At 35.4% G+C, this 62,652-nt stretch overlaps 2 protein-coding genes and 2 long non-coding RNA genes across 6 annotated transcripts; 2 read left to right on the plus strand and 2 right to left on the minus strand.

The window, feature by feature from the left end:
• The first annotated feature begins 11,276 nt into the window (after window positions 1–11,276).
• LOC114269596 (F-box protein CPR1) lies at window positions 11,277–22,727 on the plus strand. 3 transcript variants are annotated; one of them, XM_028210948.2, is made up of 4 exons: window positions 11,277–12,525; window positions 14,670–14,741; window positions 22,207–22,282; window positions 22,394–22,727. In XM_028210948.2, the coding sequence occupies exons 1-3, from the start codon at window positions 11,288–11,290 to the stop codon at window positions 22,232–22,234; spliced, it is 1,338 nt and encodes a 445-aa protein (XP_028066749.2). In that variant the 5' UTR covers window positions 11,277–11,287; the 3' UTR covers window positions 22,235–22,282; window positions 22,394–22,727. The 3 variants fall into 3 exon arrangements, with proteins under 3 accessions (XP_028066749.2, XP_028066748.2, XP_082771042.1); XM_028210947.2 differs by having other exon boundaries at window positions 22,207–22,552; XM_082914916.1 differs by lacking the exons at window positions 14,670–14,741; window positions 22,207–22,282; window positions 22,394–22,727 and adding an exon at window positions 13,881–13,973.
• A 2,635-nt stretch (window positions 22,728–25,362) lies between these two features.
• Window positions 25,363–27,206, minus strand: LOC145819606 (uncharacterized). Its single transcript, XR_014360352.1, has 2 exons — window positions 26,889–27,206; window positions 25,363–26,363 (listed from the first exon to the last, which is right to left on the minus strand). It is a non-coding gene; the product is annotated as an uncharacterized LOC145819606 (long non-coding RNA).
• Window positions 27,207–29,385: 2,179 nt separating this feature from the next.
• Window positions 29,386–30,552, plus strand: LOC145820144 (uncharacterized). Its single transcript, XR_014361182.1, has 2 exons — window positions 29,386–30,189; window positions 30,297–30,552. It is a non-coding gene; the product is annotated as an uncharacterized LOC145820144 (long non-coding RNA).
• Window positions 30,553–46,426: 15,874 nt separating this feature from the next.
• On the minus strand, window positions 46,427–46,969 carry LOC145814689 (uncharacterized). Its single transcript, XM_082911688.1, has one exon. The coding sequence runs from the start codon at window positions 46,967–46,969 to the stop codon at window positions 46,427–46,429; it is 543 nt and encodes a 180-aa protein (XP_082767814.1).
• Window positions 46,970–62,652: the final 15,683 nt, after the last annotated feature.

Here is a 62,652-nt window from a genome sequence, read left to right on the forward strand (position 1 = left end):
CCCTGCCTTTTCGTGCGCCGCGCCTGCTACCGTGCACCCACGTGCGCCATTCGTCTACCGTGAGCCGCGCGTGCGCCGTTCCGCTATTGTGCACCCGCGTGCGCCATTCTGATACCGTGCGCCGCACGCCCATTCTGCTAACGTGCGCCGCTGACATCATTTTTCACCCTGCTGACATCATCACTACGCAGCCCACCTTTCCTAGCTATTTTCGACCTTCCGGACTCACTGGTGCACTCTGTTTTACCTAATTTTGCTCCTACAAATCTATCCCTATCAATTTAGCCCTACTCAACTATTATTATGGATCGTCATGATACCTCTCATCCCATTTCCGTTATTTTGGATGGATCCAACTATGTTCTATGGGCCCAAGCCATGTCTTCCTTCCTCAAAGCGAGGGGTAGACGGAGCAGGAGACGCAGAAAAACCCTCAAACAACCCTCAACTTCTCTCCCCTTATTTTGGATGGATCCAACTTCACATGTGCGTAAATAAAATTCAATGATTTATTATATTGATTCAACTTCCAAGTACTCAGAATTGTACTTGCTCAGAAAATGCTGTTTCTTAGAGAAAAAAGTACAAACATCAATGTTTGTATTTATAAGTACTAGTGACGTGGTAATATTGTTCGAACAATGATAGAGTTTTAAAATTTGTTTGTATTTTATTTATAACATTTTACTTTCAAATTAAATTCATTGGAAATTCGTAAAATATCATGATAAAGAAGATTATTGTTGTATTTGATTTCTTTAATAGCCTGTGATGAAGAAGATTAATGTTATATTTGACTTCTTTAATAGCCTAAATTATGCATCTATACAACAATTGTACAAACCACGTACAACTATACAACAATTAGGGTTGTTAGAGCAGCTCCAACCCATACATCTCTATTTCTCTGATATAGAGGAACAAAATAATATTTTTTATTTAAAAATTGAGTTTAGAGGATCTTATTATTTATGACAACTCCAATCATACATCTCTATTTCTTCAAAAATTTGAATATTCTCTTACTTTTCTTTCAAATTTTACCCAATTTTTCTCCAAAATTTAAATTATTTTATTTAATTTTTTGTTAAATATAATTAATATTGGTCTCATTTTAAAGGTATTGTTAATATCTTTTTAATGAAACTAATTTTATAAATATTGAATATACATATTAAGTTATAAAGACAAAATTAAAGATAAAAAAAGAGTGAATAGTGTTTTAGAGTGATCCTCCATTTTTTCATCCTCCCTCTATATTTGAAGGATCAATTCATCCTCCTCTATTTGGGAGGAGGATATAAAGGATGGGTTGGAGTTGTTTTTGGGAGATGATCCTCCATATTTGAAGATATGGAGCATGCATTGGAGATGTTCTTATGTACCTGATTCACCCGTCTGAACCAACTCGATTTGAGGCATTACAGGTGATTTTGATGCAGTGCACGATTGGCTAACTTTGTGAATACCTCAAAATTTTTATTAAATGTCTCACATGAATGTGTGACCCACATCATATGGGACCCACACCCATGGGAGACATTCGGTTTTGTGTTTATAAAATAAATGTGCACGTGGATTGAAAACTGTATGAGGTTGGGATTGTGAGCTTATTACATAGGGAAAGTCTATGTTGTGCATCTCCGTAGCGGTGCATACCATATGAACCCTACTACAAATTGACATAATTTTATTATAAAATTTCATAATATCAATCACAAAATGGGTAAACTTGCTATAAATTGGCATGACAAAATGTATAAAATTTTGTAATTGATGTTGCAAAAGTTTGTGACTTGATTATGACATTTTTTGTTATTTTAATTTATGACAAAGTTACATATTTTGTGATTGATGTTAAGGAATTTTATAGTAAAGTTACACTAATACCTCATTCTGGATTGATCATATCTCTCTCTTTTTCACTCTACCTTTTCAAATTCTCTCTTTTATCTACAATTTGCAACATTGCAACTGGCATTGCAACAAGTGACTCCTATCCATTTGATTAACCAGTCGCACCTTATCCATCCCTGATCTCCCTCGTCCCATCCCCTTCTTTGATCCCTTCGATCAACTAGTCGACGAGATGTAAAAATATTTTTAAAGTGAAGATCTGGATTTTTTATGCTTAGGGAAAGGAGTTTGAGAGCTTCTCCCTCGATTTCTAGCATAGATTTTTGAATTTTCAATACCTAAAATGGTTTTCTTTTCTTTCAACTCTCATCCCTTAATGTTGTAAGTGTTGTTTTTCTTCAACCCTAACATTTGATGGTGATTGATCTACAAGAAGGTAGCGGCGTCAGGGACGATGTCGATGGTGACAGTAGGGCTGAATTCTTTTCAGTTGTAGAGATCTTGTTTTTCAAATCGTATTTATGAGTAGATTAGTGGCTTTCCCTTACCGCTACTAGTTTTTTGGCAAATTTTGTTGTTTATTGTTTTTGTTGCAGTAGATGTTCTTGTTTGGTCCTTCGCTATTTTTTTTTTATTTTTATTTTTATTTTGTATAATGTTAACTTTTATTTTAATAGAATTGCTTTATAACTTTAAAAAAAAAAAAGTAAAAAGAGATTAAAAGATCTCCATTAATACTTGCAAATAAAATCTTCAAAACAAAAGAATAAAATAAAACATGTAAACATCTTTTTGTTGCTGTTGTTGTTGTTGTTGAGAAAACACGACCCTTCATTAAGCAAATAAAAAGTTAACATATCTTGCCAACTCATGCGACAGTTTAATTATAAATATTTAAAGCTTAGAAATACATAGCAATTCAAATTACTTAGTAAAACACAGAATGTCTTAAATGATCATATCCGCATTCTACTTCGGAGCACCTTTGCACTTGAAAACACAAACCAAAACTTGACAGTGAGTGAAGATAGATATACATGAAACCCTATTTTGCACTATTCATTGGATGGCATCCTAGCATACCTTGGCCTCGATTAGCAGAGGATAAGATAGATGAAGTCGGAGTGCCCTTTAAGCTATCTTGTTCTGTATGGAGTTATAGCACACCTAAGCTATCCCAACACTACATCTTTTTGCCTTTCAAGAGCCATCGATCGCAAAGGTCCACACTATTGGAAATTTTGATTTTTATAGGCTTATTTTGGGCCAGCTTTGAGTCCAAAATTGAATGGGTTCCACACGTCTTTTGGGGTGGGTTTGAAGAGATGACGTGTTCCTTACAGCATGACAAGTCACACGGTGAAGAGGGTTCGTCAAAACCATTTATGAGTGAATGGGAAGTTGACATCGTTTTCGGGTTCGTGGAATGGACAAATAAAAGAATAAAATATGGGTTTCCTTGTGAGACTTGTCCCACATTGAAACTTAAAGAGAACTTATGTGTGTATATAAGTTTTAGGTGACAACACTTGGGTTGGGCCCCAAGTGGCACCCCAAGTTTGTAAAAATGAAGAGTTATAGACAAATGAAACCTTTATTCAAACCACCACACGCGCGCGCCGCCGCTGTCCATCCAGGTGTGGGTTGAGTCGATTTTAATATTAATTTTTTTCTAAAATTCTTAACGAAATGAATTCAAACTTGAATTTAATTTCTTGTCCAATGTTACCTCTTCCAGTCCAATTTTTCCAAATAGTTTTTCAGATCTGTTGGAACTTGGACAAATTCAAAACTGCCCAGCAGTTTCTGGACAGATTCACAAGTGCGGCAGTTATTTGTTCAAATTTGAAACTACACCTGTTGAATTCAAAACCTATCTGTTTATTCAAAATTCACACCTGTTCAGACAGATTGTTTGCCTATAAATAGAGGCCATTTCTAGCAGTATTGGCATCCGAAACCAATCGGGAAAAAAATAATTCATTTTTGCTGTCCATTTTGCTCTTTCTTTGTATAATTCTTCATATTAATTTTTAGGAAATACTTTGAGAGTATAGAACACAAGTTTGGTTCGTCGTACAAATTGTTTGAAGTGCTACTGCAATTTGTGAAGATCATTATATCTTACGAGATAGACGCCATTTTTCCATAAGTACCGTAGTGGAGCGAAGCTGTCTTAAGGATAGAGTGTTACACACTCGACTTGATTTTTAAATATTTAATCGGTTCGGTAAAATAAATTCAGTAAGTAATTTATTTTATTTTTTTGATTTTTTTCAATTTATTTATTTTACACAGAAGATTGTTCTAACAATCTTAAGACAGATTTGAATAATTCTGTTTATATATAATTTTTCGTTTGTTTTCTTTTCTCTTTCTTTTTCTTACAAAAATTATTTTCTGTGGTTTTATAAAATAATATTCTGGTTGGAAAAATAAATAGTAGTAATATACTGTCTATTTTCTTTGACAACTAGTAGTAATATATTGGTGTTATTAACAATTCAGAATATTTATTTGTGAAGTTTGTCAGAAATTAATTTTGATTTTCAGAAATAATTTCTGAGTGTTCATTAATTAAAAATCTGTTTTCAGTATTTTAATTTTTGAAGTGCTACAGAAATATTTTTTTCTGTATGGAATTAATTTTTTTAAATAATATTTTATTTTATTTTCAAATTAATTAGAAAGAAAAGTTACAATTCTTGTTTTTTTTATTTTTACAGAATTTAATTCTGTGGTTTTGGTTTAAATTTTCTGTGTAGTATACAATTCTAATTATAATTTTGTTCTATAATTTAGAATTCATGGCTATTGAAGCTAATACTCAAACAAGTACTGGTGTGGTGGATGCCATTGTTCCAACTCCTTCTCCAGTTATGACTGTACCAGTTAATCACGATGAAAAGTCAGAGAAGTTCTCAGGAACTGATTTTAAAAGATGGCAACAGAAAATGTTGTTCTATCTTATTACTCTCAACCTGATACGTTTTCTCCGTGAGAATGCTCCTACTCTAAAAGAGGATAAAACCGACCGGCAAATGGTTGCTACGGTCGATGCTTGAAAACATGCAGATTTCCTTTGTTAGAACTACATCTTGAATGGACTTGACAACACATTATACAATGTCTACAGTCCTATCAATACAGCAAAGGAACTTTGGGAGTCTTTGAAGAAAAAAATACAAAACAGAAGATGTTGGCACAAAGAAATTTGTGGTTGGCAAATTTTTGGATTTTATGATGGTTGATTCTAAGATTGTGATCAGCCAAGTTCAAGATCTCCAACTCATTTTGCATGACATTCACGCAGAAGGCATGTCTCTCAGTGAATCCTTCCAAGTTGTAGCATTAATTAAAAAATTATCACAAGGCTGCAAGGAATTCAAGAACTACCTCAAACACAAGCGCAAAGAAATGTCTTTAAAGGAATTGATTGTGTGTTTAAGGATTAAGGAGGACAACCGAAAATCAAAGAAGCGGGCTAGTAAGCATCCAATAGAGTCTAAGGCAAATGTGATAGAACATGCTCCAAAAGCAAAGAAACAAAAGTTTTCTGGAGAAAGTTCTGCACAAAACTCTAAAGGAGGGGAAATAAGAAGTACAAGTTTAATGGAAAATGTTACATCTATGACAAAGAGGGACATCGGGCCAAAGATTGTTGTAACAAATGCAAAGGCAAAGGAAGATCAAGCAAGAAGCCTACTCAAATCAATATGACCGAAGTGGACAAAATTTCCAATGGTGTCGATGACATAAATCTTTCTGCAGTTGTTTCCGAGGCAAACCTTGTTGGAAATGCTAAAGAATGGTGGGTGGACACTGGTGCTACTTGCCACATCTATGTCGACAAAAAGATGTTCAAATCTTATTCTGTAGTGGACAACGATGAAATTTTTTTTATAGGTAACTCCTCGACTTCTAAAGTTCAAGGACAAGGAAAGATTATTCTGAAGATGACATCTAAAAAGGAGCTTACTCTCAACAATGTGCTGCATGTACTCGACATTCGCAAGAATCTTGTTTTTAGATCTTTGTTGAGTAAAAATGAGTTTAGGCTAGTTTTTGAAAGTGACAAATTTGTACTTACCAAAAAGGGTATGTATATAGGAAAATGTTACATGTTTGATGGCTTTTTCAAAATGAATGTAATGACTGTTGTACTCTCTGGTATTAATAAAAATACATATTCTTCTTACTTGCTTGAGTCTTTAAATTTATGGTATGGTAGACTTGGACATGTTAATTATGGGTCTTTACGTAAATTAATTAATATGGAATCTTTATCTAAATTTGATATTGATTTAAATCATAAATATGAAATTTGTGTTGAGGCAAAATTATCTAAAACTCATTTTCATTCAATTGAAAGAGGTACGGAACCACTTGAATTAATTCATAGTGACATTTGTGATTTTAAATCAATTCAAACTAGAGGTGAGAAAAAATATTTTATCACTTTCAGAGATAACTATACTAGATACAGTTATGTTTATTTAATTCAAACTAATGATGAAACTTTGGAAACTTTCATTCAATACAAGAATGAAGTTGAAAATCAACTTGATAAGAAAATTAAAAAAACTTAGAAGTGATAGAGATGGTGAATATGAATCACCTTTTGGTGAATTTTGTAAAAAACATGGAATAATTCATCAAACCACCGCTCTTTACTCACCTCAGCAAAATAGAATTGCTAAAAGAAAAAATAGGACTTTAAAAGAAATGATGAATGTTATGTTAATTAGTTCTGAATTACCTCAGAGCTGGTGGGGAAGCAATACTTTCTGCTAATTATATACTTAATAAAGTATTCCAAAAGAAAATGAATCAAACACCTTATGAAATGTAGCATAGGAGAGTACCATCGTACAAATATTTAAAAGTGTGGGGTGTTTGGCTAAAGTGGCTATTTTTAGTCCTAAAAAGACTAAGATAGGTCCTAAAATAGTTGATTGTATTTTTGTTGGTTATGCCAAGAATAGGAGTACATATCGATTTTTGATTCATAAGTCAGAACATTTCGAAATGCATGTAAATACTATTATTGAATCTCGAAATGTATCTTTTTTTGAACATGTGTTTCCAAATAAAACTGGACAAGAGACTAGTACTAAAAAAAGATCTTATGATGCTATTACTAATCAGGATCAAGAACATAATCAAGAACAAGAACAATAACAAGAACAAGAGATGGATCAAAATGAGGAAAAGGAACCTAGACGTAGTAAACGTGCTAGAACCTCAAAATCTTTTAGTCTAGATTTCCTAACATTTTTGTTAGAAAATGAGCCTTTAATTTTTAAAAAAACTATGTCCAGTCCTAAGGTTCCTTTATGGAAAGAAGTTATAAATAGCGAAGTTGAATCCATTCTGCAAAATCACACTTGGAAATTGGTGGATTTGCCACCAGGTTGTAAACCTCTTGGGTACAAGTGGATTTTCAAAAGAAAAATGAAAGCGGATGGATCAATTGATAAATACAAGGCAAGGCTTGTGGTCAAAGGATTTAGACAAAAGAAGGTCTTGATTACTTTGACACATACTCATCTGTTACTAGAATAATATCCCTTATAATATTAATTGCTATTACATCTCTATACAATCTAGAAATTCATCAAATATGAATGTAAAAATTACTTTTTTAAATGGTGAGTTAGATGAAGAAATTTATATGGGACAACCAGAAAGATTTTTTGTTCTCGGAAAAGAAAAGAAAGTGTGTAAATTGGTTAAATCATTATATGGTTTAAAACAAGCGCTAAAACAATGGCATGAGAAATTTGATAAGGTAATGATGTCAAATGGATTTAAAATTAATGAGTGTGACAAATGTGTTTATATTAAGAACACAAACAATGGTTATGTTATAGTATGTCTTTACGTGGATGATATACTCATCATAGGTAGTAATAATGACATGATTAAAACTACCAAGAAAATGTTAAATAAACATTTTGACATGAAGGACATGGGCATTGCTGATGTAATTCTTGGTATGAAAATTACCAAAACATCAGAAGGTTATGCTTTGTCACAATTACATTACATTGAGAAAATACTTGACAAATTTAACAAAGATGATGATTATCGTGCTAGAATACCTGTGGATGTTAATTTGTTTCTTTCTAAAAATGTACAGGAAAGTATTTCTCAATCAGAGTATGCTCAAATTATTGGAAGCTTAATGTACGTGATGAATTACACTCGCCCGAATATAGCTTATGCAGTAAGTAAATTAAGTAGATATACGAGTAATTCAGGAGTAGAACACTGGAAAACAATTATAAGGGTTCTAAGATACCTCAAATTTACTCGTAACATTAGACTGAATTATATTAGATATCCAGCAGTACTTGAAGGATACTGTGATGCAAACTGGATATCAGATACTAGAGACTCAAAGTCCACCAGTGGATATGTCTTTACTCTTGGTGATGCGGTTGTATCTTGGAAATCTTCCAAATAGACTTGCATTGCTAGGTTTACTATGGAATCAGAATTCATAACTTTAGATAAAGCTGGGGAAGAGGCAGAATGGCTTCGCCACTTCCTTGAAGATATTCCAGTGTGGCCAAAACCGGTGCCTGCTATATGCATACATTGCGATAGTCAATCAACAATAGGTAGAGCACAGAGTCATATGTATAACGGTAAGTCGTGACATATTCGTCGTCGACATAACACTTTAAGACAACTGCTCTCTAATAGAATTATTTCCATTGAATATGTGAAGTCTAAAGACAACATAACGGATCCACTAACCAAATGGTTAGCAAGAGAGCTAGTTGAGAATTCATCGAAGGGAATGAGACTTAAGCTTGTTAAATAAGAGTTACCACAACGGCAACCCAACCTAATTGACTGGAGATCCCAAGATCTAGGTTCAAAGGGACAACCGAGTTATGTATGACTCATAAGGATCACCGGGGAGTTAAACTCCTATCCATTTTTATGATGAAATAGTAATGTCTACAGGGTTTTAGATTAAGTAATACTTTTAATGATTCTTATATCTAGGTATACCTAGTGGAATATGGCAAGATATTCTTTATAAGAATCACCTATATGAGTGTGAACTGGGCCGGTTCTATGAGATTTGTGAAGGACTAAAATTCTCTAGAGCACTTATGAAAAACCAGGTTGTTCAGGGCCAAAATAAACACAATAGTGAGAACTAAACTGTGTCTGGTAATATACTATGTAAGTTCTATTGTCTTGGTTTACACAAATAACTGAACAGTTTAAGACACCATGTTCACTGGTTAGTCAGTAAATTCGATAGTGTCTCACAAGGGAAGGTTCAAAGCCAAAAGCTACCTATCCTTTGCAAAATATTCCCAATTTCTGTACTCTCTGTAATTAGATTATGTTGTTGCATTTTCTCTTTGTCAAATTCCATTCATGTGGGGGATTGTTGGAAAATTTGGTTTTTATAACTTTAAGCCTAAAATTGAATGGGTCCCATACGTTTTTTGGAGTGGGTCTAAAGAGGTGACGTGTTCCTTGCCGCTTGGTAAGTCACATGGTGAAGATGGTTTGTCAAAACCTTTTATGAGTGAATGAGAAGTTGACGTCGTTTTCGGGTTCGTGGAATGGACAAATAAAAGAATAAAATATGGGTTTCCTTGTAAGAGTTGTCCCACATTGAAACTTGAAAAAAACTCATGTGTGTATATAAGTTCTAGGTAACAACACTTGGATTCGGTCCCAAGGGGCACTCCAAGTTTGTAGAAGGGAGGAGTTATAGACAAATAGAACCTTGGCTCAAACCACCACACGCGCGTGCTGCCCCCGCCTTCCATGCGGGGCGCAGGTGTGGGTTGGGTTAGTTCTAATATTAATTTTTTTCCAAAATTCTTAACGAAATTAATTCAAACTTAAATTTAATTTCTTGTCCAATGTTACCTCTTTCAATCCAATTTTTCCAAACAGTTTTTCAGATCTATTGGAACTCGGATAGATTCAAAACTACCCAGCAGTTTCTGGACAGATTCACAACTGCTGCAGTTATCTGTTCAAATTTGAAACTACACCTGTTGAATTCAAAACCTATCTGTTCATTCACAATTCACACCTGTTCGGACATATTGTTTGCCTATAAATAAAGGCTATTTCCAGCAGTCTTTGGCATCCGAAAACAATTGGAAAAAAAAAAAAATTCATTTTTGCTGTCCATTTTGCTCTTTCTTTGTATAATTCTTCATATTAATTTGTAGGGAATACTTTGAGAGTATAGAACACAGGTTTGGTTCGCCATACAAATTGTTTAGAGTGCTGCTACAATTTGTAAAGATCATTGTATCCTGAGAAATAAATGCCATTTTTCCGCAAGCATTGTAGCGGGGCAAATATGTCTTAAGGATAGAATGCCACACGCTCTACTTGATCTTTAAATATTTATTTGGTTCAATAAAATAAATTCTGTAAGTAATTTATTTTATTTGTTTGATTTGTTTCAATTTATTTATTTTACACAGAAGATTATTTTAACAATAATCTGAAGTGTTACTAAGAGAATTCGCAAGCATGCAACTACGTTTATCATGATCAACATCATTATTTAAAGAGTAATAATGTCTCACATGGGTGTGAGACCCATACATCCATGTGAGACATTTGGTGAAACTTTTAATAGAATTTTTAGTACTTCTAACATTTTTATTATTTAAAATAGTTTCATTCATTCATAAACTAAACTTGTGTCATCCAGCGACATTGCTCCGTAGCTAGGAGAGTAGACTTTGAAATGGTTAAAGGAGAGCAACTGAACACAAAATTGTTACGATGTCACCAAATCACCCAGAAAATCAAAACTATTTGTATAATGAAGTCCCCATCCCTTTAAAAATGTAAAAATGAACCAACAATTTATGACAAAAGAAGTACATTTTAGTTACACTTTTGAAAACACTCATTCACCCCTTAAATTGACAAAAGCTTACGCTCAAACTGAAATCTATCTATATCACTTAAACAATCGTTTATTCTTTAAATTAACAAACATTTACTCTCAAAATAATATCGAAAATTTTTTATTTCAATTGAACAGTGAGAGGATAATCTCATTGTACGGTAGTATAAATCTCTTGTGTATATAGTGCAAGTGTTTTCAGTATATCAAACTAACACTTAAAAAAAAAAAATTTCACAAATAATATAATTATTTTAAGATTGCCTCACTTAAATTCTCTAATAAAATTTATTTTTTTGACTTTTTATTTGGGAATTATTTTTTTTAATATTTTTTTGACTTTTTACATAAAAACAATCTCTAAAAAAGTCAAAAACACAATAAAAAAAAAGACAAAAAATTCTTTCCAAATCAAACTTCTTAACTCAAGGCTAAAAAAAAAAAAAAAATTTTAAAAAATTAAAAAAAGTCAAAAAAACCAAGCCCGTTCCCAAACGATATAAATTTAGGCATCAAATGGAGATGTCTTGGCCCGGGACAAGTGAATGTGATAGTCACTACATTTCTCCAAACCCTTCACAAACCCTAATGGAGCAAGCGCTGCCGGAGCTTCCGCCCGAGGTGATCTCCGAGATACTCTCTCGACTGCCGGTGAAACCACTCCTCCAATTCAGGTGCGTATCCAAACCATGGTGTTCTCTAATCGACAGCCCTACCTTCATCAAAATGCACCTTCAACGATCCATTCAATCCCGATCCAATCTCTCCCTCATTGTCACTAAGTTGAACTCGAACATCCCAAACCTACTATGCTCCGTACACTTCGATAAGCTGGACATAGATTTTGAGCTCTATCAACCACTCACGTTTGAGAAACGATTGGATCAAGTTTGGAATTCCTGCAATGGCTTGCTCTGTTTGTCTTTCAGAAACGTAGAAGTTGTTTTGTCGAACCCATCAACTCGAAAGTATTTGGAATTACCTCTCTTGCCGATCGAAATCCCAGTGGCTTTCTGTCGTATGTTTGTTGTTTTTTTTGGACTTGGGTACGATTCAGTGAGTGATGACTACAAGGTGATGAGGATTACCCAGTTTAATGGTGCTGGTTTTGTGCATTTTGAATCTAAAGTTAGGGTTTATAGTTTAAAATCGGATTATTGGAGGAAAGTTGGTGATTTTCCTCATCACCTTAAACTTGATCAATGCACTGGTTTACTTGTTGGTGGGGCTTTGCATTGGAGTGTGAATCCGAAACCAATGTTGGTTGATGGACCTCGCGCTCTTATTGCATTCGATCTTGGGTCGGAGGAATACCGAATGGTGCCTCTACCCGAGTGTGGGGCTGTCGATTTTCATTTGAAGTTTGCGGTCTTGGATGGATGCCTTTGTGTGCTTCACCATTATCATAAGAAGGGTATTGATTTATGGGTGATGAAGGAGTATGGGGTGAAGGAATCTTGGACTAAATTGATCTACATTGAGAACTCGTATGTAATTAATTGTTTTGCTATTTATTTGGAGCCCTTGGCATATTCAAAGAATGGTAAGAAGGTTCTCTTCCAACATAACTCTCAGAGATTTCTTTGGTATAACTTAGAAAGGAAGACAGTTGAGATGGTTGAGATTTGTGGTAAGCCAGACGTTTTGGAAACAACTGTATGCTTGGGTAGCCTTGTTCCACTTGATGGTGGTCGTCTGGATGATAGCAAGGACCAAGCAACAAAAGACAAAAAGAAGAAAAAGGTCTTCAGAAGGTAAACTAAAATCAAGTCATTGTGCCTTATTTGCTTTTGCTATTTTGTAAATGGTGCTTTATTTTGCTTGGCATTGTTTGTCGTAGATGTAATTATGATTCATTAAATAACATGATCGAATATATTATATTGGATGAAAATAGATTTTCTTTATATAGTATACTACTTCTGTGGCACTCTGTGTTGCACGGTAGATCTTGCCCGTGGCATGCACATTTTTTTAGTACGAGTTTGACAACATAGTGTTTCCATAAAAATGTAACTGCAAAGTTAAATGAAAGCAATTTTAGAAGATTTATATAAATCATACAAATTAAACAGAGTTCATAGTATACAAAATCTTAGGAGTTAGACAATACATATACTTAAAAAAGTTGAAAAGTTTTTAAGAACTAAACATTAAAGTGAAATATTAACTTCACATGTGCGTAAATAAAATCCAGTGATTTATTATATTGATTTAAGTTCCAAGTACTTAGAATTGTGGTTGCTAAGAAAATACTATTTCGTAGAGCAAAAAATACAAACATCAATGTTTGTATTTATAACTAATAGTGACATGGTAATGTTGTTTGAACATTGATAGGGAGCAAATTCATTTTAAAAATTGTCTGTATTCTATTTATAACATTCTACTTTCAAATTAAATCCATTGGAAACTTGTAAAATAACATGATTAAGAAGATTATCGTCGCATTTGATTTCTTTAATAGCCTGAATTATGCTACTTATCTTCGAGAACCAAGTACAACAATTAGGGTTGTTCATGCACCTGATTCACCAGTCCGAACCAACTCAATCCAAGGCAGTACGGGTGATTCCGATGCAACACACGATTGGCTAGGTTTGTGAATTTATTTGTCTTCAGGTTTCGGTCGGTTTCGGGTTTATAAAATCTTCACCCGTCGAAACTGAACTGATCGAAACATATTTTATTCAAATAATTGTACACGTGGATTGAAAACTGTATGAGGTTGGGATTACAAGCGTATTACATCTCTCTCTGTCTCTATCTCATCATTCTAGATTGTTCATCTCTCTCTCTCTCTCTGATCTACAATCTGCAACATTGCAACCAATGACTCCCCTCCGTTCGATCAACCAATCGCACCCTATTCCTCTCTGATCTCCCTCATCCCCTCCCCCTCTTTGATCTCTCTCAAATTCCTCTTCCAGTCTTCCTTATTCCTTGTATTGAAGATGATGATGATGGCTGTATATGGTAGGTTTATCCAGATTGGCAACATCTTAGCAAGCAACATATTAGAATATTGAGAAGATCATATTATATGACTCAAATCAAGAGACAAGTTTGTTTTTTTATTTTTTGTAAAATAGGTTAGGTTTTGTTTCAGATTGTAAGACCCGCATTCTCATACAAAATGGAAGGAAGCGAAGAAACAGAGAACATATATGCATGTATGGAAAGGAAGGATTGTGATTCACCTTAAATGGTAAAAGAAAGGGTAAATTACACTTTTTCCCCTTTATGTTTTGCTACTTTCCCACTTTGGCTCTAAAAGTTTATTTTTTCCCACTTTGGCCCTTCATGTTTCAAGTTTTTCCAAGTTTACTCGTAAAGCTAACTTGTGTTAAAATTAGACAGAAAGTGACACATTGACAATCATGTGACATAAAAATATTTTGTTATAAATAACTCAAATCTCTAACACAAACTAAAATCCCAATATAATAATATATTTTTTATGTTATGTGACAGTTCTCGTGACATTTTTTTTGTCTAATTTTGAATAAAATTTAACTTTAAGAATAAATTGAGAAAAACTTGAAACATAAAGGCCAAAGTGAGAAAAAACAAACTTGAAAGGCCAAAGTGAGAAAGTGGCAAAACATGAAGGGGGGAAAAGTGTAATTTACCCTAAAAGAAATAACAGAAGTAGAAAGACATCGTTTCCATTTTGAAATCTAAAGAATGCTAAAAATGTCAAGATAGAAAGGTTAGTAATCATAACTTTAATGTGTATCACAAAATTCATTTAAACTAATTTCATAACCAAGAACACAAATTTAACACAGCAAATATCACAAAAACTAACACATAAGATGCGAGAATTTTGTTGATGCTCTTCTTATTTAGCTTCGTGTTACTTAATCTTTTGTATGTTGGATTTTGTTTCTCTTAGTTATGATTTCCTGTCAAAGAGGTTCAAGCTGCTGCTGCAAGCCACTGTTAGAAGGAGCAAGAAGGTGTTGAGGTAAGCTAATGAATTTCATCTATTATCTTCTAAAGAACTGCCAAGTAAGGACGGTATATCTTTGATTTGACCAAATTTGGCTAGTTTGTGCAATGGCATTCATATATGGATGAATTTTATATTAGCAAAGATTGGATCGAGTTATTTAATTTGATGCTAGATGCAGTCTTTGAGCATGTGAAAGTAAATGTACACCCATACTACAGATATCTCAAATTGATTTTGGCAATCACTTTGTTTTTGTTTTCTTGGTTTAGCTATTATTTTGAACAACATTTTCTTTCGTAAGGTGTTGGGTGCTTCATGTTACGTTGACATATTTTAATTGTTTGTGCAATTTTTAACTTCTGATTTTTCTTAGTTCCTTTGAACAAGTTTTGGACAGATTTATATGCCACTATTACCCAATTATTTAATTTGTTATGTATATATGTATATATATATAAGTGTAAATTTATACGTAGAATATAACTCAATTATATAAAAGATCCTGTGCATAGCATGGATCACTGTTAGTAAATATAGATATAGATGTGTTTTCATGTCTAATATGGGTCAAATCATGTTATCTTGTTTTTTCTTAAAACCTAATGAATAAAACTGTGCTAATATTCATTTTTCATGTTCCATAAAAGTCAAATCATCTAATATGCGTTTTTAAAGACTAAACTTTGAAACTTGGCATTTAGCTTAAAATAGTAAACTGTTTTATAAAGTGCTCCTTTCTCCCACTAGTTGATTTTTCAGTAATACTATGCGCACATTTGTGAATTATGGTAGTTTATATTATTCATTAAGGATGGTTTAGTCTTTAGGTTGTTAGGGTTTAATTCTATTAGACTATATATATTTGTACTAATTTGATTTACCTTTCAATTAATCAATACACAAGTTTTTTATCATGGTATCAGAGCCACGACCCAGATGTTAGCATACCTTTCGCAGGTCATCATTGACCATCGCAGCCCCTTTCTCTCTCTCTTTGCAAGGCCGTCGTTGCAGTTCTCTGAGTTCTCTATTCTCTTAGTCGCACTTCAAAGCACTACGCTTTTCCCGGTTGTTGGTTCTGGTCTCTAGGTTGCGTCTTCAACTTGTTTCGACCCATCATCTGGTTCAATCGAAGCTCTTGACAACGTGAAGGACTCTGTCGATGACCTCTTCCTTGGTGATGTAATCGTTGTGAGACGACATCGACCAGATGGTGCTGCAGAGGCATCGATTTCGACCCATTTAGGATTAGGGTTTGAGCAAAAGGAGCTCGAATATGGCGAAGCATGGACTTCTGGTTTTAGGTTCACTCTCTCTCTCTCTCTCTCTCGCTCTCTCTGCTCTGCCTTGGTTCTCTTTGATTGATTTTTTGTGGTGATAAGGTTAGTATAAATTTGACCTGATTGATATTTGTGGTGATAAAGGTTATTAAGTTTGACTTGGTTGGTGCTATAATTATAGCAATTGCAATTTTGGTTGGGCACTTTGTTTTGGTTTTACTGTGTTGCTTAATTATAGGATTATGGCTGATGATAAATTGCAAGCTATCATCAATAAGTTAGATGGCACCAATTACTCTTATTGGTCTCATGTAATGAAAAATTTTATAATGGGTAAAGGCATGTGGAACTATGTGATTGGTGTGACTATTAGACCTACGGAATCTCAAGAAACTGAGGCTAATGTTGCTAAAAGGGATAAGGAAAATGCACAAATTCTTACTTGGTTTCATAATTCAGTTCAAACTACCATTGGTATGAATTTTTCCAAGTATTCTACTTCTAAACAAGTTTGGGACTATTTGAAAACCATGTATCTTGAGTCTAACTTTGCAAAACAGTATGAACTTGAGATGTCTATTCGCAGTGCTAGTCAGAAAAATAAGTCCATTCAGGAGTTCTGCAATGAGATGACTACTTATTGGGATTAGCTTGCTTTAATGGAACCATCGAATTTGCAGTTACTTGACAGTTATACCAAGTATCGGGAGAAGCAACATCTTGTTCAATTTCTTATTGCCCTTGGTGATTAATTTGAGCCACTTCAGGGAGCTATTCTTTATCAGTCTCCCTTGCCTTCTATGGATGGTGTTGTTCACGAGCTTATTGCGGAAGAAACTCTGTTTAAGGTGGCTCATGGTGCTCCTGCTTCTCAATTAGTTTTTGCCACTCCTCCGCTGTTGCCCACCCCACATTCTCCTTTATTTCAGATTACTGGTAAGCCCAAGCCTCGGGTTTCTATAGATGAGTGCAGCTTCGGTCATCAGAAAGGCCATTGGAAACATGCTTATCCTAAACTTTTGCAGCCTAAGGGTTGTTCATTTGGTCCACCATCCTCTAAGCCGACATCTTCGGGATCTTGCTCATCTGTTGCCCTTTCTTGCACTAGTTTTTGAGAATGGTCCGTCTTCCAATATGTAGTCTATGTTTGAGTAGTTCAAGTCTTTCACGGTGGCCAATCCAAATCTTTCATCCCAGGCCTCTGCTATGACTACAACTCAATTAGGTTTGTCTGGTTCATCTTCTTCAGGTAATATCCACACTTCGTGGATTTTTGATTCTGGTTGTTGACATCATATGACCCGTGTTGCATCTCTCCTCAATAATTGTGTCTCCCCATCTTCTTCTATCACTATTGCTACAGCTAATGGTTCTTCTATGCTTGTGCACTCTGTTGGTTCTATTTCCTCCTCCCATTTGTCTCTTTCTCTTGTATTATGTGCCTCACCTCTCACTCAGTTTTATTTCTATTAGTCAATTGTTTTCTCTTCTTCTTATTGTGTTGTGCAGGATTGGGTATCCAAGAGGCAGGTTGGGATCGGGCGTAGAGTTGGAGAACTATATATCTTGGATAGTTTGCATGTTCCTCCAGAAGTATCTTTTACAACATTGTCTTCTTTTTGTTTAAACAATAAGTCTTCTTTATTTTATATTTGGCATTCTAGGTTAGGTCATCTGTCGAGTGATCGTTTGAGGATGTTAGTTCAGTCTGGACATTTAGGAAATTTTTCCATTGATAATATTTCTGAGTGTCGTGGTTGTAAACTAGCTAAAATGTTTGCTCTTCCTTTTAATGAAAGTAGTTCTATTTCATCTTCTCATTTTCAATTGGTTCATATTGATGTTTGGGGTCTTTCCCCTATAGTTACCAAGGGTGGTTCGCAATATTATGTGTCTTTTGTGGATGATTACAGTAGGTTTACCTGGGTTTATTTGATGACTCGAAAATCTGATTTCTACAAAATATATTCTAATTTTCACTCCATGATTCGCACTCAGGCCTCGTTTGGCAAGAGGCTATTTTAGCCAATTAGCCAAAAAGTTACTAAATTAGCCAAAAAGCCAACAACCCATACCAAAAAGTCAAAGATTCTCTTTTCTCTCTACTTTTTGCACATCTTTTCGTAATTAGTCAAAAAGTCATCCCAAACATACAAGTTTTTTTTACCTACCTTTTTAGCCAAATAGCCAAAAAGTTACTAAATTAGCCTGTTCCCAAACGAGGCCTCAGTTTTCCACCACCATTAAAGTTCTCTGTTCTGATTTGGGGGGTGAGTATTATTTGTTGGAGTTTGAGGAGTTTTTAGCTACTCATGGCACTATTCATCAGCCTTCGTGTTCTAACACTCCTGCCCAAAATGGTTGAGTTGAGCGTAAACATCGCCATCTTCTTGATACAGCTCGCTCTTTGTTGCTCTCGTCTTTTGTCCCGTCTGTTTTCTGGGGAGAAGCTGTGCTCACTACTGCATATCTTCTCAATCGGATGCCTACTCCTCTTCTCTCAGGCTCATCTCCGTATGAGCGCCTTTTTGGTGTTATTCCCAATTATTTTCTTCTTTGTATTTTCGGTTCTGCATGCTTTGTGCTCCTTCCTAAACAGGAGCGCTCTTAAGCTTAGTTCCTGTTGTGTCCTATGTGTTTTTTTAGGGTATGGCAGTAATCAGAAAGGTTATCGGTGTTATGATCCTGCCACCAAAAAGCTATACGTGTCTACACATGTTACCTTTTAGAAAAACTACCCTACTAAACTGTACCTTTCACCCCTATCCTTATTACCAAGGATGAATTGGGTCATATTGACCCATTTCCTCCTGATGTTTCTCCCGATGAGTTTGTTTTTGATCTTGAGATCTCCACTTTGCCTTTTCCTAGCACTTTTGATATCTCACCAGCTATTTCCTCTCCAGCTCCTGCTTTCCCTGCTCCTCTTTTGAGCTTGCTTGTCTCTAGCTCTACTGTCCCTCCAGCTGTTTCTTTGGATCCCGCTCCTCCTGCACATCGTTTTCCAAAGCGAGACCGTCATCCTCCAAACTGGTATGGTTTTCGTAATACATGTTTTTCCTTTTCCTATCAATCTTTTCTTTCTTGTCTTCATACTTATTTTGAGCCCAGGTTCTACAAGGAAGCTTGTCATGATCCCAATTGGATTGCTGCCATGACTGACGAGTTAACTGCTTTGGCTAACACTCAGACTTGAGATTTGGTTCCATTACCTGCTGGCAAGAATATTGTAGGCTGTAAATGGCTCTATAAGGTCAAAACCCTTTCTGATGGCTTTTTGGAACGATACAAAGCTCGTTTGGTTGCCCAAGGCTTTTCTTAGGAGTATGAGATTGATTACGATGAGACTTTTGCCCCCGTTGCCAAGATGACTACTGTTCGCACTCTTATCTCTGTTGTTGCTGCTCATCACTAGCCTTTGTTTCAACTAGATGTCAAAAATGCTTTTCTGAATGGGCATCTTGCTAAAGAAGTGTATATGCGCCCTCCACCGGGTCTCTTTCATCCTCCTGGTGTTGTTTGTCGTCTTCGTTGTGCTCTATATGGTCTCAAGCAGTCTCCTCGTGCTTGGTATCAACGATTTCACTCTGTTGCACTTCAGCTTGGTTTTCGCCCTAGTCATCATGATTGTGCTCTTTTTGTTCGGCGCAGCTCAGTTGGCCTTGTTCTCCTTCTCTTATATGTGGATGATATGATCATCACTGGCTCTGATTATGGTCCTATTGAGGAGGTTAAGCATCAGTTGTTTTAGGAGTTCGAGATGAAGGATTTGCTGTCTTTCTGGTATTTTCTTCGTATTGAGATTGCTACTTTTCCTATCTGGTATCTTCTCTCTCAGACTAAATATGCCCGTGATATTCTTTCTCGTGCCAATCTCATTGATGACAAAATTGTCGACACTCCTCTTGAGTTGCACGCTAAGTTTTCTATTTCTGATGGTGTTCTTGTTGAGGATCCCACTTTGTACCGCGAGTTGGTTGGGTGCCTTGTTTATCTCACTATTACTCATCTAGATATCTCCTATGCTGTGCATATTCTCAGTTAGTTTGTTTCTGCTCTTCGTTCCACCGATTGAGCTGCCATACTCCGTATTCTGCGCTACCTTCGTGACACTTTGCTGCAGTGTCTGCTATTATCTGCCTCTTCGGACTTGACTCTTCGTGCCTATGCTGACGCTGATTGGGCAGGTGACATCTCTGATCGCAAATCCACTTCTGGTTTTTGTGTTTTCCTCGGCGATTCTCTCATATCTTGGAAGAGTAAGAAACAATCTGTTGTTGCTCGTTCCACTGCTGAGGTTGAGTATCGTGCCATGGCTCATGCTACTTCCGAGATCGTTTGGCTTCGGTGGCTTCTTTCTGATATGGACGTCTCTCTTTCTGATCCGACTCTATTGTATTGTGATAATCAAAGTGTTGTTCAGATTGCCTATAATTCAGTCTTCCATGAGCGAACCAAACATGTTGAAGTAGATTGTTATTTTGTTAGACAGCATCTTCAGAATGGCACTATTACTCTCCCTTTTGTTCTCTCCTCTCTTCAGTTGGCTGATTTTTTTACGAAAACTCACACTGTTGTTCGTTTTCGTTTTCTTCTTGGCAAACTTTTGATGCTTTCTGCGCTTGCATCCTCAGTTTGAGGGGGGGTGTGAATTATGGTAGCTTATATTATTCATTAAGGATAGTTTAGTCTTTAGGTTGTTAGGGTTTAATTCTATTAGACTATATATATTTGTACTAATTTGATTTACCTTTCAATTAATCAATACACAAGTTTGTTATCAACATTATCCAATCACATAACAGGATATAGAACACTCACAAAAGGTAAGTCCCACACATTATTGGATCCATCGAGTATTCTGTAACCGGTTTGTGAGCATCTATATTTTTTCTTGATTTTTTAATGGTTATGCTTAACTTAGTTTGTATCAAACAGAGTCCTTAGTAATCAATGAACTTGGATATTATTTTGTTTTTGTTTTTGTTTTTGTATTTTGTACATCTCATAATTTAATTCTTGAAATTAAGATTAAACTAATTAAACTTAAAAATTTGAACACTTTACCTTAATATTTATAGCAGTCATGAAAATGCTATCTCAAAATATAATTTGATACTAAATTAGTTTCGAAAAAAAATTAAATTACAAGAAATTTTTTATTTTGAAACAGCCACCTCTTTAGCAACTGTAGTTTGTAATAATGATCATACTCTTTTTATTGATCTTATTAAACAGTTATATATTTTTTTAAAAGATCACTTTACACAGTTATATTCTTGACGACTCTTAGAAAAATTGATGATTGGATAAGGTAATAAAAATATAAATTAAAATTACTTAAATGGATGAGAGAAAAATAAAGAGTTGGATAAAAGTGTATTTAAGAAAGTGACTAGATAATATGAAAATGTTTTAACAAAAATTTGTTCGAGCTTTAGTTTATTCATACATTTTTCCAAAACTGCCGCAAACCCTAAAGCATTGAACGATGCTGGACATTCTGTAAGAGGTGATTGCCGACATACTATCGAGACTGCCGGTGAAACCACTCCTCTAGTTTGGGTGCCTATCCAAACCATGGTATGCTCCAATCAACAGTCAGACTTTATCTCTGTCTTGGCCAAATTTGGCTAATTTGTGCAATGACATTCATGTATGGATGAATTATGGTTACATTAGCAAAGATTATGTTAAGTTATATAATTTGATGTTAGAGACATGAGGCAGTCTTTGAGCATGTGAAACAGATTGTGTGCGTGTGTTTTTTTTTCAATTGCTCTTTTTAACCTATAAAAGAACTGTCATCTCTAGTTTTCAATGTTCTGTTTGGATGGATGTGGATTTCAAATTTAGGGATTTGAGGTTGGATTTTATGAAAATATTAGAGAGTTACCTATTATAGGTGGATAGAAAAATTAGAAAAGATGTATTTTAGCAGCATCTTTGTAGCTAAAAGGGGAATCCTTGGCATAATTTCAAATAACTATTTTTGCATAGATATTTCAAATGCATCATGGGAAAGCTCTTTAACATAATCTTCAAACACTTGGAAAAACTATAAAATCTAAGTTTGTGTTATTTTCTTGCTTGCTCCTTATATGAATGCCTTTCAAATCCATAAATAGGAACGGAGCCTCACTACTTATTACCCTGTCACATTTTGCTTCTAACATTACAAACTTTATTTATTTCAGGCTCGATGCTGGAGCAATGGGAGAGTAGTTCTGTGTTAGTTAATAAGTAGTCAGAGAAAACAGAGAGAACAAGAAGGTGCTTCTTATGATGTCACGGCTATATTAGTTATGTTTGACAACTTTGTGGGCTGTTCACTAGCAGCCTGTTGTTATATCTTCTTTTGTGACATTTTATCATGTTATGTAGAGATTTAAATAGAAGCTGAGGTGTATGACATTAGAAGAGAACAACATTTGAATGGCAATAGAGAGTAACTGCACAAGCATCACCAAGTAAAGAAAGAGCACCACAATGCTGAAAAATGGTTCGTAAATCACCTAATAACAACCATTTTGCTTGTGTCTATATTGCCCTTATCATTTTGTATATTTTGTTTTTCTTGGGTTTCTAGATAGGGAAAAACTATGGAATGGTGTCTATTTCTGAAGCATATAGAGAAGTAGCACACTAAATTCTAAAACCTCTCTGATGTAGTTCTTCATGACGCCATGTAAGTGCTATTTTTCATTTCCCACCAAAAGGTTCTTGTTTGCCTTCATGATCACCAATGGTGTTGTTTTCTCAAAATTGATCAGTTTGTTCTACATTTGAGTCCAATAGGAAGGGAATTTAATTGTGACTCTGTTCGTTCAATAAGATGCAGTCAATTTGTCCATATTTTCCCTGAAAAATGGTTACATATTTCTTTTTGAGAACATGATCATGTATCCTTATTGAGCACAAGACCATGACCACACAGTGTTCCGTTAATAACAGAATGAGTAAGGGGCTTGTCGTATCTTCTGTTTGCATTTTGACCTTTCGTTGGCATTAGAGAGCCACACAACTCAGTGCTTGTCCAATAAAGGGCTTTTCGTATGTTCTGTTTGCATTCGTGATTAATCTTTTGTTGGCACTTGGTAGGGTACCTTCCTTTTAACACTTATGACTAAGTCCCAAGTCCACTAGTTGCTGCATTTGTGACTTCAACTTTGCAAATAATAGTAAATAGAGGAACAATCAAATTTTCATCGAGTCAAGTTCCTCTGATTTCCTGTTAGATGACTTTGTTGTTTCCTGTTTTCTTGAAAAATGAAATAAAACGTGTTTGGTAACTGTTTTTGTTGTTAAACAAGTGACAATGATTACCATAATATTTGAATAGTAAAAAAAAAAAAAAAATGTTTTCACTTGTTTTTTGAACAAGTCTCTTCATTGCAACTCTCTCCCTCCAGCAACTGTACCCTTCTACAATTCCAGCAATTCTCTCCTTCAGCAACTCCCTTTATCCTTCATTTCACGACTCGCGCAAAAAACAATTAGCTTATTTTTGGATTGCGCAACATTTTCCCCCAATTTTACAATGTGTCAAATATCTTTCCTATTTTCTTTTAGTTTCTTTTGTTTCTGAAGAAGAAGAAGAAATAAAAACATGTTTGCATGTTTCTAATGTGAAAAAAATGAAAATGTGAAAAAAATGAAAATTGGCAACGCTCTGAAACGTAATTAGTTTTTTTAGTTCTTTCTATGCAAGTTTCCCATAACAATGCACTATTAGATCATTTGAATAATTTTACACCAGAAAAACTACTGCAATCAAAAATTAGATCATGAGAATGAATGAATGAAAGACCATCCAAGGGATTATTACACTTAAGGAAATAACTGACAATTTAGTGACATTCAAGTCATTTAAATTAAGGTTTTTCTATTAAGATTTACAAGACAAAATTTCATTTTGGATAGTCAAAATATCAACAAAAGTACTTAAATCAAGATTTGAGTACTATTTAAGTACTTTTCTCAATATTTTGAATCAAAAGTAAGGGTGGGCAGCGGATATTCCAATTTGTCCAAACCGACCAAATCGAATCGATTCGCTACATTTTGGACAGATACATGATGATGAGCGGACGGTTGCGGATTGATTTTTTTCAATCCGCCTAGTTTTGGACAAATGGTGGATTTAAGGTTCTTTTGGCCATCCCTAGTAATTTGTAAGATTTTGTGTTTTCAATTTGTTTAGATATTGTTTGTGTTTTCAATTAGAAAGAGTTTAAATATTCTGATGTGTTTTCAATTTGTTTGCAATTTGAAAATTCTTTTATCAAATGGCAAGTGTTAATATTTGGTATTTTTGTGTGGAAAATATAAGGCTTAATTTTCTTTATTTTTTTAAAAATCAAATTAAATAGTTTTTGAATATAAAAAAAGTAATGAAATAATTTTGATACTGCATAGTTTTCTTATGTTCAAAATTTGTGAAAGTTTAAACCGCTAAACCGATTCGCATTCATCTGTCAATCTGTTGAATCTGCATCCGTCAATCCGGCGGATGGATGCGGATTGATTTTTTCTAGTCTGCCAATTCGGCAGACGGATGTTGGATTAGAGGTTTTTCGGCTGCAATCGAACCGCAAACACCCTTAATCAAAAGTACTCTTCTCAATATGTTTGATTTGGGGGTGGGGAGAGTAACAACTTGAAATTATTTTGGCATAAGATCATTCATATTCACACACAAAAAAAGAAGAAAAAGAGTTTAAAATAAGTTCTATAATGAACACAGAAATCGATTGTAGATTTAGACACATAACATATATGAATGGATAAAATTTTATAAAATTTATTAGGAAGATCAACATAAATTTTTATTCATCCATACATTTTGTATCCAATTATATGATATATTTTTGTGCTTTTAGGCTTTCAAGACCCATCCTACTTCATAGTTGAAATTAAAGATCATTTTCTTCGGATTTTTGAACTTAAAAAGAGAATCTGCTGCCAAGAATCTTGCCAAATTCAATTGCTCCTCTTTGGAAATTAGGTTTGAGAAATGAGTATTGCTATCCTAACTCAAAAATTAGATTCACCTTTCAAAATCGATGATGTAATACTCTATTATAATATCTAAGACAAACTCTCTCTCTCTCTCTCTCTCTTTCTCTCTCTCTCTCTCTCTCTCTTATGTTTTTTCTAATCATCTCTCTTACATATCATTGGGTCTTAAAAATAGGTCCAAAAAATGATTTTTAGTGAAGAATAAATGATTGGAGCAAAAAAAACTTCTTATATATAAACGTCTCACAAGTTTGGTAACGCCTCAACTTTTCAGTCGTTAATAAATTAAATAAATCTCAAATTTATAATTTCAGATAACTAATAACCTGAAATATACAAATCATCTCCAAAATAATTTACACAAATATCTCCAAACATATTTTACACAATTGTCTCCAAAAATAATATATAATCTCTAACCCAATAATTCCTTGAATGCTTCAACTTCAATCGTCACTAGATTATTCCGCACCTGAAAAATAAATTAACTCCGAAAGTATACAATACTAGAAGAACAATAAGACTCATTAGAGAATAAATTAATATGGATCTAACAATTTATGCGATTCGGTTCGATAATCAAGAAATTTATCAAATTGCATAAACAAATAAACTCACACACGATAACTTGTCTAGGATCAAATATCCAATCCTACTTAGTATATGATCAGTGACCGACCTCATCCACCTTACTCACCTTATCCAAGCACAACCGCTTTTCTCAGCATATTGGTGCAAGCAGTGGTCCACTCGATCAATGTACAGAATATTTTTACGTCAAATAAATCACCATTTTCAATACAGAGTAACTATATAGAGTTTAATCAAATGACCAGAATAATCAAATGAATCAACATAAAATGATTTCAAAAAATTTATTAGATGACTAGAATAATTAAAAGAAATACAAATTGAAGGTAATTAAAATAAAAATTCTTTGTAAAGAGATTTAGAGGAAGTAACAATGATAGGCAGCTCGAAAATTCATGGCTCGAATGTCTCGAAATACCCAAAACGACGTCGTTTTAAGTGTAAAACGATATCGTTTTGACGCATTTGAGCCATTTGAACAACACAAATTTGAACCACCAAACATTTTTCATATTGTATACCATTTAGATTACCTCAAAACACTTCCATGATTACTTGATACTAAATTTCTCCATCACCAATACTTTAATCATCCGATATTATACCATATATCTCCAAAGATTTGGTACAGCTGGCTCTCGATTTGGAGTCCTTGATGAGTATGAGCTTAGAAGTGACGTGGATATAGGGAGGAGCCAAGCACAAGTAGCTGATGCAATGAATATGTGACACATGTGCTTTGCTGCAAAAGGAAAGGCTGTGGTGAATATCCCTAGTGATGAGGAAATATCTAATGATGGGAAGATTGTGTTAATACGAAAAGTAGTAGAGTTCCACCCCGTGATCATGGGGGTAGTGTGTCAAGATCTAATCAAGCGTTAAACATTTCAAAGCAAAGCCAGCAAAACAGCGAGTCCTCATCTCTCTATGGTCCAAACACCATTAAGACTCTCTTCAATCCATTGAATTCGAATTTTACTCTTGAATTTCCAGCTTTGGGAAATTTGTAGCATAAGGGCTCGAATAATAATGGGTCAACTGTGTTGTTAGAATCTTTTCAAATGAAGACTCCTAACTCCATTCGAATGATTGGGGATATAGGTGGTCCAATCTCGAGTTCAATTAGCAAAGAACCAATTGGTAGGCCACCGGATATAGTGGTTTTAGCAACTATAATTCAGTCCCGGGGCCAGATTGATAGTGCAGGGAGTGAAACGGGCTTAGAACTCGTTCTTAATGAGAAGACAGAAATTTGAGATCAGCTTACATTGGTTGAGGAAATTGAGTGTAGTGAAGAAGCTGCAATTGGCGAGGAGGAGACTGGCCGAATGCTCAGCGATTGTTGAAAGTATTTTTAATGAAGATCCTAGTTTAGAATTGCAGAGGCGCTCGTGGTGATGGTTTATTCCATCATCTTCGTGAATTGGTCTAGAGTCATGATCCTTTTGGAAACTCGAGTTCAAAGTGGGCAGGCAAAGCTTTTGACGGGTACGAGGTTGAATAAGATGATTCAAATCGAAGCTGTGGGATATTCAGGAGGTATTTGGCTGCTTTGGCGAGAAGACTTAGTAGGTGTTTGGCATGCACTAAAAAAATATATTTTTTTTTGCATACATACACTTATTTGGGTCGCAACAATCAACATCTATATTTAGGTTGCAACGATCAACATCTATCAACATTTTTTTTCTACTTTTCTACCCACTTTATCTACTTTTCTACACAAACTTTTTATTTTTTAATTTTTATAAAAAGATAAAAAGTACACTTATTTGTAACATCTCAAACCACTCCCTAGTTATAGCAGAAGAATTATCTCACTCGTCCTAGGCGATGAATGTGCTTGTTAAAAGGAAACATGAAGTGGATTGGATTTTTACAGCCATTTATGCAAGTCCAAACCCAATTGTGAGGGAAGAGTTGTGGATGTATTTACAAAGATTCGCCGACAATCTGACTATTCCATGGTTGGTAGCTAGAGACCTTAATGGAATAACTGGAAGTAATGAAAAGAGCGGTGGAGCTCCCATTCACCAAAATAGATGTGAAAGGTTTGCCTATTGTATAGATTAATGTGTTAGATAATATCTCAATAGGACCACATATTTAAATATGGTGTTATCATTTATAAGAAGTCTACAATCTAAATGATTCAATTTAGTTAATAGGCTTAAGGGTATATGTGTCATGGACCTAATGTGTAGATACTAGTTGAGTAATTTCTATTTCTATGAGGGGCAGAAATAGAAATTAAAACAAATTGGTTAAGTTGGTTTTCTTTTTGAAAAACAAATTGCCACACCGTTTCATGTTTCTCTAAAAAAACCAATGGTGAAAAGCTGCGATTCTTCTTCTAAATCTTCTCAAGGAGAAACATAAGGCACCAAAAAGGAAAGGATTAGAAGGCACTAACAAAGTCAATATCAAAGGTTTTATTGACAATCAGACGCTTCCGTTTAACCGTTCATCGATGGATTCGGGTAAGTTTTAGTCTTGTTTTCTTGATGATATACATGGTAGATGATCCGAAACATGAAGTTTCATGTTCTGAAATTTATGTTCACAAGTGGTATCAAAGCGGTTATATCATTATCAGAATAGATATGCTTTTATTCATCCTATTTAGTTTCCTGGAATTAGATTCTGTTTTTTGTTTTTCTGTTTTTTCCTCTGCTGCAAATTCTGTTTTGTTTTCTGGAAATGGAACATAATTCGGATGGGCGGTTCATTTTTTTCAAATGGATAACATCATGTGTTTAAATATATATATATATATATATATATATATATATATATGTATGTTTAAAAACGGGGCCTCAAATGGATATATTGCATGTGTTAATATATTTATATCATGTATATATATTTATTTTTCATGAGGTTTAATTGGTTCTTGGGTGCATGTGTGGTTTTTTGTATAACGGGTTTGGTTTCTGCATTGTTTTTCATTCAATGTATGAAACAAAGACAAAACCGTGGTTTCTGTATTGTTTTTCCTGGATGTTTGCAACAGAGCATTTTGGAATTTAATAACACAATAAAGATGTGGCTTGGTTTTTTGGAATTTAATAATTAATTCTTACATGTCATTTGTGAATCAGAATACCATTATGTTCTAATTTTCTTATCACAAATTGATTTGGAGTTTTCTTTTCACTTGATACATGTGATTTGTGGTTTTAAATTTTTTTTTTTTGGAACCGTCAATTATATAAATTTAATGTATATAATTGGGATTGCTGCAGATTATATAACATATACGGGGTAACAAATTTAGAAATCTTTAAATTTAATGTAATTTCATACAACGTCTACGGAAATTTAATTTTCTAATGTTCTAAATATAAGTCAATTCAAACAAGATGTCACAAAAGTGATCTCTCTTGTCTAGATTGTTTTATATGGAATGTTTTGATGTTCATGTATGTGTATCTCATGCGGGTATTTATCGGTCCAAAGACATGATTAATACTTGGCAGAATTACACACACATTTTGTGGTGATAAACATGTGCCAATTGTCAAGGAAACCTAATGTGAATAATAAATCCATCAAAAGATAGATTTGTTATTTGACATAACTTATTGTCAATGTTTGATCATTGCAACAAGAATACCACTTACAGTTAATATCACTACCCAAAGGCTTGGTATTAATGTTGTGCTAGGTATCTTGAGATGTTGTCATTAAATTAATTTATTTAGAGATTATTTGTTTGGTTACTTAATGTGAGCATAATTGTTTATTCGTTTTATTTTATTCAGCTTTAATGTCGACTACTTCAATCTCTGCCAACATGAACAATGTTCCAATGTTAAATGGAACAAACTTTAAGGACTGGAAAGAGAACATATTGATTGTTCTCGGCTGCATGGACATAGACTTGGCATTAAGGATGCCAAAACCGAATGATCTCACTGCACAAAGTACTCTTGAGGAAATTGTGTACTTTGAAAAGTGGGATCGTTCTAATAGGCTAAGTCTTATGATCATGAAGCGTGGGATTCCAGAAGTCTTTCGGGGTGCAATAACAGAGGATGTTACCGTTGCCGGTGAATTTCTTTCAGAAATTCAAAAGCGTTTTGCTAAAAATGATAAGGCTGAAACAAGCACGCTTTTAGTAAGCTTGATTTCAATAAAGTATAAAGGCAAGGGTAATGTTCGCGAGTACATCATGGAAATGTCTCATCTTGCTTCAAAACTTAAGGCACTAAAGCTCGACCTATCTGATGATTTGCTTGTGCATTTAGTTCTCATCTCTCTTCCTGCACAATTTAACCAATTTAAGGTCAGTTATAACTGCCAGAAGGAGAAATAGACTCTCAATGAGCTCATTTCATTTTGTGTGCAAGAAGAAGAGAGATTGAAGCAAGAAAGGACTGAAAGTGCTCATCTGGCAAGCACCTCCAAGCATACGGGCAAAAGAAAGCATAAGGGAAAGGAAGTTGCTACTCCTAAGGGTCCAGAACCAAAGAAACAGAAAGTGCAGGATGGTTGTTTCTTTTGTGGCAAGCCCGGACACAGAAAGAAGGATTGTGCCAAATACGTCGCCTGGTGTGTAAAGAAAGGTACATTTTATGTTTTGGTCTGTTCTGAAATAAATTTAGCTTCAGTACCAAGAAACACTTGGTGGGTAGATTCTGGTGCTACTACTCACATATGTGTTTCTATGCAGGGTTGCCTGAACTACCGAAAGCCAACTGATGCTGAAAGATACATCTTTGTGGGTGATGGCAAGTCAATAGAAGTGCAGGCAATAGGGCACTTTAGATTATTGCTTAAAACTGGTTATTATTTGGATTTATTAGACACTTTTGTTGTACCGTCCTTTAGACGAAATTTAATTTCTGTTTCTGTATTGGACAAATTGGGATATTGTTGTTCTTTTGGAAATATGAAGTTTAGTATGTCTATTAATTCAAATGTTGTTGGTACTGGTTTACTTAATGTGTTTGATAATCTATATTTGCTCGAAACTATTGCATCTTATAATGAAACCTTGCACGTGGAATCACGAGGTACAAAGCGTAAATTAACTAAGGAAAATTCAGCCTCATTATGGCACAAACGCCTAGGTCACATCTTTAAATCTAGAGTTGAGCGTCTTGTGTCTAATGGAATTTTGGACTCTCTTGATTTTTCAGAATTTGATGTCTGTATTGAGTGTATCAAGGGAAAAAAGACCAAAATGAAGAAATTTGGTGCCCATAGGTCTACAGATGTCTTAGAATTAATTCATACAGACATCTGTGGGCCATTCCCTATGGCGTCTTGGAATGGTCAGCAGTATTTTATCACATTCATAGACGACTATTCCAGATATGGGTATCTATTTCTTATCCATGAGAAATCACAGTCTTTGGACGTATTCAAAAAATTTAAGGCCGAAGTTGAGCTACAACTCAACAAACGGATTAAAAGTGTCAGGTCTGACCGTGGTGGTGAATACTATGGCAGATATGATGGATCAGGTGAACAACGTCCAGGACCATTTGCCAAATACCTGGAGGAATGTGGAATCGTCCCACAATACACCATGCCAAGATCACCTAGCATGAATGGTGTATCTGAGAGACGAAACCGGACTCTTAAGGATATGGTAAGAAGTATGATCAGTCATTCTATTTTACCAGAGTCCCTCTGGGGTGAGGCTCTAAAGACAGCAACTTATCTCTTAAATCGGGTGCCAACTAAAGCAGCTGCAAAAACACCTTATGAGCTTTGGGTTGGGCGAAAGCCTAGTCTAAAACACTTGCATGTGTGAGGGTATCCTGCTGAGGCGAGGCCTTATAAACCTCATGAAAGAAAATTGGACTCTAAAACTGTTAGCAGCTACTTTATTGGCAATGCCGAACGATCACGGGGTTACAAGTTTTATGATCCCACAAATAGGTCAATATTTGAGACGGGAATTGTAACATTTTTTGAGGATGTTGAGTTTGGGGGGAGAAATCCAATTAGAGACATTGTCTTTGAGGAGGAAGCAGGAGTAATCCCACTTCCTACTATTACTTTTGACCAATTACAGGTTCCTATACCTGTCATTGTTCGAGAAGTAACTTCAGATCCTCAACCAGACAATGTTGTTCAAGATAATATAGTTCAACCCCTCATTCAAGATGAGGTAATTGTTCTTGAGGAACAAACTCTACAACCTCAACCTCAAGAACCTGTGCCATTAAGGCGATCCACAAGAGAAAGGAGATTTGCAATTTCGGATGATTATATTGTATATCTCCAGGAACATGAGGTAGAAAATGGAATGTCGAAAGATGATCCAATCAACTTTCGTCAAGCCATGGAAAGTTCCAACTCTCATAAATGGATAGAAGCCATGAATGAAGAATATAAGTCTATGCAAGATAATAAAGTTTGGGAACTTGTCTCATTACCAGTTGGTGCGAAGCCCGTAGGTTGTAAATGGATATTTAAAACCAAAAGGGATTCAAATGGTAATGTGGAGAGGTATAAGACACGTCTTGTAGCCAAAGGCTTTACTCAAAAGGAAGGAATTGGCTTTAAAGAAACTTTCTCTCCAGTTTCTTCGAAAGATTCTTTTAGGACAATTATGGCGCTTGCTGCATATTTTGATCTTGAGTTGCATCAGATGGATGTCAAAACAGCTTTTCTTAATGGTGACATTAAAGAAACAATTTATATGGTGCAGCCAGAAAACTTTGTGTCAGGAGACCCAAAGAATATGGTTTGCAAATTGACTAAATCCATCTATGGACTCAAACAAGCTTCTCGTCAGTGGTACTTCAAATTTCATCAAGTTCTCACTTCGTATGGTTTTGAAACTAACGTTGTTGATGAATGTGTGTATCACAAGTTCAGTGGGAGTAAACACATATTTTTGGTTTTATATATTGACGATATATTGCTTGCCACAAACGATATAAACTTATTGCATGACACCAAGAGATTTCTATCTAAGAATTTTGAAATGAAAGATCTTGGTGATGCTTCCTTTGTATTAGGAATCGAAATACACCGAGATCGTTCTCGGGGTATTCTGGGATTATCACAAAGGAGCTATATCGAAAAAGTACTCAATAGATTTGGCATGCAAAATTATAAATCAGGTGAAACCCCAGTTGCTAAGGGAGACAAGTTTAGTCTCAGCCAATGCCCGAATAACAGTCTTGAAATTCAAGAAATGCAGAAGATTCTTTATGCCTCCTCGGCTGTAGGGAGTCTAATGTATGCTCAAGTATGTACGCGTCCGAATATTGCGTTCCTAGTTGGCATGTTAGGCAGATATTTAAGTAATCCTGGCATGGATCATTGGAAAGCAGTCAAGCGTTTTATGCGATATTTGCAGAGAACAAAGGAATATATGCTCACATATAGGAGATCGGATAAGTTAGAGGTCATTGGATATTCCGACTCCGATTTTGCTGGATGCCAAGACAATAGGAAATCCACATCAGGCTATATTTATCTGTTAGCTGGCGGAGCAATTTCTTGGAGGTCTGCAAAGCAGACGCTCATAGCTTCATCCACCATGGCTGCAGAGTTTGTAGCATGTTATGAAGCATCAAACCAAGGGATATGGCTGCGGAATTTTGTCACTGGGTTGCGTATTTTGGAAGGCATTGAAAGACCACTTAAGTTATATTGTGACAATAAGTCTGCAGTTTTATATTCCAATAACAACAGGAGCTTGACAAAATCAAAGCATATTGATATCAAGTTCCTAGTTGTAAAAGAAAGAGTGCAGAGTGGACAGATTTCCATAGAGCACGTTGGGACAAACTCCATGATAGCGGATCCACTTACGAAGGGACTACCACCCAAGGTCTTTCATGAGCACACTGCTCATATGGGTGTTGTTCTATTTGAGAACATTCTGGTTTAGTGGGAGTTTGTATTTATATTACTGCTTCATGTCAGCCTTGAGTTTTATCTATATAATTAGATTAATTTCTGCAGAAATGAAGTATTCAGTTTATTACACTCTGTTACGTACTGTGAAGTATTGATCTCAATAAAGTTAAGTAGGACCAGTTGGAAGTAGGCATGTATGGATCACATTACATGTAATTTCCATGCTACGCATTCATGATTGATCTATGTCATTTAGCTGTATTGGTATACGTGACCATTGGTGGGTCGAGTTACGATTAATGTAACGAAGACCGCTTTGATCCTATATCAATATAGTTAATGGACAACCCTCAGGTCATGATAACAAATTTCTGAGCTCACTAAAGTTAAGCACATTTTTCAGGTTACATATGTGGTCCAGTGGGAGATTGTTAGATAATATCTCAATGGGACCACATATTTAAATATGGTGTTATCATTTATAAGAAGCCTACAATTTAAGTGATTCAATTTAGTTAATAAGCTTAAGGGTATATGTGTCATGGACCTAATGTGTAGATACTAGTTGAGTAATTTCTATTTTTATAAGGGGCAGAAATAGAAATTAAAACAAATTGGTTAAGTTGGTTTTCTTTTTGAAAAACAAACTGCCACACCGTTTCATGTTTCTCTAAAAAAACCAATTTCAGCCTTAAGTTTTGTTATGGTCCCTATTCCTTCCAATGGTGAAAAGCTGCGATTCTTCTTCTAAATCCTCTCAAGGAGAAACATAAGGCACCAAAAAGGAAAGGATTAGAAGGCACTAACAAAGTCAATATCAAAAGTTTTATTGACAATCAGATGCTTCCGTTTAACCGTTCATCGATGAATTCGGGTAAGTTTTAGTCTTGTTTTCTTGATGATATACATGGTAGATGATCCGAAACATGAAGTTTCATGTTCTGAAATTTATGTTCACATAATGCGGTTTAATTGATATGGGATTTTCAGGACCAGGAAATACTTGGGTGAATTCTAAACGGGGGTCGAATGTGATTCGAGAGGCTGGATAGGGTGCTCTCTAACATGGAATGGAGGAACTTGTTTCCAGAAGCAGGGGGTCAACACTTGCCTCGAACGCATTCGGATCATTGCCCAATTCTGGTTACTTTGGAAAATAGTACTCCCCCACAGCATAGTAGACCTTTTAGGTTAGAGGTAGCATGTTCACACATCCACAATTTGAAGATGTGGTTAGTCAAAATTGGAATGATAATGTGGGGAATATTGCGATTACGACAATGAATTTTGGTATAGCAGCCTAGGCTTGGAATAACTCAGTCTTTGGGAATATTTTTCGAAATAAGCGGAGGATTTTAGCTTGGCTAAAAGGCATCCAAAGGGTCCTGGGCCAGAATGAGTGTGAATCCTTGCAGAATCTGGAAACTCAATTAATTCAAGAGTTTAATTGAATTTTGTTAGAAGAGGGGATTCACTAGCACCAGAAATCTAGAGTTCAGAAATTGGGTTTGGGTGATCGAAACACTAAATATTTTCATACTACGACCTTGATTTGACGAAACAAGATCATGGCTTTAAAGTTGGAAGGTAGGTCATGGTGTTCCGAGGAAGAGCAATTGAAGACTATGGCCATCGATTTCTTCAAAAAGTTATATGAGTGTGATACACACAACAAAAGGGAGAGTAGGTGTGTTTCAAAGGGACCCACACTATCTTCTGAAATGTAGGCTAATTTGATGAGGAATATTGATAAGAAAGAAGTAAGAGCAACATTTTCCATGGGAGCTTTTAAGGCTCTGGGCCCAGACGGGTTGCAACCAATTTTCTATCAAAAGTATTGGCACATTGTTGGGGACTCGGTAACAAAGATGGTACAACGAGCGTTTCAAGATGGGCAAGTTCCAGAGAGAGTGAATCAAACTCTTATTACTCTAATTGCTAAGGTGGATCACTCGGAGATAATAGCCCAGTTTCGCCCAATTAGTCTTAGTAATGTCGTGATGCGAATTTTATCAAAAGGTTTGGTTGCTCAAATTCGACCGCTACTTGGAGATTTAGTAGGTCCAAATCAAGCAAGCTTCATTCCAAGGCGACATACGTCTGATAACATAGTGATAGTGCAGAAATTTTTGCATATTATGAACGAATGAAGGGTAAGAAAGGAGGGATGACAATCAAGATCGATCTTGAAAAGGCATATGATCAAGTTGATTTGAACTTTTTGCGATCAATGCTTGAAGAGATGTGTTTTCCTATGAATTGGATCACTCTAATTATGCATTGTGTTACATCTGTTCAATTAGTGTTGCTATGGAATGGTGAGCGCACTTCAACTTTCACTCCGGGACGAGGTTTGCGACAAGGAGATCCTTTATTTCCTTGCCTATTTGTATTATGTATGGAACTGTTAGGACCTATGGTTGAGAAGGATGTGGAAGCAAAGAAGTAGAGAGCTTTGAAACCTGCGAGAGGAGGACCTGAAATTGCCTCTTTGCTCTTTGCTGATGATCTATTTTTGTTTGGAGAAGATACTGAAAAACAAGCAAAAGTCATGAAAGAAACCATGGCTGCTTTTTGTGAAGTGTCAGGCCAGCTGGTGAATGCTCATAAATCTAAGATGTATGTGTCTAATATTCAAAGAACCTATGTTCGTGATTTGGGAACTCTGTTGAACATCCCCGTTCACCTCGGATTTGGGGAAGTATTTGGGAGTACTGCTAATCCATTCTCGGGTAACCAAGACAACCTATCAGTATATTCTAGAGCGGAGGATCTAGAGTGGGTTAGCTGGTTGGAAGGCAGCACAATTATCTCTTGCAGAGAGGGTTACACTCATTCGATCAGTTACTTCTGCAATCCTGTCATATGTTATGCAAATTACTAAATTACTTAAGGGAATTTGTTTGTCGATTGATCAACTGGACAAAAGATTTTTGTGGGGCGGCAGTGAAAATCATCAGAAAATTCATTTAATAGCTTAGGATAATGTTAGCCGACCAAAAGAATGTAGGGGTCTAGGCATTTGGCGGATGGAGGATATGAATGTGGCGCTTCTAGCAAAAATAGGGTGGTGATTCTTCAAAATGACACAGCTTTGTGGTCTTGAGTAGTTCGAAGTAAATACTTTAGAGGTTGCGAGAACATTTGGGGAGATAGACAGTCAAATGCGTCTTATACATGGCGTAGTATTGGTAAGGGATGAGAGATTTTACAAGGACTGAAATGACAAGTAGGCAATGGTGATCATGTGCAGTTTTGGATGGATAATTGGATCACTGAGACACCTCTGTTACACTTAGCTACTGGAAGGGTCGAAGTTGAGCAACAAGGCAATGTTATGAGCCAATTGTGGACTGATGAACAAGGTTGGAACTGGGAGATGTTTGAACGCTTGCTCCCTGATTGGGTCTGGGAGAGAATTAATTGCATCATTGTGAAGCCAGGTGTGGAAAATAGGGATAGTTTAATTTGGAAGCATGAAACTCATGGCAGGTTTACCATTGGGTCAGCGTATGAACATACTTGTGACAATCAGAACCTATCTACCGATGGCATGGAATGGAAAACTATCTGGAAAGCCCATGGTCTACCTTATTGGAAGCACCTAGTTTGGTTGGCAAGAAATGGAAGGCTCTTGACTAATTAACAGATTATCCGGCGGCATATCTCTGATGATACAAGTTGCTCCTTGTATGGTTATCATAGTGAAACAGTAGTTCATGCTTTAAGAGATTGTTCCCTTCCACAAACCATTTGGCAGCGATTGGTGCCAATTAACCTACATGAAAGATTTTTTGTCTCCCTTTAAAGAGTTAGATTGATGATAATATGAGTAGGAAGCTGGGTGGTTTGGAAACTAAGGATCATTGGCAATCACTCTTTATGTGTGCTATAGCCTCCGTTTGGTTTTGGAGAAATAAACTGCGCTATGATCCAGAGTTTTTTCTGCCTTCAAATCTAGTGATGGAAATCTATGGAAACATTGAGGAGGTAGAATTAGCAAAACAATTCTATATTCAGAAATAGAGAAGGTGTGTTAAAGTGCAATGGCAGCCACCGATGGTGTTACGACCCAAACCCGCCTCCATAGGTTCAGTGTCGTAACTGGCTAATAATCCTTTGATTACCAAAGACCTTTGAACAGAATAACATGTAATTAAGGGGCCAGCGGAAGTAGACATAGAACATACATAGTCCATTGAGCTGTGTATATACATGTGACAGAAATTTCAAAACTTATATACATACGCGTGATGTCATAATTACAGTAGTCTTATGTCACATTCATTACAGATATAACCAGAAGGGAACTTAGCCCAAAATACAAATAAACAGAAAACTTGTTCATATTCCAAAAAGAAAACAAAGTCTTATACGTTCACAAAACATGACTACATGACTTTCGGAACCTCATCGGGAGGCACAAGGGTTAGCTAACACAAACAAATCTTCTGGCTGCCACTATTAAGCCTGAACATTCACTGGATCATATACATACATAGAATAATAGAATGAGCAGGAGCCCAATGAACAATAATAGAGTAAAGTGTTTTAATTGAATGATGTCCCTTATTAGATTCAGAAAACATATTCCATATCAGGAACAGATTCATATACTTATACGGAAATCAGAGTTCATGCTTAATCATACGTGGTACATCCATTAGCGTTAACAAAACAGATGCAGACAGATATAGAACAGTTGCAGATCAAATAGTGGTTATGTAACCAGTTCCATAAAGGAACCTTTAGATCCAGGTAACAGAGAATAGATATGTTGAGCCCCATGATAGGGTCTCCGGTGCGGGCAACAGATTGCAGACATATTCAGTTTCATGATGGAACCTCCGATACCGGGTAACAGCTAACTGATATCACATGATGCTAAGGATGCCACGAATATATTGTCAGAAATTGGACAATCATTCATTATATAAAACATATCATTTCAGAAAACAAATTTTATTTCATCATATAGAAAATAAATAAAATTGAACATAGCTTTACTAAGTTATTACTCATAGATGGCTCCAAAGCAAATAGACAGAGTAGACAAATCGAAACTTGCGACGCGTGACCTACACAAACATAACAGATACACACATATTGAAACACATACTCGGATAGCACTTAACTTAATTCTTTCTTATCTTGGCGTTTTTCTAGTCCTTATCCTCATTATTATATCTTAATCATGGCCTTGGAGTGCCTAGGATGCAATGAGGATGCCAAAACATGTTGTTCAACACTTAGTTAAATTGCTAAAAACAGGGTATTCACTCGAGAGCGGAGGTTCAAAATAAACATAGTTACTCGAGCGCAACTTTGGTCGCTCGAGCGGTTTATAAACTCTGCAAAAGTACTAGTTGTGTGAATTTTTCACTCAATGGTCGCTCGAGCGTAAGACAAAGATCTTCACTCAAGCGGTCTGCAAAATGTGTAAACTTCTGAGAGTATGCATTTTACGCTCGAGCCAACTTTTCTCGCTTGAGGGGGAGTGCAAAACAAAGGGTGGTCACTCGAGCGCAAGATCTATCGCTTGAGCGGAGAAATAGAATTCTGGAATTTCTAGATTTGCTCCCAAGCTCAAAATTCGAATTCAAAGCCACAAATCATGTTCTTTTGGGCCAAAAGCTTGAAAAAACATGTGTAAACTTGTCAAACATCATGAATTCAAAACCATTTCTCCAAATCAAGGCTCAAAAGCTTGAGAATTGTGTAAAATCAAACTTGGTATATTATAAACATAATATGTATGAAGTATCTTGGCTTCAAAGCTTTCAAAACTTGTTCAAATGAAATGTTAAGCACAAAACAAGTTGAATTCTTAAAACAAAGGCAAGAGGAGTACATGCATGTGAGAATTCTTTGAAATCAAACTCAAATTGTGGTGAAATGAACATGCATGCATGATATGATCTTCCTTACTAACTCATTAGCTCAATTCTTGTATAACTCAAATTCATGTTCTAAATACCAAGATTATACAATCTAAATGTTGAATCCTTACATCAACTTCTCAATCAAGCTCTAAATGGTGAATTCACTAAGGCTCCAAACTAAATCCTTGAATTCCAAGCTAATTCCTTCCAAATTCTAGCAATTTCCTTGTTTGATCTCAATTCTCTCATCTTCTCATGTTTATGTCATCAAGGATGAAGATATGAGAGTGTAAAATGTAACTAAGGGTTAACTTGTGACTTATATAGGCTTGATTTAATTAAATTTAATTAAACTTGGTTAGACTTAGCTAATTCCATCTATTTTATTCTAATTAATTCGTTCTGAATCAAATTAAATTAAACCTATCATAATTTTCTAAAAATTCCAAATGATACATAAACCAAGTCAATTTTGTGATTAGATGCCGACATGGCCTTCAATTCATAGAACAAAACAGAAACACAAACATATATGCCTACAGCAGACAGATATAAACACAAATAATATAATAAACATGCAATTAATTTAGAGTTTCATCTTAATTACTCACTAAGCATTCTTAATCATGGTTTAGTGGCTAATCATATTTCGAGGTTGTTATAGTCTTCAATCTTAAAAGAGTTTGGTCCTCCAAACTTGAATTATGTTCGTTTTGGAAAAATGCCAAGTCTAGAGGGAACAAATATGGGTATCTTTTCATCATATCTTCTTCGATCTCCCAAGTCGCATAAGTCCCTCCATGGTTTTGCCAATCAACCTTCACCAATGGAATTTCTATGTTCCTTAGTTTTTTGATTCGGCTGTTAACAATCTGTATTGGCCGTTCTTCATAAGTAAAATCATCTTTCAGAAGCATATGAGTTGGTTCAATCACATGGAATAGATCTCTCAAATACTTTTGAAGCATAGATATATGAAAAACATTATGCATATGCTCCATAATCGGCGGTAAGGCTACCCGATACATCACCGGATTGATTTTCTCAAGAATTTCATATAGCCCAACATATTTTGGTGCCAACTTGTCTTTCACTCTATACCGTATTTGGCCTTTCATTGGGGTTACTTTAATAAACACATGATCTCCAACTTCATATTCTCTATTTCTTCTCTAGACATTCGCATAACTCTTTTGGCGGCTCTGTGAAGTTTTCATTCGTTGCTGAATTAGTTTCACCTTTTCATTTGTTTTTTGCACAAGTTCCGGTCCTAGTAATGGTCTATTATCTACCTCAATCCAACAAATTGGAGAGCGACACTTCCTACCATACAATGCTTCATGAGGAGCCATTCCGACGCTTGAATGATAGCTATTATTATACACAAATTTGGCCAAGGATAAATGAGTCTCCCAATTTCCTTAGAAGTCTAACACACACATCCGTAACATGTCTTCCAATGTTTGAATGGTCCATTCAGATTGACCGTTTGTCTGTGGGTGATAAGCATTGCTTAGTCTCAATTCAGTCCCCAAAGCCTGCTATAGACTCTGCCAGAATCTCGATGTAAACTTGGGATCTTTGTTAGATACTATGGAAATTGGGACTCCATGCAATTTCATAATCTCATTTACATACAGATTAGCCAACTTATCCGCATTATACAAATATTTGACATGTAAAATGTGGGCAGATTTAGTTAAACAACCAACAATGACCCAAATAGAATCCACACCTCGAGAGGAGCGAGGCATTCCAACAATGAAGTCCATCATGATATGCTCCTATTTCCATTCCGGTATTGGAGGCGGCTGAAGTAGTCTAGCGGGTCGTTGATGTTCAGCTTTAACTTGTTGGCAATACAGATATCTTGCTACAAAATTGGCAATACTTTTTTTCATTCTAGGCCGCTAGAAATTTTGCTTCAAATCATGGTACATCTTTGTATTTCCCGAATGCATAGCAAATTTTAAATTGTGAGCTTCAGTCATAACAAGTTTTCACAAGTCAGAATAATCCGGTACACAAATTCTATTCTGAAACTTCAGCACATTATTAGCAAGTACAAATCCCGGCCTCGATTTTGAGTCAATTTCATCCACAATCTTCTTCAAAAACTCATCTTGCAATTGTTTCTCTCTAATTTCCTCAATGATTGCAGGCTGAACGGAAATGGCGGCTAAAATCCCATCTTGTTCATGCAGCACAATTTCAATTTCATTTCTTTCTAGGTCGCATAACAAGTCATTCTAACCGGTGAGCAAACATGACAAATTCCTGATTGACTTCTACTCAATGCATTGCAACGGTATTTGTCTTCCCTAGATGATATAAGATTTGCAAGTCATAATCTTTGATCAATTCCAGCCACATTCTTTGTCTCATATTCAATTCTTTTTTAGTAAAGAAATATTTCAGACTTTAATGGTCAGTGTACACTTCACAAGTCACTCCATATAGATAACGACACCAAATTTTTAATGCAAAAACTACAGCTGCCAATTCAAGGCCATGAGTTGGGTAATTCTTTTCATGCGGGCGGAGTTGTCGAGAAGCATAGGCAATTACTTTCCCATTTTGCATCAATACACACCCCAAGCTTTTATAGGAAGCATCACTATAAATCTGAAACCCATCAGTTTCATTAGGCAATGTTAGAATTAGTGCAGTTACCAATCTAGATTTTAGTTCTTGAAAGGCTAAATTCCATTGATCATTCCACTTAAATGGTACATTTTTCTATGTCAACTGTGTTAATAGCATTTCACAAATCTGCGATAATATCCTGTAAGCCCCTAAAAGCTTCTGATTTCTGACACATTGGTTGGTCTTGGCCAGTCTACAATGGCCTCAATTTTTTGTGGGTCCACTGATATACCATCCTTGTTGATTACATGTCCCAGAAATGCTACACTGTCAAGCTAGAATTCACATTTGGAAAATTTTGCATATAACTTTTTTTCTCTCAAAATCTGGACAGCAGTTCTCAAATGGTTCTCATGTTTTTTCTTACTTTTGGAGTAGATCAGAATATCATTGTAACATGCTTGGGGGGTACCCGTGCACGTTAAATAGTTCGGACCCTTGATTTTTTTGATCTAGTCTCACGAGTGCAATGTGAACATAGATGAGAGTCCAGATTTAGCAACTTTTAGAAAATTCATTTTATTGCAAAAACTATTTGCTAGAAACGGATTGCATTATCAGATCTCATAGTCGCCATTTAATATTTATTTTGGAAAAATTAGGAAACCTGTGACTCGTGCCAATGCCACTGTTCGTCGTAACCAAGGATGCTTGGCTCGGAACCTTAGGTATGAAGAGGGAATGTCATTAATCGAGCACCCACACTCACCCAATCAAAAGATCGGCCTTTACTAAACCATGATATGAATTTTATTTTCTTTATATGCTCATATTCTGATTATTTAATAAATCCTAAAATTTATTATGTGAAGCATACAAGTATAGACTATGCCATTCATTTTGGAACAATTTGATTTCATATATTCTGAGAGAGTTTTGAAGATGTACAACCCAAATAAATTGAGTTTACAACCATGAAAAATCAACATCATTCCAAATTAAGCGACACAACCTCTATCCATTGTCATTCATACAGTTATATCAAGTAAGCAAGTAGCCACATGGTAAGATGCTTAAACATAATAAGAAAAACACACACAAGCAGGATGCTAAAGCATAAAAACTTACATATTTACCGACGTCCTGCAAACAACTACAAAACAAAGTGAGTAAAACGTGCATGATTTTATATACAAAATCTTAATGCAATTCACTCATAAGATGCAACTAAAGATTCGACTTCTAAGATATGACATGTGAATCATCTCAAAAATATGAGATAGCGCACATAATCATATAGGAATTGATTAAATCTATAAATGCAAACCTAGTAGGTGGTGGGCATTCCCTAAAAAAACTAAAAAGTCAAAAAGTCACTAAAAAAGAAAAAAAAAAAATACTATTCACATGTTTGGGCAGGAAATAAAATTCTGAATAGACAGTATATAAAAAGACAGAAATGCCCTTGGTACACTCCCCTTCCAACAATGCACTTTTTGATAAAAAAAAAAAAATTCAAAATAGTGCAGCACAGTGCATTGACGCACGGTGCAGCATAACACAGTCACTGACATGCACGGAAGTATGTCAGTGCTCAGAAGGGTAGGAAGGTAATTTTGCTAGTTGATACAATATTGTAATACACATTTTTTTCGTAAAAAGTCAAAAAGTTATCCCAAATATACATCTTTTTTTCCTCTAGTCTTTTAGTCAAAAAGTCAAAAAGTACACTTATATAGTTCATCCCAAACAACCCCTTAGCCGAATCAAGATGCATGAAACATAGATGCAAAGCATGGATGTAATGAAAAACAAAACATGATGCATATTCACAAATAAAGAAAGCAAGTAAAAGAATGGGATAGAAAGAAGGGGAGCGGGGAATTATTACAACATTTTAAATATTACAAATTCGAGGGAGATGAATAAATATTACAACACAATACAAAAAACCTCACAAACACTCAAAATAAAATAAACATAAGAAAATAGCAGCTTCAAGCGTCTCAAAGACCATCCGAGGTTGATCTTTTCAATATCGGAAGGCTGCCCGGTTTTGCCTAGAGGTTGCGGGTACGATCATGAAGGTTGCGGGGGCGATGGTGTACTTTTAGGTGGCTACCCGGCCAACTAATGGGCTGGGTAGCTCTATAGGCTCGGCTAAACTCTGTTTTCTTAGATTTCTACAAAAAAAAAAAAAAAAAAAAACTAGAATTAAAAACAATATATATGGAAGTCTCAACTCACTACTTTCAATTATAACAATATATAAATATAACAAGAAATCAAAGCAAAAAAGCAAAATAAGTAAGAAATGCAATGGGTTCAATATGACGTCCGATTGAACCCAATTCAATTTTATTATCTTGTGCCCCTTTAATCCAATTTTATTAGCCATTTTTATTACCTTTCTATTCTTTAATCATTTTGTCCAAAAGTGATAATTACGTCCACTAATGAAGAGAAGCGTCAAACAAGAAGTTTGTTCTTGGTATGAGAGAGAGATATAATGCCCTAGTAATGAACCTCCAAAGAGATTAAACCATTTAGCATGGAATGTCCCTTTCTCATGCTTAAAACAGAACTAAAAATAATATATATGGGTCTCTTAATTCACCGCTTTCAATTAGATTACAATAATATATAATATAACAAGAAATCAAAGCAAATAAGCAAAATAAGTAAGAAATGTACGAAAATGAAAAGTTTGTGAAATTCACATTCCAAGGAAATGATGAACTCCTTAGTTCACAAACTTCCTCTTGATCACTCTCAAGTGTAGCAAGTGTGTTCTCAAATCCTCAATTCGAAATTATGGAGTTTATAGTATGGAAAATGACTAACTCTCTAGTTTTTCTCACCTTCAATCACTAAACACTCTTCTTTGTGATCAAGACAATTGATCTTTAGTTATATCAGAATTTTTGGAGTGGTTTTGTTGTATGGAAATGGGAAATTTCAGTAGCTATGAAAGCTGGAAGTGTTTTGGCTCAAGGTTGCACTTTAGACAATCTTCCTCTATTGCTCTCTTTTCTCTCTAAATCTCTCGAATGATTTTCCCCTCTTCTTTTCTAACCTCTCCCTCTTTAATCTATCATCTGAATATATAAGCCATGTAGGAATAAATAAGTCAAGGAATAGGGGACAAGGTGGAAGACAAAGGTGATGGGCATGACAAGGATGATAATGATGATCAAGACTTTGCTGCTTTTGATTCATCATTTTTGACAAGGCCAAAACCTCTTTTGATAATGGAGGGTGAGTGAAGATAATGGTAGATGAGTGGGTGCACTTAAATGGATCATAAAATGGCTCAATAGGGTGTCCCAACCGAACCAAAACCAAAAAAAAAGAGGTCTGATGCTGTTTCGGGTTCGATTAACAAAATCTGTTCTTAAGCCCAACTTCAAACTGGCATGTCTCCCTTATCCAAATTCAGTTTTAAGTGATTCTTGTGTCTAAGTTGAAACCCCAGAAGTCTACTTTCCAATGGTTGTTGCCTCACATCTAAATTCTAAGTGTACAAAGAGATATGCCTAATTTAATGAAGGTTGTTCATTTTTCTCGGGCCAGGTCAACAAAATCTGTTCTTAAACCCAAATTCAAATGGGCGTATCTCCCTTATCCAGACTTGGTTTTAGGTGATTTGTGGGTCTAAATTAAAACCCCAGAAGTCTACTTTCCATAGTTGTGGCCTCACATCTAAATTCTAAGTGTACAAAGACATATGCCTAATTTAGTGAAATTTGTTCATTTCCTTCTTAACGATTTGATGCTCATCCTTTTTCTAAACCCGTTTTCTTCTATCCCCTCATATTTCCTTCAACTCTAAACCTATAAAGAAGATGTTTTAAAATATTTTTCAAAGATTTCACCTCCGTTTCATTTATTTCCACTTTGTCCTTACTCGGTTTACCAAAAAGTGTAATATTTTAATTGAAATGGGAGCCTCAGAACATCGTCGAAACATTTGGAAAAAAGGGTTTTAAGGTTTAAAATAATTTAGCCAAAAATGTGTGAAGGTTGGGATTAAATCTTAAATTCCATCTCTCTTATTGAGGATTCTGTGAGAAACACATTCTGATTGTCATCATCGGGTAATTAACAGAAAGTGCCCAAGTCTTAGGGCCGGTCAAAATGGGGTATCTACAATCATCAATAAATACAATTATAAATTCATCAAGAAATTGTTTGAAAATCCTATTCATCAGGTCCATAAAAGCTGCAAGTGCATTAGTTACCCCGAATAGCACTACCAAATATTCATAGTGCCTGTATCTAGTTCTGAATGCAGTTTTTTCTACATCTTCTGCCTTGACCTTTAACTGGTGGTACCCGGATCTAAGGTCTATCTTGGAAAACATTTGTGCTCCCTGGAGTTGGTTAAACAAATCATCTATTCGGGGGAGTGGGTATTTGTTCTTTACGGTTACTTTGTTCAGTTTTCTGTAATCTATACACAGTCTCAAAGACCCATCTTTTTTTTAACAAACAAAATTGGAGCACCTCAAGGTGAAGTGCTCAATCGGATAAACTTCTTGTTTAACAATTCTTGAAGTTGGATCAATTCTTTCAGTTCAGAGGTTGACATTCGGTAAGGGGTCTTAGAAATTGGTTGTGTTCTGGGTAAAACATCAATAATAAACTTAATTTCCCTATCAATTAAGTCTTTAGGCAAATCATTTGGAAATATGTCAGAAAATTCATTTACTACTAGGATGTTCTCTACAGCAGGATTATCAGAAGTCACATTCAAAATGCAACACAAGTAACCCCGGCACCCTTTTCTTAACAATTTTCTGGCTTTCACAAAAGAAATCAAATACGGTGGAAGAATTACCCCATTCCCAACGAACACAAATTCAGGCATACTAAGTGGTCGAAACGCAACAGTTTTATTCACACAATCAATAGTTGCACAATGCTTCGTCAACCAATCAATACCAAGTATATAGTCAAAATGATTAATACCCAATGGTAACAAATCAACATATAATGTCATATCACCAATCACAATGTCACATGTCGAATAAACATACGCGCATACCATAGAACTTCTAGATGGTGTAGACACAGATAATAAATAATTCATAAGTTCTAGTGGTCTAGTCAATTTTCAAGAGAAAGCATGCGATACAAATGAATGTGTAGAACCAAAATCTATCAGCACATATGCATTTTGAGCACAAATAGGGAGTATTCCTGACACCACAGCTTCGGTGTTCTGTACATCACCAGGCACTAGTGCGAAAAACTCGGCCCTGTCTTAAGGTTTCCCTCCTAGTAGTAGCTCTCATATTTGTTCTAGTTGCAGAATCGGACCCGACTGAACTTGTTGCAGGACGGTTGGCATTATCAGATCTAACGGGGCAATCTTTCACTACATGGCCGGTCTTGCCGCATCGGAAACAAGCACCAGATGCACGGTAACATACACCTTTATGTTTCCTTCCACAATCAGAACAAATTGGTAAAGACCCACTACTCTGACTGGAGCTACTAGTACTCCTTGTGTTTTGCTTTTTGTTTACAGAAGAACGACCTTTTCTGAAACCGTACCCAGACCTTTTACCTCTCCATTTTGTTGTTGGCGCTTTAGTTTGTTTCTTTGCTGCCAAATTGGCTTTAGCCATGAGAGCTCTATCAAGTACATCCACATATGTAGACAGCTTTAGGACACTTACCCGATCAAATACATCTAGATCCAATCCACCTTTAAATTTTTGAGCTTTCTTGCAGTCCGTATCTACCATATGAGGAGCAAATCGAGCTAATTCAGTGAATTTAGCCTCATACTCGGCTACAGACATGTTACCTTGCTTGGGTTCTTGGAATTCAGAAACTTTTCAGTCCCCAAAACACTAAGGAAAGTACTTGTCATAAAAGATCACGTTGAATTGAACCCATGTCATGTTCCCATTGCTATTTCAGATTAATAACCACCATCTTCGGGCTTCGTCTTTCAGAGTATAGGTGGCCAAGAGAACCTTCTGAGTCTCGGAGTAGAGAAATACTTCAAATAGTTTCTCCATTTCGAGTAACCATGTCTCCGCTTTTAATGGTTCAATACCACCCAAGAAAGTCGGCGGTTTCATTTTCATGAACTTCTGAGTTAGATTTATGATATTATTGTTATTCGGTTCTACTTGGACCGGAGGGGGCGGAGGAGGCAGAGGTTGTTGTCTTTGTTGTTGTCTCATTGACTCAGTTAGGGCTTCGAGCATTTGTTCCATTCAGCTCATTCGAGCCTTTAAAGATTCAGCTGTACTCTCACTTCTTATATTTTCCATTTGCTATAGGTAAACAAAGTAATTTATAAATGTAGGCAAATAGTTCTTTTCACAATGTTTGGAATATTCAGTTCCAGCTTATTCTTTTGAATTTCATATATTCATGTTCAGATTCAGCTTTCACATTTAAAGACATTAACACACACTCACACATACAGATGAAATGTCCCTAATTCTTTTCTAGGACATCCTATATCTCATATGGACTTGTGTGTGCGGTATAACTCGTGCTCTAATACTACTCTATCACGACCCAAACCTGCCCTTATAGGTTTAGCGTCATTACTGGCCTGTAATCCTTGGATTACCAAAGGCCTCTGAACAGAATAACATGTAATTAAGAGGCTAGCGGAAGCAGACATAGAACATATATAGTCCATTAAGCTGTGTAGATATACATGGGACATAAATTTCAAAACTTATATACATACACGTGACGTCATAATTATAGTAGTCTTACATCACATTCATTACAGATATAACCAGAAGGGGACTTAGCCCAAAATACAAATAAACATAAAACTTGTTCATATTCCAAAAAAAAAAAAAACAAAGTCTTATACGTTCACAAAACATGACTACATGACTTTCGGAACCTCCTCGGGAGGCATAAGGGTTGGCCGACATAAACAAATCTTCAGGCTGCCACTATTGAACCTGGTCATACATCGGATCACCTACATACATAATAGAATGAACGGGAGCCCAGTAAATAATAACAGAGTAAAGGGTTTTAATTGAATGATGTCCCTTATTAGATTCAGAAAACAAATTCCATATCAGGAACAGATTCATATACTTATACAGAAATCAGAGTTCATGCTTAATCATATGTGGTACATCCATTAACATTAACAAAATAGATATATATATAGATATAGAACAATTGTAGATCAGATAGTGGCTATGTAACTAGTTCCATAAAGGAATCTCCGGATCCAGTTAACAGAGAATAGATATCCTGAGCCCCATCATAGGGCCTTCGGTACGAGTAACAGACATATTCAGTTCCATGATGGAACCTCCGATACTGGGTAACAACTAACAGATATCACATGATACTAAGGATGCCACGAATACATTGTCAGAAATTGGACAATCATTCATTATACAAAACATACCATTTTAGAAAACATATCTTATTTCATCACCCAATAAATAAATAAATTTGAACATAGCTTTACTAAGTTATTACTCATAGATGGCTCCAAAGTAGACAGACAGAGTAGACAAATCAAAACTTGCGGCGCGTGACCTACAAAAACATAACAGATACACACATATTGGAACACACACTCGGATAGCACTTAACTTAATTCTTTCTTATCTTATTATTTTGTCTTAATTATGGCCTAAGAATGCCTATGATGCAATGAAGATGCCAAAACATGTTGTTCAACACTTAGTTAAATTGTTGAAAATAGGGTACTCGCTCAAGCACAACTTCATCCGCTCGAGCAGAGGTTTAAAATAAACGTGGTCGCTTGAGCAGTCTATAAACTCTGCAAAAGTACTGGTTGTGTGAATTTTCCGCTCGATAATCGCTCGAGCATAAGACTGAGATCTTCGCTCGAGCGTAACTCTAGTCACTCGAGCAGTCTGCAAAATGTGTAAACTTCTGAGAGTATTCATTTTACGCTCGAGCCAACTTTTCTCGCTTGAGGGCAAGTGCAAAACAAAGGGTGGTCACTCGAGCACAAGATCTGTCGCTTGAGCAGAGAAATAGAATTATGGAATTTCCAGATTTGCTCCCAAGCTCAAAATTCGAATTCAAAGCCACAAATCATGTTCTTTTGGGCCAAAAGCTTGAAAAAACATGTGTAAACTTGTCAAACATCATGAATTCAAAACCATTTCTCCAAATCAAGGCTCAAAAGCTTGAGAATTGTGTAAAATCAAACTTGGTATATTATAAACATAACATGTATGAAGTATCTTGGCTTCAAAGCTTTCAAAACTTGTTCAAATGAAATGTTAAGCACAAAAACATGTTGAATTCTTAAAACAAAGGCAAGAGGAGTACATGCATGTGAGAATTCTTTGAAATCAAACTCAAATTGTGGTGAAATGAACATGCATGCATAATATGATCTTTCTTACTAACTCATTAGCTCAATTCTTGTATAACTCAAATTCATGTTCTAAATACCAAGATTATACAATCTAAATGTTGAATCCTTACATCAACTTCTCAATCAAGCTCTAAATGGTGAATTCACTAAGACTCCAAACCAAATCCTTGAATTCCAAGCTAATTCCTTCCAAATTCTAGCAATTTCCTTATTTGATCTCAATTCTCTCCTCTTCTCACGTTTATGTCATCAAGGATGAAGATATGAGAGTGTAAAATGTAACTAAGGGTTAACTTATGACTTATATAGGCTTGATTTAATTAAATTTAATTAAACTTGGTTAGACTTAGCTAATTCCATCTATTTTATTCTAATTAATTCGTTCCGAATCAAATTTAAATTAAACGTATCATAATTTCCTAAAAATTCCAAATAACACATAAATCAAGTCAATTTTGTGATTCGATGTCGACATGGCCTTCAATTCATAGAACAAAACAGAAACACAAACATATATGCCTACAGTAGACAGATATAAACACAAATAATACAATAAACATGCAATTAATTCAGAGTTTCATCTTAATTACTCATTAAGCATTCTTAATCATGGTTTAGTGGCTAATCATAGTTCAGGGTTGCTACAAATGGGTCATCTTGTGAAGATAAATATTGATAGGTCTTCAGTTAGCAATTCGGGTTGTGCGGGCATTGGTGGGTTAATTAGAGACAATCATGGGCTTTGGATTAGAGGATTCTCCAGAAGAATGAGATGGGCGAGTGCTATAGCTATTGAGCTGTGGGCCATATGGCAAGGGTTGTTATTAGCTTGGGAATGGGGTTTTCGATTGATTATGTTGGAAACAGACTCTCTTGAGGTAGTGTTGCTGATACACCATCCAACTGAGGGACATGAGAATACAACTTAGTGGCTTAAATCTATCAAATTCTGGGATGGAACTGGACATGTCATATATCCCATGGGCCTTGTATGGCAAATGCATATTTTCTTGCTCATGAGGCTCTTAAGGAATCCATGGAGCTTCAGATTTTTTATGGAACCACTGACTCGAATTAGGCCGTTATTGGCTCTAGATGCTCTTGACTGGAGATTTCCTAGTTAGCTATTGCTTTAATTTTTCCATTGCACAAAAAAAAAAAAAAGGCCTTACTATTTTTTTATTTACTTTTTATCTTTCTTCTCTCTCTCTCTGTTTAGTAGGTTACATGAGAGAGTATCCTTTTTCTTTGTCTTCTCTCTCTCTCTCTTTCTCTCTCTCTCTCTCTCTCGTTATAAGTCTTTGGAAAAATTAGTCTAACATCCCTCTCCAACTTTTAGTAATGGAAGAGGTCTACAATATTTTTTTTATAGCCTAAGGTCTCTCACCCACACCCATATATCACACTATCTCTCTCTCACTCTCTCTATCTATCTATTTCTCTCTCTATATATATACATATACCAAATCTCTATTCCTTCCTCTCTTTTGTCTCTTCTCTTTCTTCTGTCTTTGTATTCTTTCACTCTCTCTCTTTCTCTCTATATATATATATATGTATATATCTGTGAATTTTGGTCCACACTGTAAATCTTTGATTAGGGTTTTCACACACACACTCTCTTTCTATATATATATATATATATATAAGAAGGATTGATGTTTGTGGTGGCATTTTAGGAGAAATCGACTAAAAGATTAGTCTAACATGTGGTTTGTGCTTGGAAACGTAAGAAACTAAGTATGGCAGTGGATGATATCTTTGCTATCTGTCTCTTCTTCTACAATTCGACATCCTCAAGCATCCATAGTTGTCTGTGTGTATATTCTTTCTTGACTCTAATGTACTTAAAAATGAATATAGAGTTGAATGACAAATATATTGGTGACTATGTCCTTGTTTTCTGTACAGACGATATATATTTGTAAGACACATAGTTGCATCACTTGTTGAATTACTTCCCTTATAGAGGGAGGAATTAAAGGGTTGATAAGAAACTATTCCATTTTTTTCCTTCTCTCTCTTCTCTGTATAATACACAGAGAAATTTCTTTAAACCAAAGAAATTTCCAAAACATAGAGAAATCAAAGAAATTTCTCTAAGTTAGACGAAATTTCTCTGAATCGAAATTTCTTTGAATTTCTCTAAGTTGGGCCAAAATTTTTCTAAGTCAGGCGAAATTTCTCTGAATCGAAATTTCTTTGAATTTCTCTAAGCTGGGTTAAAATTTTGATTGATTTTCTCTGGCATCTGAATTTTTCCTGACCTATCAAATTATGTTGCTTGTTTGATTTTCACTGGTTAGTTGTGTCCTTGTGTGTAATTTTCCTCTTGAGATGAATTTTCTCTAGTATCATAATTTTCTCTAAACACATTGGATTTACTCTACTCTATGTGCTTGATGACCAACTTGTTTGGTCGCATTGGCCTGACAAACCCTTTCTTCTTGCACCGAAATCTCATCCGGTAAAGGCACTTCATGCCTTCTAGGCTTACTATGCCTACCACCACCACCACCATGTCCACGTCTACGTCCACGTCCTGACATCCTAATGAAAGTAATAAAAGAGATTAGCATATTTACAAATGTACCGAAGCTAATTCACTTGTGTCCTAATATAGTGGACAACAGTAATTCATTCCATGTATGTACGTAGTCACATAAACACATACATACTTCCTTCCTAGATAACGACCGTCCCACTGCGTTGCCAGAGTTCTGATTAGAAACAACAGTGATCAAGTGCTCTTTTACCAGGATTTCTAGAAACCCGTAGACCCAATCAATATCTTAGGAATTAAATCTCATACCCATATAATCATATAAGCATGTTATCATATGGCATACCATACACACTAATGTCTCTATCAAGCGAGACAAATCCATTGTGGTAATAACCGCTTCCCACATACCCAAAGTATTTAAACCCTATACGCTCTGATACCAAGTTGTAACGCCTCGAAATAAATGTAATATACTGTTTGAAACTATAAGTAAATAACATTATGAATCAGAGTATAATGTATTTCTATTACAAAAGATTCGGTTGTACAAAAGGGTAACACATGCGATATACATTGATAAATAATACATCATGAATCTATAACATGTATCACTAAGCAGTAAAAGAAATACAAGTTAAACATATGATCATATGCCCTAAAGGCCTACATCTTTCCAAGTCAAGGCTTGGGTACATCAAAGTGAGTCTTAAGCTCAATACAAAGAAAGCCCTAGGCTTAAACAAAATGAATACAAAAGAATATAATTGAGTCTTTAGCTACATAGTCCTCCTAAGCTAAGTCCTTGGTAGAGGCATATCAACAGTACCTGAAAATGGTTTTCCCCAAATAGGGTGAGCCAAAGCCCAGTAGAAATAATCTAACACAATATATGAATCTTAACAAAGAAATAAGGGTAAATGCACCTACAATGCCCGTGATTAAAATCATATATAACTCTTTTGCAAAATCATAATATGTCAAATTTATATCTCGATCCATTTTATCTCCATTCATCAGTCATTTTCATTTTATTTAGACAGCCAAACTAAGGATACAACTCAGTGGGTCTCTAACCAATACAGTCATCATACAAACACTTCTATTTGCCATTTTACAGATATTTCATCAGCGGGAATCGGCACCCATGTATACTCGTGGTTTTAGGGACTTTCACCCTAAACACTCCGGCTAATTTAATTTAATGAAGTACATCTCATTTCTTCTCCCAAACATAGAGTACATCCCCTTTCTCCTCCCAAACATCATACATTTACAATGTATTAAAGACATGACAACGTTCAATGCAATTGGATGAGAAAATTAGTTTCAATTTACCTAATTCTCATGCAATTTATACAACAATCATAACTATCCTCTACTGATAGCCCAAAATAGATATTTTTAAACAGATATACAATCTCCAAGATAGATAAACCATTCAAATTTTCATAGGTGAGTGATAATACATATCCAACTTAATCATTTATATAAATATCCATCTAATTTCACATTTCCAATACCAATTCCATTTATTTAAACAAAATAAATATTTAAGACATTTTAGGGCAAACTCAATTTTCTTCCAAAATCCAACCCAAGTGACAAAATCAACAATTTATTTGTAACACAACCTCATATTTACTTCCATAACCATTTTCAATACATCCATTCGCAAAACCCCTTTTTTGATTTTAAACTAAAACCCCAGGTTTATTCAAAATCTCCCAAAATCACAATATTGTTTATGAAAAACAAATAACTAAGTTACGAACAAGAGAAGAGTGTAGAAAATCCCTATCTCAAAACTAGAAGATGAGCAAAGTAAGAAAGAAACTCGGATGAAGCTGAAACCCAACTTTATTCGAATGAAAACGTAGCCCTTGAGATGTTCTATCTTTTTAACAAAGGCACACGGATAGAGAAACCACTAAATTTAGGTGAAAATATAGAGAGAGGGAGTTTTAGAGAGAGAAGTTCTTGATCCAAGGTTTTGAAATGTTTTAGAGAGAGAGAGAGTGATGAAAAAGTGAGGAGAAATGGCCTGATTACGAACTAATATACGCACAGTTCGCTCGAGCGTAAGAAGTGACGTTTGAGCGTCCAAATACAACAAGTTGTTCCGCTCGAGCGTAAAATACACACTTCTAGTAGTTTTGTAGACAGAAGACCAACGCTTGAGTGCAAAAATCACCGCTCGAGCCAAGATTGCTTGAGCGTAAAATACACTATCCTAGTAGTTTTGTAAACCTACAAAAGTACTGAGAGTTCACAAAGTTCGCTTGAGCACAAGAAGTGATGTTCGAGCAGAGGAGTAAAATTCTGGACAACAAAAGTTTGAAAACCAAGCAACCAACTTGTTTCAAATGCAACCACTACAATCCAATAGTCAGATTCAAGGAAGTATAAGAGAAGTAAGACATGAACAACAATACAAAACCATAAAACCCGAGTCCAGAATGCAAAATGGGTTGGGTCTAAACCAAAATCGCTATAATTGTTTGCTATTTTTTAAACTGTAATTAGATTTTGTATTTTAAGTTCTTTGATGAACTTAGTATGATGTTTCTTGTAAAAATTATAGAAAAATTGGTTTGTGAGTAGCTCAATTTTATTTGGTTTGTTCAAAATACAAAGAAAATTGTGAGCAAATCAAACAAAGTTGGTCAAAACATAGTTAAATTTGTGAGCAAACAAGAGAAATTTCAAACAAATTTATCTGTATTTCGAAATTTCTTTGTAAAAATTTGAGGGACTCCAACTATTATGAAAATATTTCATATCCTTTATGCTATAAAATCTTAATATGAGGGATCTCAAAAAAAATTCTCCTAAGTCTTTTCGTAGTTAATGAGCATGTTAACTTTTCACAGGCTTAGCGATGCTTTTGGCTTAAGCATTGGGGCAAAACAAATGCTAAGGTTTCGTTTGGGAAGTGGGTTGATTTTTTAATTTTTTGACATTTTGACTATTTTAATTTGGGATTAAAAATTTCGTTTAGGTTGAACTTTTTGACTTTTTAAACTTTTGTGAGAGCAAAAATGAAATGATTATAATTTGGATGTGATAACTTATCTTATTAATTTTTAATTTATTTTATTTTTTTATAACTATTTTAATCTGATAGTTCCATACCAAACGAGGCCAAACTTATTGATTAATTGCATAAGGCAATTAACAACCTACACAAATGTGAAATATAAAAAAGTAGAGCAACTATAGTGGTTTTGTCAACTCTATAATCAACGTTAGACAAATGTAGCGGGTATTGGAAATCTTTCAGGCCCGTTTGTTTCCGTCATTACAGTTCAGAGTGGATTTTGATGGGTGAACAGCGAGCTTATTTCATGTTTGTTTTGTTTGTGGCTCTCCAGATTGATAGTCTGTTCAGATTAGGATAGGTTTTGGGTGAGCGAATTGTTAGTTTGAGTGAAGAGGTGGTATTACAAAATAATCCGTTGACTTAGTGAGTTACCAATTGTTCGCTAGCATGTCCAGCTGGTCGACTGCATTTTATTTTATTTTTTTATATATTGGGTATTTTTTTTTAACATTAATGTTTAATGATTTTATATTTTTGTTAAGTAAAAATCATAATTTTATTTGTTTTATTATTTTATATAAAAATAATTTAACAATCTCACACTAACAACTATCATAAAAATAAATACAATTTTACTAATACTCTCACTAATAGTTTTTTCACTATTATTCCCTTTATTATCAATCTTTCGTATTTCACCTCTCAAAACAAATGGACCTCAATAGAATGATCTTGTTATTAATTGCGTCAGACATTCTTTGCCAATTACTAAAGAAACAGATATAGCAAATACAAAGAAACAATTGAAAGTGAAAACACTTATACTTATTTTTACATTTAACTTACCATCGTCTCAAATTGTTAGTTAATTTTTTTATATTTGTGTTCTTTAATCAAGTCAATAGGTAATATTTTTAGTAAAAACAAATTAAAAGATCTCCATTAATACTGGCAGATATAATCTTAAAAATAAAAGAATAAATTAAAAAATATAAACCATCTTTTTGAAATGTTTGAAATTGTAAAACTCAACTAACAATTTATGACTGAAGAAATACATTTTAGTTACATTTTCAAAACACTCATTTACTCATTACATTAATAAATGCATACACTCAAAATAAAATGTATTAATAAATACTTCTAAAATGATATCGAAAAAATTATATTTTAATTAAACTGTGAGAGAATAATTTTATTTTTATAACAGTGCAAGTCTCTCGTGTATATGGTGCAAGTTTATTCTGTATTTGGTGTAAGTCTTTTTTGTGTATCAAACTAACACAAAAAAAAAAAAAAAAAATTCACGTATAATATAATTATTTAAAAATTGTCTCATTTATTTATATTTTTTTAATAAAATTTAACTTTTTGACCTTCTATTTAAAAATTGTCTTTTTAAATTATTTTTGACTTTTTACGTGAAAATAATGTAAAAAAGTAGAGACAATAGTTTGATAAATAATCTTTTTTCCTAAAACCGATGTTCCAAACAGGGCCTAAGGGACACTTTCCTTTTATAGCAAAAGCGTTACAATTGTCACATGGTACAAATTTACTCATCAAATGGAGATGGTCTTAAGCATTGTTCTACATTTCTCCAAAACCTTCACAAACCCTAATGGAGTTGTTAGGTATACCTCTTAATTGGAGTGTGTGATTCAATTGGTTTGTTAAAAGAATTTTAATTTGGTTTGATTTAGGTATAATATATTTTATATATATTATATCTAATTTTGTGGAGACCCAATTCAATTTGATAACAAATAGGGTTTGATGAAACAAGTCCAAGGTTTAATAATATATAGACATATTGTTATGTTCATCCGAAGGAGAAGAGAGTGGCTGCCGAATAAATCTTCTTGGTGAGATAATGTGTTGCGGCTACTACAAATTGTATTGATTGAAAAATCAATTTGGTGGGATTTGCTTTGTGGAACAACAACTAATTGATTTATGGGACAGAGTGCTTCGGTTTTGGCTTTATAGTTGGATGTTTTGATAGAGTTAATTTGGGTCTATTATTTTGGGTCTTCTTCTACTCTGGTTTCGAAGACTTTTGTTCATCTATTTTGGTGAGGTCTTTCCTCTTATTTATTTGTGATTATTTGGAATTCACCTAAGAGTGGTTTTGTGAGACCATTAGTGTCTCGTTTGTAATCGTTTGGAAACTTTTTGGTTGATAGTGGAATCAGATTTCGATCTCGTGGATGTACCTCACATTGAGGGAACCACGTAAAAATTCTTGTGTTGCTTTTGATTTAATTTTTTCGCATTAATTTTTATTTCCATTGATTGATTTACTTGTGGGGAATCACATATTTTCCCTAACAACTAGCATCAAAACTTACGGTTTATTTGGATATATTTATTTGTGTAAATCAATGGAGGGGAATGTGGGTCGCATGTCTAGCTTCAATGGAAGCAATTGAGTAACTTGGAAAACTAAAATGGAGGACCTATTATTTTGTAAAGATTTGTATGAACCCATTGAGGGTGATAGCGGCAAACCCGAGGGTATGAAAGATGATGAATGGAAGAGGCTTAATCGAAAAGCCGTTGGTGTTATCCGTCAATGGATTGATGACAGTGTGTTTCATCATGTTGCTACTGAAATTTCGGCACATGATTTATGGAAAAAATTAGAGAGTCTTTATGATAAAAAATCAGTCACAAATAAATCCTTTCTGTTTCATAAGTTGGTTAATTTAAAATATAAAGATAGCCGCCCCATTCCAGAACATTTGAATGAAATAAAGAGTATTGTTAACCAACTTGCTTCTATGAAAATTATTTTTGATGATGAGTTGCAGGCTTTGATGCTACTTAGTTCTTTGCCCGAAAGCTGGGAGACTTTGGTTGTGACAGTTAGTAATTCGGCATCTGATGAAGTTGTCACAATGGGCCAAGTCACTAGCAGCCTGTTGAATGAAGAAACTAGAAGAAAATCAGCAGGTTCCTCTTATTTTGAAGCATTCGTTGTGAGAGGCCGAAGCAAAACAAAGGGGAGGATTAAGACACCTCATGGTCGTAATCAAAGCCGTGACAAATCAAAAGATGGTTTTTTTTCAAAGAAAGACATGGAGTGCTATTATTGCTATGAGAAAGGGCACATGAAGCGAGAATGCCGAAAGCTCAAGAACAAGGAGAAAAGGCGTGACAAAAGTGTGGATAAGAAGCAAGAAGACATAACGACAGTTACTACCGATGATCTTATGGTCGTTTGTGAAGATGATTGTATTAATTTTGTGGGCCAAGAGAGCAATTGGGTGATTGATTCTGGTGCTTCTTTTCATATGACTTCTTGAGTTGATTTCTTCACTACCTACACCGAATGAGATTATGGTTTTGTTCGAATGGGTAATGAAGGTTTGTCCAAAATTATTGGCATGAGTGATGTTTGCTTGGAAACAAATTTGGGCTGCAAGTTGTTGCTTAAAGATGTGAGGCATGTTCCCGACATTCGCCTTAATTTGATCTCTACTAGGAAGCTAGATGATGAAGGCTTTAACAACAAATTTGATGATGGAATATGGAAGCTCACAAAGGGTTCTTTGGTGGTGGCTAAGTGCAAGAAGACTCATACACTTTATTTGATGTAAGGAAAAATTTGTAAAGGTGTTGTCAATGCACTTGAAGATGATACTTCTACCGAATTGTGGCACAAGCGGCTTGGGCACATGAGTGAAAAGGGGCTGCAAGTTTTGTTCAAGAAAGAGCTTCTACCCGGTTTGAAAGGTACACATCTTAAAACATGTGTTCATTGTTTGGCGAGTAAACAACATAGAGTTTCTTTTCATAAAAATGTTGCTTCTAGAAAAAGAAAATGTGTTGGAGTTGATTCATTCGGATGTTTGTGGTCCTTTAAAAGTTAGAACACATAGTGGTGCACTTTATTTTGTTACTTTCATTGATGATTATTCAAGGAAAGTTTGGACTTTTCTACTAAAAACTAAAGATCAAGTTCTAGAAGTATTTAAGCATTTTCAGGCCATGGTTGAAAGAGAAACAGGGCAGAAATTGAAGTGCATCCGATCAGACAATGGTGGTGAATACATTGGGCCATTTGATGAGTATTGTCGTAGCCAAGGTATTCGGCACCAAAAGACAGTTAAGAAGACTCCTCAACAAAATGGAGTTGCCGAGAGGATAAACCGCACCATTGTGGAAAGAACAAGGTGTTTGCTTTCACAAGTTAAATTGCCAAGATCCTTTTGGGGTGAGGCAATGAAGACAACGGTTGACGTAATCAATTTGTCTCATTCCTATCGTTTGAATGGTGATGTTCTAGAAAGAGTTTGGACCGGTAAAGATGTATCTTATGAGCACTTGAGAGTGTTTGGGTGCCGAGCTTTTGTTCACATTCCAAAGGATGAGAGGTCCAAGCTTGATAGTAAATCAAGACAATGTATTTTTCTTGGCTATGGGCGTGATGAATTCGGGTATAGATTGTGGGATCCGGTCGACAAGAAAGTCATTCAAAGCCGTGATGTTGTGTTTCTTGAAAACCAAACAATTGAAGACTTTGGCAAAGGTGATCAACCAGAGCCAAAAACTAGTGATCTCATTGACATGGATCCATCTCCTTCATCTTCAGCACCTCTTGAAGGTGTAGCCACCTCTTGAAGATGTAGATGATGATGTTATTCAAAATGAAGTTGAGCCCGAAATTGAGAAAGAGCATCTAACTCAAGAACCGCCACCACAACTTGAGTTGAGGAAATCTGCAAGGGACCAACAACCTTCAAGAAAGTATCCTCCCAATGAATTTGTGTTGATTTCCGATCAAGGGGAGCCTGAGAGCTACCAAGAAGCAATTGACCATGCAAAGAAACGTGATTGGAAAAAGGCCATGGAAGAAGAGATGAATTCCTTACTTGAAAATCACACTTATGATTTAGTGAAGTTGCCTAAAGGGAGGAAAATTTTGAAAAATAATTGGGTCTTCAAATTGAAGAATGATGGCAAGAATCTGAGGTACAAAGCACGTCTTGTTGTGAAAGGCTTTGGGCAAAAGAAAGGTATTGACTTTGATGAGATTTTCTCACCGGTTGTGAAAATGTCTTCTATTCGGGTTGTACTTGGCATGACTGCAAGTATGAACCTTGAAGTTGAACAACTTGATGTGAAGACCGCATTTCTTCACGGTGATCTTGAAGAAGAAATTTACATGGAGCAACCAGAAGGTTTTGTGGAGAAAGGGAAAGAGAAATTTGTTTGCAAATTGAAGAAAAGTTTGTATGGCCTCAAGCAAGCCCCGCGGCAATGGTACAAAAAATTTGACTCTCTCATGATGAATAATGATTTTTCTAAAACCACTTCGGACCATTGTGTGTTTGTGAAAAATTTCTCGGATGGTAAATTTATTATTCTTTTGCTTTATGTTGATGACATGTTAATTGTGGGTCAAGATTCTACCATGATAAACAGGTTAAAATTTGAGTTGAGCAAGTCTTTTGCTATGAAAGATTTGGGGCCGGCAAAGCAAATTCTTAGTATGAAAATTGTTCGTGATCGCAAAGAGGGGCTGATTTGGTTGTCTCAAGAAAGCTACATTGAGAAAGGTCTTGAGAGGTTCAACATGAATAAAGCAAAGTCGTTTGGTTGTCCACTTGCGGGTCACTTTAAGCTTAGTTCGAATCAATGTCCTACAAGTGAGAAAGACAAGGAAGAGATGCAAAAAGTTCTTTATGTTTCAGCAGTTGGTTCTTTGATGTACGCCATGGTTTGTACAAGGCCGGATATTGCTCACGCCGTTGGTGTGGTGAGTCGTTTTCTCTCTAATCCAGGTAAAGAACATTGGGCAGCAGTAAAATAGATTTTAAGATATCTTCAAGGGACTTCGAAGGTGTGTTTGTGTTTTGGGGATGGTAACCCAATGCTTGATGGGTTCACAGATTCTGATATGACTGGTGATGTTGATTCTATGAAATCTACTTCGGGATATTTGATGACTTTTGCAGGGGGAGCTGTGGCATGGCAATCTAAATTACAAAAATGTGTTGCTCTCTCAACTACCGAAGCTGAATTTATTGCCATTACGAAAGCTTGCAAAGAAGAGTTATGGTTGAAGAAATTTTTGCAAGAGTTGGGTTTGAAGCAAGAAAAGTATGTGCTTTATTGTGATAGTCAAAGTGCTATTCACTTGAGTAAAAATTCTACTTTTCATTCGAGATCGAAACACATTGATGTGAGATACCATTGGATTCGTGATGTATTAGATTCGAAATTGTTGCAACTTGAAAAGGTTCACATAGATGATAATATTTCAGATATGTTGACTAAGACTTTGTCGAGGGACAAACATTTGAAGTGTCAAATTTTGACAGGTATGGTTGATGTCTCCACCTAAGTCTGTAGGGGGAGAATTGTTGGGTATACCTCCTTATTAGAGTGTGAGACCTAATTGGTTTGTTAAAAGAATTATAATTTGGTTTGGTTTGGATATAATATATTATATATATTATATATAATTTTGTAGAGACCCAATTCAATTTCGTAACAAATAAGGTTTGATAAAACAAGTCCAAGGTTTAATAATATATAGACATATTGTTATGTTCATCTGAAGGAGAAGAGAGTGGCTGCCGAATAAATCTTCTCGGTGAGATAATGTGTTGCGGCTGCTACAAATTGTATTTAGGAATGGCAACGGGGCGAGACGGGGCCGGGGACCACCCTCCCCGTCCCCGATCCCCGATGGCCAAAATTCCCCGTCCCCGGCCCCGATCCCCGACGGGGAACCTGTCACAGTCCCCATCCCCGTCCCCAATGGGATCGGGTTTCCCCGACCCCGAAAAGTCCCCGATCCAACTCTGTTTCAAC

Source organism: Camellia sinensis, chromosome 2 (assembly GCF_055761805.1).
Source record: "Camellia sinensis isolate YWXY chromosome 2, ASM5576180v1, whole genome shotgun sequence".
NCBI classification, from domain to species: Eukaryota; Viridiplantae; Streptophyta; class Magnoliopsida; order Ericales; family Theaceae; genus Camellia; species Camellia sinensis.

What these genes read in the sequence shown, in the direction of transcription:
- LOC145814689 (XM_082911688.1), bottom strand. Translation starts at nt 46,969, where the DNA reads ATGGTATGCGCGTATGTTTATTCGACATGTGACATTGTGATTGGTGAT.
- LOC114269596 (XM_028210948.2), top strand. Translation starts at nt 11,288, where the DNA reads ATGGAGATGTCTTGGCCCGGGACAAGTGAATGTGATAGTCACTACATT. An exon ending in AAGAAAAAGGTCTTCAGAAG is followed by an intron (nt 12,526 to 14,669) that starts GTAAACTAAAAT and finishes TGTTTCTCTTAG; the next exon opens with TTATGATTTCCTGTCAAAGA. An exon ending in AGGAGCAAGAAGGTGTTGAG is followed by an intron (nt 14,742 to 22,206) that starts GTAAGCTAATGA and finishes TATTTATTTCAG; the next exon opens with GCTCGATGCTGGAGCAATGG.